Source organism: Anoplopoma fimbria, chromosome 22 (genome assembly GCF_027596085.1).
Source record: "Anoplopoma fimbria isolate UVic2021 breed Golden Eagle Sablefish chromosome 22, Afim_UVic_2022, whole genome shotgun sequence".
NCBI lineage: Eukaryota > Metazoa > Chordata > Actinopteri > Perciformes > Anoplopomatidae > Anoplopoma > Anoplopoma fimbria.
Window position 1 is genome coordinate 4,107,231 of NC_072470.1, and position 69,917 is coordinate 4,177,147.

Here is a 69,917-nt window from a genome sequence, read left to right on the forward strand (position 1 = left end):
AGGTGATTTCAGGAGCCACATCTGCCCTATATTTCACCCTTCAGTACAACTCGGTTGTAATGTTCTGTGAATTCAGCTCAGTCGAGGCCAGTGTGGTTGGTGAAAGGTGCAGAGGATGCCACAGCTTCCTGCTCAGCTCCGTCGTTTCTCTGTTTCACATCTGTGGTGGGAGGTGACACTGCTGCAACTGTCAGATTAGTGCAAGTGTGAATAGTGCTGAGTGCCGCGGGCTCATGAGGGCATACACTGGCAGCTATGAAGGTAAATATGTGGCAATACTTTTGATAACATGTAGATGTTTGAGTTTGTGGGAATACTGTGAAATACCTACGTAGTTTTATTACAATCTGAAGTCACATGATACCGTGGCTTTAAATGTAAATTGACAGATCAATAAATATGCAATTTTACATTCCTGAACAACTCAATGTTTTTAAATCTGCAAAACATGGCCAACATTTCTTCTCAAAACTATGACGAAGGTCCCCGATACTTCTTTTCTTCTGAGGGGAGGGATACAACGCCAATGTCTAGTCTGCCCTTTTATTGTCTAGAGTTATTAGAGCATTCTTCTAATCATACCATTAACAGACAGCAAAAATATTTAAATGATGTGTTAAAATATCAAAATGCATATCTTTAAAATATCATTTTTGCTATCAAACCTTTTTGTCTATTGATCACTTACAAAAAAGCTGTTTTGCAGCTCATGTCACGTTTTAGATGTCTATAAATTGTTGGTATTTCCACCAAAGACTTGGAAACAATCTTTGGAGGCTCAAAGAGGTAAAAAATAAAATACAATTTAAAAAAAAGTATAAATAAGAGTAGCAGACATGTAGGTATATTGAGCTGATAATACACTTAATTCGATTTTTGTATGCGGGACTGGGAAGTATTTTTACGTTGTTATTTGTATACTTTACTTAAATAAAGGATTGATTAATGAATACATATTCCACCACTTGGAAAGCAGGAATTTAGTTGATCAGAAACCCCGGTGTCCCCTTGAGCGGTACAGTTAGTGTTAAAAATACATCAATACTTTTACTTAAAGGGCCAGTGTGTAGCACATCAGGGGGATCTATAAGCAGAAACGTAATTGAATGTTTATTGCAAATTTTCATTAGTGTATCATCACCTGAAACTAACAATGTTTTAGTTTTTTTGTTATCTTAGAATGAGCTCTTCATATCGACACAGTGAGCAAATCAGCCATGTTTCTACAGTAGCCCAGAACGGACAAACCAAACGGTAGCTTTAGGGAGAGGCTTTCATATTTTTATTTCACCTGAAAGCCACCGTAGTTCTTCACACGCTTTTGAAACTGTGTAAACAGTAGTCTTGGAAAGGTAAAAGTCAGTGAAGGGGTATTCAGCTGGTTGCAATCTGCAACCACACCACTAGATACCGCCAAATCCCACACACTGTCCCTTTAAGTAGGATGTTGAGTGCGGGGCTTTTAATTAAATGCAGAACTTACGTTGTTTTTTGAAACTTTTACTGAAGTAGAATATCTAAGTACTTCTTCCACCACATTGTTAAAGTATTCATACCACATTTTAAAAACACTACATAATGTAAAGTCATACATTCAATTATTTTCGACATACTATAGTATGACTTTTTTTCATTTTTTCAACATGCTATACTATGACTTTTTTTGGCAAACTATAGTGTTAATTTATTCGACATGCTATAGTATGATTTATTTTTTTACGTCATACTATATTATGAATTTTTTTACTGATTTCGTTGACAATTACTGAATTACTATGACTATTTACACTACGATTTTTTTCCACATACTATACTATGACTTTTTTCCACATGACTTTCCCACTTATTTCGACATACTATACTGTGACATTTTTTATTTATTTCGACATACTATACTATGCATTTTTTTTTTTACATACTATACTATGACTTTATTGACAAACTATATTTTGACTTTTTTTCACTTTTTTCGATATACTATACTATGACTTTATTTAGACTTTTTTCAACATACTATACTATGTCTTTATCGACTTACTATATTTTGACTTTTTTTCGACATATTATACTATGACTTTTTAATTTTTTTTGACATACTATAACTTTTAAATAACTTATTCTTATGACATATTGTAAATTTTTTATAAGTAACAATAACTTTTACAACTTTTTTCAGGACTACTACTAGACCACTAACAATAACTACTACTAGAACAATAATTATAATTTGACTGCTACCACTTCAACAACTACCAAAACTAATAATTATAATATACTTGATAATTACCAATTATCTCGTCTCCTCCTGGCCCTTCATGCGTCTTTGTTCATTCAGCAGTCTGAACAAAAAACAGAGACACACATTTACTAAACTATACTAAGACTATCCTGCTTCAGTGACAGATCCTTCTGGTTTTAAACAGGCTGAGAACCAACAAAGAAGACAAATGAGCCCCTTAAACAGGTTGAGAAGTCAGCTTCAATGTCCATGTCTATTACAGACCATCATTTATAATTTCACGAGTTTTTAAGACGTTCATAACAAAGCTAAAGAGCCCACTGAATTTAAATTGTTTGCTTTTGATATTCAACAACATTAAACACAAGGCAGCAGATAATATTGAGAAGAAGTATCCTACCTCAGAGCTTCAGCACGGAGAAGACGTTCTTTCAGTTGGTCTGTGTGACGTTCCTCTTCTTCACCGACCTGAAGACTCCACCATGGACCGTGTAAACACCAGTCAACTCTATAAGATGAAACAGAAAATAAATAGTCATCAGAATTTATATTTGCATTCATTTCAAATATAAACAACCATTAATGAAATGTGGGATTTAACACTGATACATTTTAATTTCGTTGTTTTTTCAGAGTCAAGTTTTTCAACCTGTTTATTGAATCATTACTTTATTAAAAAGAAATTAGAAATATCTTTTTACCTAAATTAAAAACAATAATATGTACGCACTACTATGACTATTTTCACTTTTTTTCGACATACTATACTATGACTTTTTGGTCACTTTTTTCAACATACTATATTATGACATTTTTAATTTATTTCGACATACTATACTATACTATGACATTTAGCTAATATATTAAGACTCTCCTTCTTCAGTGACAGATCTGGATTTATAAAGAGTCTATGCATCAGATTTCATGCAAGATGGATCAAAACCTTTTAAAGAAAACACAGGTAGGTATATTGATGATGTCATCACAATGGGACAGGTGTGATGGTGACATGGATTACATTGTTAAAGAGAATTACTTTTATTTATGACATACTATACTATGACTTTGACATTATTAGATAGATGTATAAGATATACTATCATTGTTTTAATGTTTTAATAGTTACTTGCATTGAATTACATTTAGGGCCCTTTAGGTCACAAAATAACTTCCAATAATTAAATGGAGATCTTCACTGTCTGTCAGTCCATTAATATGGCTACAAGATGACAAATAATAAAATAAAATAAAATAAAATATATATAAAACATTCATGTCAAGGTGGTCAAGTGATTTTGAGAAATACTATGTGTGTCCCCTGGTTTCATTCTACACAATCTACTATGAATTAAAAAAGGCTAAAATACCAGATAAATATGAATACATTGATTTACTGCTGATTACTGACTTGGTCTCGGAGGCGGCTGAGCAGCTTCTGATGAGCCTCCCTGTGTTTCTCCAGCTGCTCCTCCAACCTTTTCTGGAGGATGGAGACACAAAAATCCACATTACAGCCAGACAATCGTTCATATATGAAAAGCATGTTTCACATGTGTTTTCAGATGGAATTTTTTTTCAGGTCAACCTCTCCTCACCTTGATGTCCTCGTCTCCATTCAGTCTGCTGCTCCTCGTCCAACACCTTGTGTCTTCACTCTGAGAACCAACAAAGAAGACAAATGAGCTCCTTAAATGGGCTGTGATGTCAGCTTCAGGTATTCTGAAACTGCACATTAGAGACAATGATATTCTTGTGAAGTGTAAATAAAATGTCTATTAAAGAGCATATTCTATAATTGTATGAAATTAAGAAGTTCAGTTCAGTTAAAAAAAATATGCTTTCAATATTCAACATCATTAAACAAAGCAGCTGACAATGAGAAAAGATATCCTACCTCAGAGCTTCCGCACAGAGAAGATGTTCCTTCAGTTGTCTGTTTAACATTCCTCTTCTTCCCAGATGTCATTCATTGAGGCTGCATATCTACAAGTGTGTGACAAATAAAAACATCTTTCTTAATACGAAACACATCTGACAGTAAAAACACAGTAAAAATCATACAACAATAATAAACATGCAGAAATGATATCTATATTAATAGTAAGCATTAACACTGTAAAGTGGAGAATTGCATAATGTTCATGAATAAAACAATAAGAACAAACCTGAGACTCTTTCAAAGTTCACAGGAGCCATGTTAACACCAGTCAACCTGCAGCCATCTAGAAGATGAGACAGAAAATAGATAAAGTCACAATTTGGAGTTGCAATAATTTCACGTTCAACCAATCTTATTGTATATTGTGTATATGTACGCCTATAAATTAAAGTTTTTATTTATCTTGTCAATATCTTTTTTTACATTAATCCTCCTGCTTTAACTTTTTTATATGTTTAAGCCTTTGATTTGTTTTTCATTGTTAAAAAAAATATAATTTTAAATTCCTCCGTAAATAACCAAATATTTGGGCTTTTAATTAAAACATTAATAAATAAAAAATGTAAAGTCAAAAACACATTTAATTTAAGGCCTATGGGGAAAATAAAGAAAATAAATATCAATGTATATATTTTCTGATTTCAGAAGATTGAAAGACGTTTTTTTTTTACCTCCAGTCCTTCTCCTTTTACTCCTCTTCCTCTATATCTCTTCATCTGTGAAATACATATATGCAAAATATGCCAAGCAGCTCTATGCAATATCATACCAATAAATACTCGGTTAGTAAATGTGAATTAACTAAACAAACTGTCCCTTTATATCCCTTCATCACCATCATGAACATATCTATCACATATATGTATAGTTACATTTACATGCATAACAATCCTCAGGGTGTATAACAGTATATAATAAATATGTATATGTGACGGTTCCCTGTATGTTGTGTCTTCCATTTGTTTCTAGGACTGGGGAGCAGAGACCTACTTAATTGGTCATTAGGAGTGATTGGCGTGCACCTGGGCCCGGGTGCCAACGCCCTATAAGAGTCTGCTTCCCCAGTCCTTCCGGGGCTGTTCTTTTCAGCTCCATAGCCATGCACACCTTTCAACACTTATGTTGAAACAACACACACACCTATAATCCACTCATGCATACACACTCCACACTACGGACTTACTGACTTCCACATCCCATACTTTTATTATAATTTGAGCACTTGGATTGGTTTGGTTTGATTAAATACTTATTTTCAGTGGCGTGCACACATAGACACTAGGTGGTGCTAACGCACCAGGACTTTTGCCCTTTATCAACGAAAATGCCCTTTTGAAACTTTTTTTTTTATTATTATTTTTTTTTTATATTATTAACATTTTACTGAGGCCGGTTTTGAAATGATCTTTTAAAAACCTAAGCGATTAAAAACGACTGAAACAATGCCCAAAAATGAGCCACGTCCCCCTTGCACAGACCAGACTCAATTCTCTTCCTTTGTCACGTGCACTCGCGCTGGCACGCGCAGGGCACCACATGCGCTTCAGTAAACAGAAGCGTCTCCAGCATAGCAGGCACGGTCGCAGACAGGCATCTTCTCCCGTGTTCCCACCAGCCAGGTAACATACAGATCAAGTAAAATCGTATAGTTTGCCCTCTAAGCCCAACGTGTAGCCTAATCATTTTGTTGTGCAGTAAAATGTCTCATACAGCAACAAACAACTAAGCATTTTTAGCCGACTGGTCACCTGATAAAGTTTTACGCTGTATAGCCCAATGACAGATAACGCAAGGACGACCATAGGCTTATTAGGCTACAAATTATTTCGGTAGAGTTTGCAATTGCAAATCTGCAAATGTGTTAGGACGAACGTTTTCTGTTGTATAGGTTTTGTCAGGCAACATAAATTAACACATTTATTTGTGGCAAAAAAAACCGGGAAGTTCCTCATGTGAAAAATGCCCATCTGTAGGCCTATTCAATGACAACAGTTAGCAGCTAACTCCTTCTTCTCGTACTTTTTGGTCTCTTTGTTAATTGTATATTGATTTTGATTTACTAATTGCAGCACAATGCCAAGAAAAGAGAGGCTGAAAAAAGAACGAATAAAAGAGCTACAGCAGGCAGCACAGGGTGACTTTTTTCTATAGGAAACTCACGTGTAGAGAATGATACAAATAAAAGTAAAATTTCATTCAACATGTGCGTGTAACTTTTTTATAATAAGGTGTTCCGCGTGTGCTAAAAAGTGCCCTTCCCTTCCCCCCTGAGCACCTGCCCCCCAAAATGTCTGTGCACGCCACTGCTTATTTTGATTGGGAAACTGTTGTCTCCCGTCTTTTTGTTGTGTAGCCTGGCGCCCCTAGGCCAGGTGCGTAACAAAATGGGGGCTCGTCCAGGATTTGTTTGTACAGTGAGTTTGGAGCGTCAATTTAGTCTCCCTCCTGTATTGGATTTGTGAATGGAGTGACGTTAGTTGGGAATCTTTCCGGGAGGTTCCGTCGTTCCATTGTTTGGTCAACAGTCCGGTGAGTAGACAAAGCAATGTTACAGGCTTGTTATTCGGACTTTGGGGAGATGCAGTTAATTGTTATGAGTTGAATTAATCTGTTTAAATTTGAGTTAATTTGATTAGGTTTGGTTATTTCAGTACAGTACGGTAGCTGTTTGGTTCATTTTGTGCGGTTGGAGAGTTGTTTATTTCTGGTAGTTGTGCAGCTAAGTAAACGTCATTTGGGACGTCAAAAGTTGCCTGGCTGGTTTTTTATTTTTTTTTGTATTTGTTTGATACGAGTGTCCCTGGTAGGTGCGCTTAGCTGCCTGGGTAAAATAGCTCGTTGGTTTAGGCCGGGGGGTGGCTAGGTGCGTCAGGTGCGGCAGTAGCGAGAAGTTCGTACTGAATATCTCGACTCGGGGGGCACGGCTAAGGGGGGCATGCGGGTCGCCAGTTATTGGTTGCCTTTCCTCCCCTTTGGTATGAGCTAGGCCTTTGCGGTGGCCTTCAGTGCGTAGAAATCCTCCGCAACCGGCACACGAAGAGGGTGGAGTTAGCTGGGGTTTATATAGGCTAGGGGGACACTTGTATTGTATTTTGTTTGTTTGTTTTTGTTTGGTTTGCCAGCGAGGAGGCTCTTAAAGCGCACAATACCCAGGATGGTGACAGTGGATGACGTTGTTCAGTCTCCCTCGGTGGAGCTCTTAAATCAATGCACCAAAGACCAATTGCTGAACATTGCAGATCGTTTTGGATTGAAAATTGAAGCTAGTGATAGAAGGTTAAAGGAGACATTGTTGGAAGTCTTGAAAAGAGAGCTAGGTGGTATAGCGGTTTCAACTGAGGAACGGGATAAGAAAGAGGAGGCGTCTCTTTCTCCCGCAGTAGGTGCCGCAATGGCGGTGCCTTCACCAGCAGCTATGTCAGGGTTGACGTTCGACCAACAAAAAGAATTAATCATTTTGCAAGCTAAAGTACAAACTGATCGGGACCACCAACAAAGAGAATTAATCATTTTGCAAGCGAAATTACAAACTGATCAGGAACAACTTAGGCTAGATAGTGAGTATGCTATTGAAAAAATGAAACAGCAGACAGAACAGGCTAAGTTGCAGGTAGAGCAAAATAGATTGGACTTGATAGGGGATGGTAAGATTTCAGCGGCTGCACAAGTGTTTTCAGAACCTGCAGAACGGTCTGCAGGGGGTTTGACATTAGTGGCAATCTACGTCTGGTGCCCAAGTTTTCCGAACGTGATCCTGAGGCATTCTTTGCCATGTTTGAGAGGGTGGCAGATGTGCGTAAATGGCCTGACTCGGCGCGCACATTGATGCTGCAGTGCGTCTTAACAGGCAGGGCGCAAGAGGTTTTTTCGGCTATGAATGCGGCTGACAGTCAAGAGTATGCCCGTGTTAAGGCGGTGGTACTGAAGTCATACGAGCTCGTTCCTGAGGCGTATAGGCAGCGGTTTCGATTTTGGAAGAAACATGACAGACAAAGTCATTTGGAATTTGCACGTGATTTGACGACGAGCTTTAACCGCTGGTGTAACGCCTCGGAGGTGGAAGATTTCGAAGGCTTACAAGATTTGATGATTTTGGAGCAGTTCAAAGATTCTGTTCCAGCTCGTGTGGCAACATATATCAGTGAGCAGAAAGCACGCAACGCAGCAGATGCGGCGGCGCTCGCAGATGACTTTGTCTTAACGCACCGTGGAGAGTTTAGAGCGGGCGGTGGCAATTATGTTGCTGCCAGTGAGTCGCATGGCCGATTTAATAAACCTCTGCCTGTCGATTCCAGAGCTAACGCCAACAACAGTAGGGATGTGCGTGACTCGGGAAGGTTTGCCATCACTGTAACAAATGGGGGCACTGGAAAAAAGATTGCTTCTTGTTAAATTCCCCTAAGGCAGGTCATTGGGAACCAAAAGGGGTTGCTACGGCAGCTCCAGTTCGTCCGGTGTCCACTTGTGTTACACCTACTTTCGGTTCAAATGAGGATACATCGGTTGTAGCTCTGAATTCTTACCGTCCATTTATCATGCAGGGGACTGTGTCTTTGGTGCAGGGTGGGGAAGAAGTACCGGTAACTATTTTGAGGGACACTGGGGCTTTTGATTCATTCATTCAAGCTGGTGTTCTCCCTTTGACTAATGTTTCTGACACTGGTGATAAGGTTCCTATCCGGGGCATAGACATGAATATTTTGTTGGTTCCCTTGCATAATGTTGTCCTAAAATGTGAACTGTTCCAGGGAGAAGCAAAGCTCGCTGTGCGCCCAGCACTGCCTATTCCGGGTGTGACGCTGATCCTCGGCAACGACCTGGTGGGTGCTAAGGTCTGGGCTGGGGTCCCGCCGCCGCCGGCAGTGGTGACCTCTGTTCCCTTGGTGACGGAGGAAGCTGATGAATGTGAACATGACTTCCCAGAGGTTTTTACAGCGTGTGCGGTGACCCGTGCAATGGCTAAGTTAAAAGAGAAATCTCATTTAAATGATTCAATTAAGACAAAAGTATCTGAAAAGTTTTCGATACCTCTTTCTGATTTTCCATTGTCCATAACCCGTTCAGATCTGGTTGCGGAACAGCAGGCTGATGCCTATCTGAAGGAGATATTTCCATTGGTACGGCCAGAGGAGGAGCTGTTTGACAGTGCTTGTGGGTATTTTCTGCAGGACTCATTGTTGGTGAGAAAATGGCTGTCACATAAAGGAAGGTTTGTGGGTGAACCAGTGTTCCAAATTGTGTTGCCAGAGAAACTTCGCCAGTCAGTGTTAAAAGTAGCGCATAATGAATCTGGACATGCTGGTGTGAGAAAAACTTACGATAGACTACTTAGGCATTTCTTTTGGCCTCGTATGAAGAGAGATGTGTCAGCATTTATCAAAACTTGTCATACATGCCAGTTAACTGACAAGCCTAATCAAAAGTTGAAACCAGCACCATTGTATCCCATTCCGGCCATTAGCCAGCCGTTTGAACATTTGATAATAGACTGTGTAGGTCCTCTACCTCCTTCAAAATCTGGAGCGGTGTATTTGTTAACAGTAATGTGCCAGGCAACTCGCTATCCGGCTGCGTATCCTCTGCGTACTATTACCACTAGGTCAGTTGTGCGTGCCCTTTCTCAATTTATTTCTATTTTTGGGATTCCTAAGGTCATCCAATCTGATAAGGGATCCAATTTCTGTTCTCATATGTTTTCCCAGGTTCTGAAGCAGTTGCGTGTGCACCACAATCAAAGCTCTGCATACCATGCACAGAGTCAGGGGGCTTTGGAACGATTACACCAAACGACAAAGAAAGAACTCATGCGTTACCTTGGTCTGATAGGTTACTATCGTAGTTTCTGTAGGAATTTTTCGACAGTTGTGGCGCCTCTCACTAACCTGCTGAAGGCTAAGGAACAGTTTGTCTGGTCATCCGCTTGCCAAGAAGCATTTGAGCAGGCTAAAAAGCTCTTGTGTACTGCTCCGGTTCTTGCAGCTCCCCGCTTAGACAGGCCATTCACAGTCTACACTGATGCTAGTCATGTGGGGGCGGGGGCCGTTCTAATGCAAGAGGACAACCTGGGCATAGATAAACCTGTTAGCTTCTATTCTAAGAAATTCAACTCTTACCAGCTAAATTACTCTGTCATTGAAAAGGAAGCATTGGCTTTGATTTTAGCTCTGCAACATTTTGATGTTTATGTTGGCGGTAGTACCCCCCTGGTTATTTATACAGACCATAACCCTCTGACTTTTTTACATTCTTTGCAGTGTCCAAACCAGAGATTGATAAGATGGTCACTGTTCCTGCAATCCTATGCCCTGGACATTCGTCATGTTAAAGGGGCGGAGAACGTGGTGGCCGATGCGCTGTCACGGGCTCCTCATGACTGAGGTCCGGTCTCCGTTGGTCCTTTTTGCCTCTGTCTGTCTTGCACCCCTTAAAGTGCTTCCGTGGTACCGGTTGCTGGGGTGGAGGCCTGTGACAGTGGGCAGGCGGCCATTGGAGTAGAGGTTGGGTATGATAGAGAGTAGATAGTATATATTTATCTAATGTTAAATGGGTTGCCGGTGATCCCTTTGGGACTCCGTCTTTATGGGGGGGGGGTGTGACGGTTCCCTGTATGTTGTGTCTTCCATTTGTTTCTAGGACTGGGGAGCAGAGACCTACTTAATTGGTCATTAGGAGTGATTGGCGTGCACCTGGGCCCGGGTGCCAACGCCCTATAAGAGTCTGCTTCCCCAGTCCTTCCGGGGCTGTTCTTTTCAGCTCCATAGCCATGCACACCTTTCAACACTTATGTTGAAACAACACACACACCTATAATCCACTCATGCATACACACTCCACACTACGGACTTACTGACTTCCACATCCCATACTTTTATTATAATTTGAGCACTTGGATTGGTTTGGTTTGATTAAATACTTATTTTGATTGGGAAACTGTTGTCTCCCGTCTTTTTGTTGTGTAGCCTGGCGCCCCTAGGCCAGGTGCGTAACAATATATTATAAATGTGAAAGCAGCGTTTTTATGTTGCATATATTCACAGCTACATAAAAATGCTGCTTTCAGATATAATAAATCCTATAATAGAGAATAGTGTAGCACTGACAGGGAGATCCCTCTGTGTCTTATAAATTATATTGTTTATTATGGTAATATATAACAGGCCAGTCTGTATATTTTTTACCACCGTGAAGAAAGTTTCGATATATTTATTTATTTGTGTTGCACTAGTTTTGTAGTATTTACACTTTTTTGTGCTTTGGGGACTTTTTTTTCTCCACACGTTTGTGTTAACAGGACGTGATTATGATTTTTAAATACTTTAAATTTATTTGTATTTTAAATTTGTGAAATGTTTGATAATCATGGTCAGGCCTGGTCAGTATTTAAATGAGAGCGTTAGCTTTTTCACTTCTCTTAACAAACAGCAGAGGGCTCTGCTGCTCCACTTGAGACAGAGTTTTGAATAACATTTGCAAACGATAGGCGAAAGAAAAGAGTAAAATAGTTTATTGTATCAGTAAAGATCAACAGAAGGCACACGTACAGTATCTGAGGAGGGTAGACGTCACACCAGTGTCAGTATCTCTCTCCAGCCTCCATCACACACCACCTCCTCCACTCAAACCACCACGTGATCATAAAGCAAAACATACACTTACAGCCACTTTCTATCTGCAGGACTGTAAGTCATCCATCTGGGAGAGGCTGGAAAGGATGCAATACATTAGCAGGCTAAACTTTGCAGCTCATAGTACAACGTCAAGCAAATGCAGCCTTTTGCAAAAATATATTCATATATAATTATACACCTTTTCTACACATTGAAGCAAATCAACTATACAAAATGCAGAAAACTATCTCGGTACAATAACTGGTGAGCCGGTTGTAAGAAAGTCCATGCTTATTATTAGCATCTTAGTGGCGGTATTACAGAAAAATAGTAGCAGTACCTTTGTCATAAAACAGTTTAGGAAAAAATTACAAGTCCATATAATGCCAAAAATATTAGCTTTGAAACAAGTACACAAAAGACATTTCAATATACATGTTTATAGGAGGATTATAACATCTGGAAAATACAGGAGTGTCCCTTTCGAGCAGTATAAGGTTTACCAAAGGAAAACAATGAGAACTAATTTAATTAGTAAAGGAGTGCCCGTGGTTTGAAGATACTTTTTGGTTGAAATCCCAGAGTTCACGTACGCAAGGACTACAGCGACGGCCGTGCTACAAAACTACAACCGAGCAGGTTGTAGGGTCACTGTGACAGGCAAGAAACATCTGAGCATAAAATTGGAATATTGAAAAAAAAAAAAACTGTACGACACGTAAAATTTTAGCATTATACTTGAACTAGTGAATTATAATATCATCTGTATCTCAAAATGTTATGGCCTTTTCCAGTCATATTATGACAATTTTTTCCTCCTCAAACTATTGACTTCTAAAGTATTATAACAGTTTCCCACACAATTTCAACCTTATCTTGAAATACCGTTAAGTAATATTACTACTTTATCTCAAAATATATCAACTTTACACCTTTTTGTGTAAACAGTGACCCTAACCCATCAATGACAACGAAACCAAATCAGAACAACGATAGTTTTGGACAAATAATAGTATTTTTGCTGAGGGAGTGAGGCGGTGATGGTCTCAGAGATTTCAGATTTTCAGTCTGACCAATATATTTGCGACAACTAATTTTGGCCATAAGAGAAGTTTAGTCTCTGATGATTTCTTCTTGCCTGTGACAAACATAACGTGGGTATACATGTTGAAAATCTCAAACACTGCTCAGTATTCAGGTTCCTCCGGTAAAATATCTCACGTTTCCTGCTGGTGTCAGGCTGTGGAGTCTAGTACGGGTACCCGTCAGGAAAGCCCAGTCCCTGGACGCACTGCTCCCCTCCCTCGGCCAGGTACGGACCCTCCTCCTCGTAGCCAGGTGGGGGGAGGCCGTCCTCCTCGCTGGGGGGCAGGATGGCGTCCGGGTCGGCCTTCAGACTTGGCCTCTGGTTGTCTGGGAAAGCCAGGGAGAAAAGCGCCTCGGGGTTGCATACAAACTTGTAGACGTACCGTTCCCCAGCAACCTGCAGGACGAGCCAATCAGAGGGGAGTGGATTAAATGATGATCATTTAAATCCAAATTTCAATTATTTAATGATTTTTTTTGCATGAACTACAATACCCCGTAATATAAAAATATACCAATAAGGAAAACACTTAAAAAAGTTAAATAAAATGTGACTTTTACTTCATAATAACTGTGTGAGCACATGCTAAAGGAGAGAAGTGAAACCTGCCTTTACCTTCTGCATGATGCCCTTCTCGTAGTAGTACCTCAGAGAGCGGCTCAGTTTGTCGTAGTTCATTGCTGGTCGATTCTTCTGGAGGCCCCAGAGCCGAGCCACCTGAACGTGGACACAAGGAGGGACAAAAACTTAATAAAACATCCAGCTGGATTCATATTAAAGTGTCCGATCAGCCTCTTCATGAGTAAATATTTCTCCTCAAGGTTAAAGAACATTTAAGCCTTATAAAATAACCCTGTGTGGGGTTAAGTGATGACTGACCTCCTCTGGATCGACCAGTTTAAACTCCATGTTGCGTCCCGTCCAGACTATCAGGTGTGCGTTGGCCGGGTTGTCCAGCAGTGTGAGCAGGAACTGCCAGAGCTGCAGGGAACCGCGGCGCTGATACGGCAAACCCTCCTGCTTCACTTTGCCTGCTTACAAAGTCAAACAAGACACGATGAGTACGGATCTCGCTATTTCTGGTTTAAAAATAATAACCATAATTGGATCTCACCTTCCAGTCTTTCTGGCACAACACAAGCGTCGTCGTAGTACAAATGCTGCTCTCTGTCATGACCAAGACCTGTGTGAAGAAAAATGAAATATGATCAGAAACATTAGTTTTACCAAGAAACCCTGCAGGCTCAGACACCACAACAAAAAAATGATCTTATACGACATAAAAACAAACTCACCGACACCGTTATTCTGGTACAAGACTGAAGACTTCCCAAATGACGACTGGCAGGTTTGAACCTCTGGAAGACAAAAGCAAATTGTCTTTAGAGTCTAACCACTAAAGTTATATGACATTTAATCATCTTCAGGATTCAGACCAACGCCTAGTAATTCAATATTAAAACCAGGTTGCTTTTGCGGTTTTGTAAATACAGCAATATCATTCAATGCTCAATAAATGATACATGCAGCAGCAAGTGTGAGGAGACGTAGAAGGTGACACACTCACCTGAGTCAAAGCCAAAGTCTCTTGGCTCTTGTTTGATCGTGACGTGGTTGAAAGCAGCCTGGGGCCGGGCCAGACCTGGACCCGGTGGCCCTGGCTCTGGGTATCGTGGATCCACCAGCTCCTGTTTGAAGCCCCGGGGGCCTTGGGGGACCAGGGGATCTGAGAGGTGGCGCTGGTACAACGGTCGCCCATCGCGGCTCGAGGGCTGGTACGGCGAGTTCACCGGTTTCTCCGGAGGAAGGAAAGACAAGCAGGGCTCTGACAGCTGCCTCTGAAACCTGAAAAACAAAACAAAAAGGAGGTTTGAGGGCTTGAACAGAATTATTTTTTTTTTGCAGCTTAAATCATATTGATGATAACTCACCTTTGTTCTGTGCTGAAGGATGAACTGGGGCAGCTGACGGGGGGGCGTGGAAGAGCAAACTGCTGGCTTTGGTGAGCCGGCGGCGGGTGGTTGTGGTGGTGGTGGTGGTGGGGGGGCTAAGGGTGGGAGCGTGGCTCGGGGGCAGTTGTTGGTCAGCTGGGGGGCAGAAGGTTGTAGCTGCCTCTGTACGGGTGGAGGTCCAGCGGGATGGGTGGAGCTACAGTGAGCTGGTGTGGAGGCTTGAGGCAGAGCTTTGAGTCCAGCTGGCTTGTTGTCACAGGCACTGAGGAGAGAAAACAGGAAGCAGCTGAGTGCTACGATTCATGGAGACTGGCTGACATGAATAATAACCTAAAATCAAGCATTCAAGTTTTTATGTAGCAACTTGCAAATCAATCAAATGCAGTTCAAACTGCTTTACAAATGATTGACCAGACGGGGAAAAAAAAAAAGAAGATGAAGAGACAAATGCACACCAATTTAAGTTAAGAAAATATATAAATAAAATACAACTCTGAATAAATTGATCATGGTAAAACAGTTAAAAAAGTGAAATTAGAGCAAAATGAAATGTGTATAAATACTAAAACAATAGCATAAAAACACATTAGCAATAATAAGGAAACACATTGATTAATTACCTGTAGCTGTAAAGGCACATGTCTGCGTGAGGCGTTCTGCAGGGAGACGGGTCTTTGGACGGACTGGACTCTCTCTTCACCTTGCTGACAGGCGGTCCATGAAACATCACTGCGAACACACACACACATAAATGATAATCACGTGGCATATTTTTTTTCAAACCTGAATTGTGAACAGACGGCCTGCTTCTCACAGAATACCAAACAAATTAAGAGGATCTACCACCTGAAGCTAACCATGTTTACTCTGAGAGGCGATGGTAAAACAAGGATAAACAATGTTTTAACACTCTTTGTTTTCCTGCACTGTGGCTCACATTTGAGAAATACAGCCTCCTATCTGATCTCAGCCTTCCTGAACTCTGCAGCGACGTTTCCATCCACCACGCAATCTGATTTATTGTCATGGACTGGGAGTCGTTCAGTGGAGGCAGCTATCAAGCAGCAATAAATACACGCAGTACGTGTAAGGCAGCAGCACTAAGTGTACCATTTCCCCGTACCCTGGTCTTATCAGTGACATCATTATATCCACTCCTATTTCCTGCACCACATGACTTCCATCATTTGATTGGCCCGTCATAAACTGTATTGCCAATAAACACAGTGGTATTTACACCATCGATTCTGTAAATAGAGTACATGGATTGTATCCATCCACATACACTGAAGGAAAAACTGTACAAAACACTAATAATGCAGTACAATTATGAGGTACTTGAGATTATTATGCAACTTGATACTTTTACAACAATAAAAGGGGAATATTGTCGTTTTTACTCTGTATACTTTACAGATTTAAAACATTAAATCAGCTAATAAAATAGGTTAATATGTTAATGAATCAAAGGGATAATCCAATAGCAAACCACTATCAAAATGGCCATTCTTCATGAGAACTGATACTTTAGATTTCTACAATTGTACTTAGGTTTGGAGTATTTTTGTACTATTTTTTCAGTACATTTGTATTTACTGTCATTGCTTTCTGTGACTCTCAGTCCCAAACAAACCCATGGTTACTACTGAAGGCTTAAATCGTTTAAAACAGATCACCTATTGTGTTAATAGATGGCTCACTAATTTCCATAAACATCTGTGAGAAAAAGGTCACTCAAACAATCACAGCGTTTGTTGGGGCCTATTTTCGGTCGTCATTGACACATCCAGGCATATATTAAGCATGTGTGTTATTCTCTTAATTGTCAGCTCTCGGTTGTGAAACACTTCTGAGCGATTTCCATAAATATTAGAGGAGGAGCAGCTACTCACACTTATTGGACTGGAAATCTGGGACAAACTGCTCGTCGTCGGGAACCTGAGCTGTCAGAGGGGAAAAGACGGGATATTAAAAAAAAAAAAGACTCGTTATCAGATTCTCACCCTTTAATCTTCTTATACAGTTTTGTGATTTAGAGCTTTACATTTCTCTCCTAAAGTTAAGTATTCTCTATATTCCCCTTTAATCATCTCCATGGAAAGGGGCTTGAGCTTTAAATCAAAGAAGTGTTTCATGCTTTCAGGTCTCACCTTCTGCGATCCATATCTCCTGGAGCTGGATCAGGTCTTGGAAGAGCTCTGCAAGAAAGTTATAAACACATTATATCAAAACAGTTTTCATCAGGCTGACTAACAATATTATTTTCTCGCAGACAAACTCCTTTAGTAAATCACTAAATACTGACACAGTGAGCACTTTAACATGTGGACATGATGAGACTACCTTCTGTGTCCTGAGCCAGCTCTGTGTCCATAAACTTCCTTTTCCGGTCGCTGAGACATCTCTCTGCTCCCTCTACGTGACATTTCTAGAGGTTTAATAAAAGCAGAAAAGAAAAACATTTAGTCAACATTAACTGTAAACCTAAATGGAAAGAGTTGTTGATATTGATTGGCTTCGTGCACTAAACTCACACTCTCGGGGACCACAAAGGGGACCTGCTGGTCATAAAAGCCATCCATGTTGGCGGAGTCTTCACCCTGGAATCAAGAGAGGTGTGAGGACAGATTAGCGAGAAATTCAGGGAAATATATAAAACATTAAATTCCCAGTGCATCGGGCTAATAGCATTTAATCTCCCACCTATACTTCAACTCCACCTTTGCATTTTTCTAAACTCCTTGACCCCCCCAGCTGGTTTACAGTGACTATAAAAGCCTTGTTGCCAGTGAGAGCGTTATGCAACTTCCTGTAAGTTAAATATGACATGAATACATGTTCTGCTCCTCGAAGATGTTTAAACAGGTGACGCTAGTTTTAAGGAGATAAACAGAAAGCAGCTGTGCAGTAAATAAAAATATGACATCTTTTTTTCCTTAAGTCTGGCTGCACTGTAGTGACCTTACTGCTACTTAAGGGTCTTGCTAATGATGCATGCAGTTTGAGCAAATCATTGTTTTAATGTCACAAAATCGAATTGAACCACAGGCATAAAAAAAAAAAAAACATGCACAATGCAGTGGATGAAATTATAGGAAGATAACTAAAGTTTTGACATTTTGTGATTAGAATGAACACGACAAACGACTGATGTATATGTTTGCCAATCATATACAGGTTTTAAAGGATAAAACAGATAACTGTGGTTATAATCATTGTTTAGAGTGACACAATAACGTCAACTCAAAAGGAACACTTGTTATATTTGTATGAGCTTTCAACCACATCTTACAGTTTTCATGAGTCAAATGAAACGTTTATTGTCAAATTATTGTTCTTATCTTGGTTAACAATTTGTTTTACAAATCATGTTTACCCACATGACTTAAATTATTTTATTGTGTTTTATTAACTTGACAAGCGTCCCATTAGAATATACAGTGGTGGAAAGTAATGTTATGCAACATTAAAGCCATGAACAATAATGCATTAATAAATATAATAAATATTATTGTGAAATGGGCTATTCTGCAGTAGGTACTTTTACTTTTTGTACATCATGTATATTTTGATGTTAATACTATTTTATAGTATTTTTTTTACACTGTTGAATAACTTACTTAAGTTACTGATCGGGGTGTTTTTTTCACAGATTATAGTCAAATATGTTTAACTTTGAAAACTCTTGTTTAATCTTTTGAATTCTGGTCCAACAAGACTTTAACACAACTATTATAGTTATAACTTTTTTTGAGATAAGTGCTTTCAAAGTGCCCCATCAAGCTCTAACCTGAACAGTGAATCAAACTAAAGTATAATTCAAACTGTATCACAAGATTAAAAAGGTCTCACACCTTTAGCTCATGATTGTTAGATGGTGATTACAACACATGGGAGTTGTTATGTTTTCCTCTGATGAATGCACAGGGCTTCCGCAGTAAACAGTCTGTCATCATGCTGACCAGGCGCCCCTGTGGATATACTGTACATTTTTATTCCTGTTCTATCTTTATTTTGTTGTATAGTATGTGTATTTATTGTCTGTGTCTGTGTAGTTGTATAGTATGTGTATTTATTGTCTGTGTAGTTGTATAGTATGTGTATTTATTGTCTGTGTAGTTGTATAGTATGTGTATTTATTGTCTGTGTAGTTGTATAGTATGTGTATTTATTGTCTGTGTAGTTGTATAGTATGTGTATTTATTGTCTGTGTAGTTGTATAGTATGTGTATTTATTGTCTGTGTAGTTGTATAGTATGTGTATTTATTGTCTGTGTAGTTGTATAGTATGTGTATTTATTGTCTGTGTAGTTGTATAGTATGTGTATTTATTGTCTGTGTCTGTGTAATTGAGCTGCTGCAACACTTGAATTTCAATAAAGGAATAATAATAATAATAAATATAATAATAATAATAATAATAATAATAATAATAATAATAAACAACACCTCTCGCCACTGCTTTTGTTCTAAGACTATCAAGTTGATAAGAGGCCAAAAGTTGAAACATAAGTTTGGATTGATTTCCTGTAATGATACTAAATCACCAAAAATACAACAATGATGCTGTCTTTGATGCCCCTGAGTTGATCATAAACAGAACAAAAACAATAATCAAAAGATTTGTGAATGGGGGTTTTTTGGAGTGACGCACAGGAGGGACCAGCACGCATCGTGGGACCTCCTTGTTTTTCTCAATGAAGTGAAACTTGATCCTGGAGGGAGGAGGAGGAGGAGGGGGGGGAAAGCTCACCATTGATAAATTCACCACAGCACAGACAGAGATTCACGATGGGAAACAGGCCGTAAAGACAGCTGCTGCAGACGGGAATCCCTCTCTGATGCGGGGGGGAAATGGACGCAAATGTTGATTTGATTTTTTTTTTTTTCAGAAAATGGCGTTGGCCTCTTAAACCCATTTCTTCTCCCGGCTGATGTAACCAAACAAAGCAAAACCAAACCCCCCCAGCTAGTTTTTAATGAAGTGATTATAATAATAACATATTCATGACTCACTTGATGAGTGAAGTTTCTTGTCAGTGTTGGAAAAACGCAGATTTCCTCCCCTACATCCCATGCAGCTCCGCGGATAAAACTCGGCTGTGGATTTTTTTTTCTCAATGAAGAGCTCAGATAGCTGGATCCAACCCAGAGCCCTGTGCTGCTCTCCCATTGGCTAGAACACAGAGTCAGTCAAAGTGTGAGCCAATCGTCTTCCAGACCGCTCTGACGCGCTTCCGTTGTGTTTTTTTTATGAATGGCTGCGTTTCATTCAAGTCTCCACAGCTCTCTTAAAGGGCCAGAGCTGCCATTCCATGAAATAAGTTAGTAAATAAACAAATAAATAAATAACTCATGATTTAATTAACACTCATTGATTAACTTATCAGTTCTAAATGTACACAAATAAATTAAATAATTGTAAAAATTAAAGCAATAAACAAGTGGAATGGTTAAGCTGATTTATTATTATAAGTAATACTTACTTGATACTACTTGATACTATCATTACTATTATTTTGTTGGAAAATATACCATAAATATTTTAACACATTAATCCAATAATTCAGTTTACATATTTATTAATGCTCTTATTAAACACATTTGTCTTATTGGTCATAGTTTACCAAAACATTTACTTGTAAATAGTATTTGGCATAATGACATTATAATCTATTGAAAATAATAATTAGTGGCAGCCATAAATAACTCTAGTTTATTGTACGACACGTTAAGTGGGATTGAAAAAAACATGGGCTCAAGAAGCTGCATTATCCCTCCAAGATTCATGTGTTCATGATGGACTGGAAGTTATTTTATGGGTCACCAAAATCAATCAAATCATAAGCCAACGACTGCATCTCACCTTCCTATGAACATTATGCATGACATCGTTCAGGATGCTTTTGTTGAGGTGTAGAAATACTGTACTTCCTCTCTTTTTTCCAAGCCATCACAAGGCAGCGTAGACATAAAGGCAGTTTAGCTGCTGCATGTTTGATAGATTTAATCCAGCACCACACATGACTGCTTCTTAGTTCATTCATCTCAGTGGGTGGAAAAGCAGTTTCTCAGCTTTTAATTCCACTTTGATCTCTTTCCGCTTCATTGGCTGCAGAGAGATCACCAAGCATGCCACCTGATTATGTATTAAGTTATGTATTTAGTGTATTCATAGGCTAGCATGGAAAGAAATGTGTCAATCCCCTTAATACAAGTTAAAGAATAGTTTTTTTTCGGGTTGCAGTGATTGTATGTTCTCTTAGAAAATGCTTGATCAGCATCAGAGGATGCCAGAAATAATCTGTGTGTGTGTGTGTGTGATAAAAAGTTCCAGTTCAAAAATCAGCTGAGCTCAGCAGCTCTGTTACTGATTTGCAGCGTCTCCTGTTTACTCGGCCATCACACGTCTACCACTGCGTGAATATCACATCAAAGACTTTTATTCATCCGTTCTGGCAGATAAACAAGCATGATATGATCTAACATATCCTATGTGTCAGGAAATTACAGTTTATTATCAAATGTGTCTGCAGGTTGTGTTTATGATGTTCTCTTTCCTGTTCCTTACTGATGGTCTTCTATCGTGTTCTCTATCTTTTTGTAGTTCAACTTAACTTGCTGACCTTTTAACATTGTAGATAAGACTTTTATGGTTGTTTTGTTTTTTGGTATGTTATTGCATTTCATCAAGGTTTTACAAAGCAATAATGCAAATTTACCAATACATTGTGTAAACAAGTGGGAAAAGATAAAGAGAAAAGGAAAACCAAATGCATTTAAAAGGAAAAAATATTGAGTAGTATTTTTAGTCTTATGATTAAAAGTTAGTATCTCATAATCTTCAAAATGATTCTAAGACTCTTACTACCCAATTAATAGTAGTTGTTAATGTCAGTTAATGATTTTCTAGGGGTGATTTTGACTTGAAAAGACATACTTGATACCTGCTATCTGATTAATCAAGTTGCAGAGCTAATGTTAAATTATGAAATAAGATATCATCAAGCTAACTTAATAATTTGATTTGATGAGATGCTGGTGAGATTTTTTTATCATCCTCAACATTATATCTTTTTTATATTTCTCTAATAAGCTTCCAGAGTCCATCTAGATTGTTCTTTTGAGCATTAAAGCTGTTGTCCTGTAATGAAGCTCTATCACCACTGGGTGGCGCTTAAGCCTCCATCCTGATGGTTAAATGACTCCTGTACTCAGGAACTAATGATCCAGTTATACTTTTGCTATTTTCAATGCAGGACTTTTATATTGCAGTATTGCTTCTTTTTTTACTGAAGTAATAGATTAATGAATAAGTCTTACACAACGGTCACTTTCTACTCAGTCATCAAGTCTGCAGTTATAATTGTTAATAAGTAATTATTAATCATGGTCACAGGTTCTTCTCTTTTTGATAAGCCAACAGAAAAAGGAAGTAGGCCTTCTGTAATTAAAAAATGTTAATACATTAATGTCATCAAGTCATTTCTTCTGCAACAATCCATTCAGACCTCCTTTGTAAATGTTAGTCCAGATGCTCTGCAGCACTTTTACAGAAGGTCAGAGGTCAAACAATCCGTTACAGAGGCTTACCTAATGAACTACAGGCAAAAAGACGAATCAAGTCCAGAAGGTGACATTAAAAGTCTGAGTTAAGTTAAGTATAAGTTTCATGCAATGTCATGCTCCCCAGAAGACGAACCCTATGAGCTTAAACTGTAACGTTCACGTTAAAAAATCTCAATTTATTTGTTCCATCCTGATGTATTTTGTAATCACTCCAAATAAAATATTTCCCCTTTGGCTTCAGCGAGTGTGTTTTTTATTTGCAAGTGAGTTGGGTTCAGGGTAATAAGAGCAGGAAGGTGAGGAACAGTAAGTGACATGGTTTAAGATGAGTCCCCGACACGTCTAATGGAGCCCACAGACGGATGAAGGGCCCCCCACTCTGAGTGCCGTCTGTACTCGCCCTTCTCCAGCAGGTATTGGCGTCCCATGTAGTTTGGATGCTCGTAGAAAACCCAGACGCCGTCCTGGACGTGAGCCGACTGAATGTCACGGTGGCGCCAATGGTCCATCAGGTTGGGCAGATCCTCGCTGATCTCCACCATCTGGCCTCCGAAGTCTGGACGTTCGTAGATGCGGATCTTGTGCATGCTAGAAGGCTTGAACCATAAACAAGCAAAAATATAATGTCTTTATAAGTGAGCTTTAAAGGTGTGCAGCTTTATAACCTTTGGACAGATCCAGGCTAGCTGTTCCCCCTGGCTCCAGTCTTTATGCTAAGCTAAGCTAACCATCTCATGGCTCTGGCCTAAGAAAGCAAATAAGTGTACTTTCCTAATAGTTGAACTATTCCTTTAACTTTCCATGAGCCATCAGTGATTATATATTTTATATTCTTACAGACCACTTCATGTTTTTATTGTACATTTTACTTTATTCTCATATCATCAAGGAGCAAATCCACTGAAAAACAAAGCAATATTAGACTACTACAAGTAGTCTATCTAATACTTTTTTTTGGTGACAGTATGATATAAACACCTACAATTTAAATCAAAATTAAAAACATACACTAGATGATCAACTTGGATTTCTTTCTTTTTTAAAAGCTGTTTTTCCAGGACTTACATGTCTGATGAGCCGACAGGAGTGGATGGTGTCGTTGAAGCCGTTCCAGCTCTGGTAATTGGGATACTCCCCTCTCATGAGGACGTACTGGTAGCCCTGGTACTGGGGTCTCTCGTAGATGATCCAGGCCCCGCCCTCCACCCTGATGGAGTTGCAGCGCTGGATGTGAGAGTTGAGCTCGGGACAGTCGCTGCTGCACTCATAGTGATGACCCTGGAAGTTCTTGTCCTCGTAGAAAAAGATCTGCAAGCAGGACTCTGTTAGAACCTCTACTAGAAATAACACAAAAGCAATTCACTCTGCGGCAAAAGTATTACCCAAGTGGTAAAAATCTGACAGTGTCCTTTAATTTAGCTTTATTCTGAGTCTGCTGCATGAATACATGGACAACTTTAACTTTTAAAATGGCATGATTTCAGCATGTTATTCTGCAAAAGCTCCAAGGGTTTATTGTTACAGGTAACAAGAGGCAATTTTGTACAAATGAATATGATGCTGACAAATTTTGAAACCAATAATTCCTTCTGGCCTACTAAAATAAAGAATTAAATACATTTGAAAAGTTAAATGTGACAAGAAAGAATATTAAAACATTATTCTTTCTAACTCAATTCTAATTTAGCAGTTAGCATGAGAACATCATGGTGTTAAAGTTACTTACCTTCCCTGTGCGCTCCATAGTCACCTTGTGTTCCTCCTCACCCTATCAAATCAAAGCCCACTCATTCACTCTGCATTACTGATGCTCCACTTTCATATAAAGGCTGATGAAATGCACTGCCAGTAGAACTATTGTCATGCAAATGAGCTCTCCATTAACTTTGGCACATTAGCTGATGCTGCAATTGTTTTAAAGCACATGGCCGCTGTTTGATTGCTCCTGCTGAAATTGTGACTGGATGCTGTCACTGTGTTTTACTTATTCATGCTGTAAAGTGGGGTTTTATGTACTCAAGTTTATATTTCATATACTTTTACTCACCTATCACCAGTCAAGATATTACATTTTAAAAATTAAATTTTGGAATATATTCTGTGACCTGTTTGATTTTGTCAACAGTATTTTATGGCCGTAAAATGTTTGCTTGAATTTGAAATCTTTTTTAAATTAAAAGTAATTAACAAATCAATTGAAAAAGCAAGAAAAAAACCCAATTTGGGTTTAATGTAATCACGGCAATATATCAAACATCTGTTTAAAGTTATGTGGTTTAATCATTTAAAGTTAACATTATGTAAATGTGTCTATATTGAAAGTGACTCTGTGGAACTTTTAACTGGTTATAAAACTAACAGCAATCTAAGGCATACTGGAAGGAAGGGAGGCCCGGGAGAACCAGAACCAGGACTTAGCGGGGCAGACTGTCAGACCATGCTGCAGTAAAATGAGAGGTTTTCTTAAGGGAGTCTGGTGCTTAGAAACACTACCACTTTTGTCCACATGGACTGCCACAATGAAAACCTAATTAAAGTACCTTGTAGTAGCTTCAAAATAAATCACTGATTATGTGTTGAAGCCCATTAAAGATGTGACATCAAATATTGTTAATAATGCAGATTTTTGGAAAAAAAAAGGGTTTCATTTTGTACAATGACTTTATTTCAATATGTGCGCTCAGCCTTTTTCCACTTTTTTAAAGAATGACATGACTAGTGTTCATTAACCCGACGGATGGATCCCACAGTGGGCTGAACGCCCCCCCACTCAGAGTACCGCCTGTACTCGCCCTCTCCAGCAGGTACTGGCGCCCCCTGTAGTTGGGATGCTCGTAGAAGATCCAGGTGCCTTCGAACACCTTGCAGGAGTGGACTTCGCGGCTGTGCCAGCGCTCGTGGAAGACGGGCATGTTGTCTGGCACCTCCATGGTCTGGCCTTCAAAGTTGGGCTTCTCCCAAACCTTCAGCCTCCACGAGTTCCCCACCTGAGGACAGATATGTAGGACGCTGAATATTTGCAAGAATTAAAGCTTGTTTGACCACAGATATATGCAGACTAAAACAAAACAAACCTAAAAAGCTAATATTCATATATATGTATATATATATATATCATTATGTATCTCTCTTAACTTACGTTCCTAATAATGCGACAGGACCGGATGGTGTCGTTGATGCCCAGCCAGCGCTGGTAGTCTGGATACTCTCCCGGGATCAGCACATACTGGTAGCCCAGGTAGTTTGGCCTCTCGTAGATTACCCAGAATCCCCCCTCCACTCTGATGGAGTTGCAGCGGCTGAAGTATGTGTACAGGTCGCTGGAGTCATTGTCGCACTTGTGGAATCGACCCTGGAAGTTTCTGTCCTCGTAGAAGATGATCTGGAAAAAGAAAACAAACAAATACGTTTTATAATATACATGCATATAGTTTGTATCTTCATGATACTGTATAAGTTATGCTACATTAAATATGTGAAATGCACCTTCTCCATAGTTAAAAGCAATAGGTTTGGTTGTGTTATATAAAACTTTTCAGCAGCCACCTCCAATATTCTCTTTATACAGAACAAGAACAATAAAACTACGCACATGGTTTTCTTTGTGTGAACTGGAAATATTTATCCAGGCTTATCACATTGTTCTGAAGCGGCGAATCCTGTTTGGCCAAAACAATGCAAACGTAGAGTGCAAAGCAGCCCTAAAGCCACTGGATGCAGCAAAGCGTGCTGACAAAAACAAGGCCACTGCGGGACATCTGCTTCGATGTGAGAGGCGCTTTGAGCTGAGTCAGTGACACCGCAGGGAAAGCTCCAGAGACTTTACAGGAGACACTGAGTCTGGATTTTACACATTGAATAACTGATTCATATTAAATAAGGTGCACTTTTGACCTCAGAAATAGTAGTTTAATAGTTTTAGTAGGATAATAAACTAAAAAAAGCGAAAATAGATCGAGCAAAAAGCTTTTAGAATGAAAGTTATTGAGCGTTTACAGTCAACTAAACATAATAAAAAGACATAAACTGCCCATATTCATGATCCCCAGATGATCGCTCATAATGCATTTGGTGACCCACCAGAACTTTCCTCTAGTATAGTCTAATATTTCACTTGAACACAAGAAATATGAAAATCTAAAAGGCTGACTGTTTACTGAGCGAATTCATGCTCCTCATAGGATGAACCCTTTCCCATTTGGATAATTCATGTCCTTTCATCAGGCACCAACCTCAAGAAAAACTTATATAACTGGTTAGGGTGCAAGAATACTGTTAATTACCAGAATGTGGGTCATTTTGTCCGACACTTTATTTATACATATTTCGGTGTAAAATGAACATTGCAGCTAAGAGTGTCTTTTTCATTTTTCATGAGGGACAGCAGATATACTGTAACTAAAAATATATGTACATAAATGTATAATATGTGTACATGCATCTTTAAGTTTAGAGGGGCCACAGGTCATATTTCATTACTATCCTCTATTTTCTATATTAATATAATGCCTACCTTGCATTCCTCTTTCTTGTTGTTCAAATTATTGAAATGAGGTGCACTTGTGCTTGTTTGAGCAAGAAAAGAGGCTGCTGAGTTGCATTATGGGAGGACTAAATGTCAGAATATATTAAAAAAAATGTTAATCAGTCTCTTGAAAAATCACTCCAGTACCCTTTAAGTTGTGATTATGCATAAACAATGATTCAGTGTTAACTATCCCAAATAGTATCAAATAATGAACCAATGGTCTAGCATGAGACATATTTATAGAAAACCCACGAGAACAGTCAGAGTTTGCTTCTCATTTATTGATGTTGTTGTGTGAGTGTGGGCATCTGGGCTTAAAGTTAAAACTCTGTGATCCTGCGGAAGGAGCCGACCCCGGGCGAGGCCGCCCCCCAGTCGCTGTGCTGCTGGTACTCGCCCCGCTCCACGAGGTACTGGTGGCCCCTGTAGTTGGGGAGGTCGTAGAAGACCCAAGCTCCGTCGGTCACCACACAGGAGTACGCCTCACGCAGCTTGTAGGTGTCGTACACTGAGGGACAGTCATCAGAGCACTCCACCATCTGACCTCCGAAGTCTGGCCTCTCGTACAGCCTCAGCTTCCACCCGCTGCCATAAGCCTGAAAACACAAGACACCGGTGAGATGCACTCATACAGCATTTTCAGGTCACAGGTTACATTAAGCACAAAACACTGATTGCCAAAGGTGACGCTTAACTCCTTCAAAGAAGTATTCAACTTCAAGTGGGATTAGAACATTTATTATGTGTCTATAATTGCAGCTACATATTTAGATTACATTTTCTTTAGAAACATAAAAGAGATGTTAGATGAACTTTTTGCTACATTATCAGAGATACAGAATTGTGATTAAGAGCAAATAATCAAAACAAACATCCACGAGCGACCCCTTTGACATCCGTCTATCGGCCCTTTGTTAACATAAAAGTATTGATTAATGCAGCGTTGACATTCAGACGTGCTTTTCAGCCTGTATATTCGGCTAACTTGGCTAACTTATGAACAAACTGCTGCCAAATACTTTAGTTATTGTCTGCTGGTTTAGTCTGCTGTTCACTGAGCTCAGTCCTCTCCTGCTGTTCTCAACTTCAAACACTATTTCTATAACTATCCAGAAACATTATGTGAAACCTAAAATCCTCTGTTGTATTTGACCCGATGAGGACTCTTACATTCTTTACGGGGCGGCAGGATTTCACGTTCTCACTGAAGGCCATCCACTGCTGGCTGTCCCCATACTCCCCGGGGCTGAGGATGTACTGGAAACCCTTGTAGTTGGGCCTCTCATAGATCACCCACACACCGCTCTCCACCCGGATGGAGCTGCAGCGGTTGAAGTATGTGTGCAGGTCGGCACAGTCGCTGCTGCAGTTGTAGCAGCTGCCCTGGAATTTCTTCTCCTCGTAAAATGTGATCTGTGGCAGAAGAGGAAAAGTTTTAAATGCACAACGTGAGTATTTCCTGAACATGAATATATTTTTAAAAGTTGAATTAGGTCTTATCTTACCTTCCCCATTTGGATGCAGTGTAAACCTCTTTCTTTGCTGCAGCCCCCCATCAAAGTATTTATCGATAAACAAAATGTGCAGAGCGTGGCAAGTCTTTGATACCCAAATGAGTGAGATTTACATATCAGCAAAATAGCTTGGTGCTGTTTGATTTGCTTTTGTTCCAGTCTGATGATGACTCTGTATCAAACACATGCTGGAACAGTGAAGGCAGAGGGTCAGTGTCACACGGGGATGGAAAAAAAATGAATTGGCAATGTTTAATTTTCAGCTGCAATTTATACCATTAAAATGACTTTTCACTACTGCTGTGGCCTTTTTTTTTTGCATTAAAAGTAATGTTTTAAAAACAATTCCTGATTTCCAGACAGTTGGTTCTGCTTTATATACTTTTTAACACAAATAACACCTATAATCTAATGTGTGTAATGTATAACTGTCATTTTGAGCTTCTGTTGCCAGTGTTACGTCCCCCTGGTAACGTATACCATGGCGGTCAGGGAAGGTGTCCTTCCCCTGTGTGGTGGGGGAGGCGCTACTACTTGGGCCATTTGGCTCTTCCTTTTCTGCAGCAGGTGCAACTGATTGGCCTGATTGGCCTATAAAAGGAGGAAGACATCCAGCCTGGGGGCTCTCGCTGCTGGGTGACTGAAGCTGCTGCCAAACCTCATCGTCTTTATTTTGGTTTTGTTGTACATTCTCATTACACCAGTCCATAGCACATTACACATAGTTAAGCTGCCATCTACACTGATACTTAATTTCCTTGTTAGGGCCTTTTTATTGTTAAATAAAGATACCAAAAGCTTGTCACTGCGTGTCTCCCAATTTGTTATGCCATGCTTGAGCCATGTGGTCATAACAAATTGGGGGCTCGTCCGGGATTTGAACCCGGGACCTCTCGCACCCAAAGCGAGAATCATACCCCTAGACCAAGAGTGAGCTGATTAAAGCCCAGCAGGAGGATCCTGAGCTGAAGGGACTGTTCAGTGAGGTGAAGCCAACAGACGAGATGGAGAGTTTAGCCTGTGGGTACCTTCTACTGGATGACATGCTGGTCCGTAAGTGGCTTCCTCATGATGACTGTTCGGTAGGTGATCCCGTACTTCAGGTAGTTGTGCCTGCCAAGTTTAGAGAAGTAATTTTGGAGACAGCCCACGGTGGGGTGGCTGGACACATGGGGGTTAGGAAGACTTGTAACAGATTGCTGCGTTACTTCTTCTGGCCCAGGTTAAAGAAAGAGGTTACCAGGTTCATTAAGACTTGTCATACCTGCCAGATCACAGGCAAGCCCAACCAGACTATCAAACCTGCACCTCTTTACCCCATTCCAGCAGTAAGTGAGTCATTCCAGCATCTCATCATCGACTGTGTGGGGCCGCTCCCTCCATCCAAGTCGGGGTGCATCTATCTGTTGACGGTAATGTGTCAGACCACACGTTACCCCGCTGTGTACCCTCTCCGCTCTATCACCACACGATCGATTGTTAAGGCTTTATCACAGTTCATATCCTACTTTGGAATTCCTCGGGTCATACAGAGTGACCAAGGATCCAACTTTACGTCACGAATGTTTGCAGAGGTTTTGGGCCAGCTGAAGGTCAAGCACAACAAAGCTAGTGCTTACCATGCTCAGAGTCAGGGAGCACTGGAAAGGTTCCACCAAACCCTGAAGTCGCTTATGCGTTCATACTGTACTGAGCTTAAGGGGGATTGGGAGGAAGGGCTGCCTTGGCTTATGTTGTCAGCCAGGGAGGTGGTGCAGGAGAGCACAGGGTTTAGCCCCAGTGAGTTGGTGTTCGCACACAAAGTGAGGGGTCCCCTTTCAGTTTTGCAGGATGGCCTAAAAGTTGCAGAGCCGCCTGTCAACCTGATTGATTATGTGAACGGTTTTCATCGTAGACTACATCTGGCGGTTAAGATGGCGGGTGATCATCTGACAGCCGTCCAGAGTAAGATGAAGCGGTACTATGACCGCAGAACAGAGCCTCGAGTGTTCTGTCCTGGAGACCAGGTGTTGGCATTGCTGCCTATCCTTGGTTCGCCATTCCAGGCCAAGTTCACTGGACCGTACACCGTGGTCCGACAGGTCTCTGAACAGAACTATCTGGTTGATACTCCAGACCGTAAAAAGTCAACACAACTGTGTCATGTGAACTTGCTGAAAGCTTACTATGCCCGTATATCTGTGCCAGGAGCGGATGTGGTTCAGGAGGTTAAACCTGCTATGTTGACTACCGTAGCACACATGCTCCCGGCATTTGTTTCAGTAGGGGAAACAGGGGATGAGGAAGAGGGGGATGTGAGAGGGCCTGGGGACGGCGTGCTGCGTCCTCAGCTCAAAAACTCAGAAACGCTTGCAGATTTAAGTGGTCTATTCTGCCACTTGTCAGAAGAACAAGGCAGGGATCTGTCGGGACTGTTGGCTGCTTTCCCTTCCCTGTTTTCTGATACTCTTCCTGTACCCACTTAGTGCAGCATGACATCGATGTTGGGGATGCAAAGCCAATTCGGCAAAGGTTCTACAGAGTTCCCCTGGAGAAGCGCCGCCGCATGGACGCTGAGGTTCAGTATCTGCTAGATAATGAGCTGGCTGTGCCTTCAAATTCCAGTTGGGCCTCTCCATGCCTACTGGTGGGAAAATCAGACATGACAGACAGGTTTTGCACAGACTACAGAAAGGTAAATGAAGTGACTAAACCTGATTCTTTTCCCTTTGACATTAATATTGTTTAATTTCTTTGTTGCCGCAGCCTTGTTTACAGAGGCCACATACGTATGTTGGGCCTCTGTTTTAAGGGGGAGGGTGTTACGTCCCCCTGGTAACGTATACCATGGCGGTCAGGGAAGGTGTCCTTCCCCTGTGTGGTGGGGGAGGCGCTACTACTTGGGCCATTTGGCTCTTCCTTTTCTGCAGCAGGTGCAACTGATTGACCTGATTGGCCTATAAAAGGAGGAAGACATCCAGCCTGTCGGGCTCTCGCTGCTGGGTGACTGAAGCTGCTGCCAAACCTCATCGTCTTTATTTTGGTTTTGTTGTACATTCTCATTACACCAGTCCATAGCACATTACACATAGTTGAGCTGCCATCTACACTGATACTTAATTTCCTTGTTAGGGCCTTTTTTATTGTTAAATAAATATACCAAAAGCTTGTCACTGCGTGTCTCCCAATTTGTTATGCCATGCTTGAGCCATGTGGTCGTAACACCAGTCATTTAACCACCCTCCTATTATTATTAAGGGTGTGAAGGTGAGTTTAAAGGTGATGGTGCATTAGAAATTAAACTTTATAATCAAGAGTACATGTACAATAGTGCATTTATTAGTTTATGGGCATTGCACAGGATTACATCATTACGTCATTTTTGTTTTGCACCAAATGTGCATTGGTGTTTTTGTCTTTTGTAGAGTTCCATTTCAAGCGACAGTGTTAAGGATTTAGTGGCATCTAGAGGTGAGGTTGCGAATTTCAACCAGCTGAATAAACCTCCAATCACTCCTCCCTTTCCAGGACTGCGGGTAATGCGTAACCGTGGTAATGGCGTGGCTTATTTCAGGAAATTTGCCTCACCTACTTTAGTTAGCAACAAAATAAAGATGCCGGTGGTACCACGGTTTGGGACTCTGTGGCTCATGTTTGCGCACTACAAAGAGCGTTTTGAAAAAACTACAATGGCCTTTATGTCAGGAAAAAAACACAAAAGTCTCTCTCTAGAGCCAGTGTTTGGTTTGTCCATTCTAGGCTACAGTAGAAACATGGTGGTGCAACATGAAGAGGACCTGCTCCCTATGGAGATATAAAGGAAAACACAGCTATTCCTAGTTTCAGACAATTATACACTAATGAAAACTTATCAGTATTATATATTACATTTTATTGTGCACACTGAATCTTTAAAGAAACGCATGAAATGTTTTTGGGTCATAAGGTGCTACATGGAATCCAAACCATTTGGCCGTGACAAATTAATTCAGCAGCAAAGATGCAAACACTTCTTTCAGCATGAGAAGAATTCAAAACACAGCTTTGTAACGGAATAAGTGTTTGGACTTAATAAACATGTCCAGGTCAGCAGTTTCATTTCAGCTTGGAGCTGAATTAGTGTTTGTTTTGAAAACTTGATGGTGTGTTCAAGTGCTTGTGGGAAGCTAACCTTTTTATTGGAGGAAATATCTAATGATCCTTTTCACAACCTTCCTGTTTGCTTATTGCTTCCCATGTGGGCTTGATTTTCATACCTAACGCTCAAATACTGAATTTTGGAGATTGAATAAATTCACCAGAGGCTGACATGAAGTGAAAGTAATTGGCTGCTCAGGGCCTAACAGTAGGAGTCACTATTCAATTAAAAAAATGATTCTTTTGCACCAGAATGACAGAAATGACAGGAATCACAAAACATTAGATTTCAGTTTGCTTTATTTTTCGACCATGGACATTCAGAGTTAACAGGAGTCCATGATGCGCCTGATGGAGCTGAACCTCATCATGTTGCTCATCCCCATCTCTCTGAGGTTCCTGTACTCTCCCGGCTTCAGATACATCATCTTGCCTCTGTAGTTGGGCTGCTCGAACATCAGCCAGTGGCCGTCCATCACGTTGCAGGACTGGCATTCGGACATGCGGAAACGATCCATCATGTTGTCGCAGTCGTCCATCAGCTCGTGCATCTGGCCCCCGAAGTTCTCCTTCTCATAGACCCTCATTCTGAAGGGTCCTCTGTGCTGCAGAGGAGGAAACATCAGGAGAATGAGTGTGGACGTCTGAACTGAACCAAACCTTTAGATCTACATGTTAGTGGTTTTATACTTGTGTGAGGAGACCGGTGTACGGGAGCAGAACGGTTGGTTATCATAAGTTAATGATCTCATTATCTCACGATATCAACACGTTTACACGAGAAAACAACTGTAATGATAACATGAAAACTAAATAGTGATCTTATTAATAAATGATTGCAACCACAGCTGTTATCGACCTCCGTACTGGTGATCTAAAAAACTTTAAACATTTTGAATTTTGTGCATTGGAGTTGGTTTGCAAATATAATTTATGACCAGCAATATTTGCACTAAATTCTGGGCAGAATACGTGTATCACAAACTGAGATTTGTGGGAAAGTATTCTCCACTCAAGGTGCACTTACTAGCTTTTCCAGGAGTTCTTCAGTCATATCTCACAGCCTTCCTTAACCTGTTAAGTGGGTTATCTCGTAACCTTTATCGAGGAAGGCTGTGAGATACGTTCGAATGCTAGTAGGTGGACCTTGAGTTCAGAATAGTTTTTTGCATTTGCTTGACGTAAATTTGTTCTGTTGACCAGAAGAAAAGCTTCTTTTAACGTAGTTGGAGTCCAACATGGCGTTTGTCCTTTCAGCTCGGTGAGGTTACAGAATCAGATTATTTGCCGCATGCTTTATAAATCTTTTTAGTTGCTACAATGTAAAGGAATCTCTCAGTGCACACACTAAAGCAGCTGATGGACCTACCATGGGGATCATGCGACTGGACCTGATGCAGTCGCTCATAGTCATTCCCATCAGGCGCTGGTTGTCAGGGTACTCGCCCCTCCTCACCAGCATCTGGTGGCCCATGAAGTTGGGCTTCTCGTAGACCATGAAGAGGCCGCTCTCCACCCTGCAGGAGTTACACCTGCTCAGGTAGGAGGTGAGCTCAGGGCAGTCGTTGCTGGTCTCATAGGACCGGCCCTGGAAGTTCTGGTCCTCATAGAATACGATCTGCAACGAACGATTTAGATCAACAACTTAAATATATTTAATGTTATCGTGTGTCAGATGTTTTGAAAGCTTCACTTACCCTTCCCATTGCCATGATTATTGTGAGCTAATCCCAGACGTACTGCATCAACATCGACCCTTTTCCCTTTTTATACGTTGCACAGCCGTAGTCTTTCCACATGGCTTGTGCTGAAACCTTTGAGTCATCACTCTATATTGTGGCACAGTGCAGCACTATAGGATGGCAGACCTCACTGTAGGTCAGAATAGTTATTGTGAATATTGGGTTTGACACGTGCTTCCAGAAACTTCTACTATTTAATTGATATCTCATCTATAAAAATATACATGTGTGAATATACGATTTGAAGTTTATGGTTCCATTAAAAGTTTTTAACAAAAGGCCTTTGAAGCATTTGAAAATAAAAAATCAACAAAACATAATTTGAGGAACATTTTTTGCTATGACCTGACTTGACCTCCCAAACATTCAACATACAATAATAACTATTGCGGTGCGCTGTGAAAAATGAATGCAGGCCCACGTGAACCTCGTGATGAGTCATGATGTTTCACACAAAGGTGGGCAAGGTGGCCTGCAGCTCATAGTCTATATAAAAGTGGCGCTGGGTTGGAAGCATGTGCAAAACAACTAAAAGCATCACCATGGGCAGGGTAATATTTATCATGTGTTTTATATCTGGTGCTGTAGAAATAAATAAATGAACACCTATAACATATAATGTATGATGCAATCTGTTGTGCAAAGGTTTTACTCTTCCCCTGTATGTTTTTTTAATGCAGATTATTTTCTACGAGGAGAGGAACTTCCAGGGTCGCTCCTATGACTGCAGCAGCGACTGCTCGGACATCCACATGCACCTGAACCGCTGCAACTCCTGCAGGGTGGAGAACGGGTGTTTCGTGGCCTACGACCACCCCAACTTCATGGGTAACCAGGTGTTCCTGAAGAGAGGGGAGTACTCCGACTTCCAGCGCATTGGGAGCATGATGGGCATGATGGGAATGGCCATGATGGATACAGTGCGCTCCTGTCGCATGATCCCCATGGTAAGACATTTTGGTAGGACACTATAATGCATGTGATGGAATACAAGAAAGGCAGTCTAGAAACTGATATCATGTATTGTCTTCCTCCAACAGCACAGGGGGCAGTTCAGGATGAAGGTCTACGAGAGGGAGAACTACAGCGGCCAGATGCACGAGCTGATGGACGACTGCGAGTCCCTCCAGGATCGCTACTCAATGTCCGACTGCCAGTCCTGCAACGTGATGGACGGCCACTGGCTGATGTTCGAGCAGCCCAACTACAGAGGCCGGATGATGTACGTGAGACAGGGAGAGTACAGGAACTTCAGAGAGACGGGACCGAGCAACATCACGAGAATCAGCTCCATCAGGCGCATCACGGACAACTGTTGATTGTCGTTGAAAATAAAGATCATATTTTGAAGTATCTCTCTGCTGTTTTGTAGTTTTCTTTCTGAAAGTCAACCCCACCCCACAGGGAAACATTTACATTTTGATTCCTCAATAAAGATTTGAAACCATTTATGTATATACATGTTTACATTTTGTGAAAGCTGCCATGAGAACAGCTGAGTCATTTTTTTATCACAATAAAGTTGACTGTTCCTCAACAGTCAACTCATCACACCTCATTTCTGAACGTTTTGGTGAGTTCACGTAAAACATTTTTTCCCTCCATTATAACAACTTCTCCTTATTTCAAACATAACATGAAGGTATTAATTAGACTTTTCATTTTAAGCATCATTACTGTACATCACGGCACTGCAGAACAACTTCATTTTGTGCGCATAGTTTTACGATGGACAAACAGGTCGTAATATATCATAAAAACATTAGAATAATAATAGATATTTTGTATTACTTCTTTACCTAAATAAAATGGCATTGAGTAAATATTATAATTGCATGTTGGGGAATTTGTTAATCAGTCTTTCTTGAGGGAGGCGCTAAAGGAAAGGAGTTTTATCCCTATTTAGGCCATTTATTCGCTCAGTAAATTTCATGGCAATCTGCATGATATATTTTGAGATATTTTGCGTACAAAGCTGTCCTGGGTGGTGCTGCAGTAGAGGGACGCTAATGGAGTGTTTCATCCTCTGAGGAGCATGAATATGTTCAGATAATTATATAGTGATCTGCCAATTACATTTTTCACAAGTGGACATTTTGGCTTCGTAGTAACACAGAAGGAAAGAAAAGCAGGACACAAAATATATCGGGATTCTTCTTTTGGGCACCAATGAGATGTTGTTTTGCACTGAGAGATTATGTAAACCTGGTGTTAATTATAGGATAATGAAACAAACATGTCCCTCCTAGTGAGGAACAATGTGTTTACCTCGTTTTACTTTTGTGTCAAAACCATTAAAATGTTCTTTGGGGACATAATGAAACGTAATGTAGCAAAAGTATGTAAGTGATAGAGTTACTGATCTGACTACATAAAGTCCGTTACCGTTTGATAACTTTGCCCACCATAAACTGGTCATACCAGAACAAGTACTGCTGTAGCTGCAAAAATCCTGAATCTACTGAACTGAGCTATGGTGGGTTTTTATTTCTTATGAATTCAACATTTGTAAAAGGAGAATTGTGTTATTTCTGCTTTCAAAAGTGACATATTTTAGCTTTAAAACAAAGCATTTGTTTGTCTGTTGTATACTGTTCTCTCAACATAAACGTGTGCCATTATGAAAATGATGGCACAAAAAAAACCCAAAGGTAATGCAATAACTAGAGTTTGCTTTGTCACCCTGAAATCTGCACCACTACTATTTAATCTGTCCACAGCTTCGATTGTATAATACAGTAGGGACATCCATGCAGATGAGCTGACTCAGCCATTGTGTACAATTGAGGGGGCAGATTCGTTTGATGTCACATGATGCATAAAAGGGTGGGTAGAACAACAGAAATCAAATAGTGTGACCATGAGTGGAAAGGTAATGAAGGGTAGAGGCCGCTGCACCCGCCGACTGACCGACGCTGCTTCAAGCTCAATCTGACATTTATACTGAATATGTAGCAAAAATGGTGCAGCACATAACTTCTGTATGTGATTTGTGTTTATGAACTCACTTGTACTCACATGTACCTCTTCTAATGTTTTTGTCTCCAGATCGTCTTCTTCGAGGGGAGAAACTTCCAGGGCTGCTCGTATGAGTGCAGCAGCGACTGCTCTGAGATCTCCACTCACCTGAGCCGATGCAGCTCCTGCAGGGTGGAGAGCGGGGCGTTCATGGTCTACGACCAGCCCAACTACACGGGCCAGCAGTACCTCCTGACCCGGGGAGAGTACCCCGAGTACCAGAACACCATTGGCTTCAATGACTGCATCCAGTCCTGTCGCATTGTCCCTGTGGTAAATATGAGCACAGTGTCACTAAACAAGGAGAGACGAAGGCAGACAGTCAGGAAAAGAAAAAAAAAAATACATTTGGTTGCTTCTTACCTAGAATCAGATGAGAATATTGAGATCAGTTGAGTCTCCAGCAGAGATCCAGGATGTGTTGAGGGGGAAAAACTTATTTAAAAAAATCTTAGCTTAAAAGTCCTCATACTTGGTTTTCTCTGAGCTTTTAATTGTATTTCCCAGTCTTTATATCTCCATGACGACTTAGAAGATGGGACGTGGTTGAAAACCCTGTTTCTAAAAATGTCAACTTTATTGTACGTTGCATCTTGTAAGCTAGCAGGCTAGCTAGCAATACCTCAAAAGGGTTTGTTAACATTTTTAGTTGCACATTTCTAAACAGGATGATATTTAAGAAGATGAAACTTCCTATTTCCCAGCATAAAGTTTTGCTTTTTTGATTCATGCATATTTAATGTAATTTGACATGTTGTATTTCATCAGCACAAGGGCCCCTTTAAGATGAGGATCTACGAGAGGGCGAACTTTGAAGGGCAGATGCAGGAGCTGACGGATGACTGCGACTCCATCCAGGATCAGTATCAAATGTCGGACATGCAGTCCTGCAACGTGATGGAGGGCTACTGGCTGATGTTTGAGCAGCCAAACTACGAGGGCAGGATGTTTTATCTGAAACCGGGGAAGTACAGGAACCTGAGGGAGATGAGCAGCGATGACATGAGGTTCAATTCAATCAGACGCATCACAGAATCTTAACTGGCGAATCCCTTATATTTAGCTAATAGGTTTTGCAGATGCTTTTGTTTCATTAACATTAACAAGATGTCGAAGTGAGAGGCAAAAAAAAGAAGGAGCCTTGTTTTTATCCTGAAACTGTGATTTGTGCATTGTTTGCATGTAGTTCCAGTTGTACTGTGCAATCCAGCCACCATGAATTTACCTCTATAACTGTGCGATGCGCACAATAAAATGATTTGACGCATATTTGATGTGTGAATTTATTTTGAACTCAATAACACTGCAAATAAAAGCGCAAACTTGTGTAGCATTAATGGCAAATTTACAGCTTAACATCTAAAATATAAATATACAGCACACTAGCAGACTTTATATTTCGTATTCATATTTTTTGTGGGTTTGTATTCAGTCTATGTTCATGAAAGATGTGATAAGTCATAGAAGAGGATGATATTTGCGCTACAAACACAGCAACTTGTAAAAAAAAAAATTGCCTGTATTTCCTGAATTTTTGTTAAAGTTATTAAAATGCTGCATTCATTCGGCTGTATTTACATGCAAAAAATAATGTGATTGTTGCTTTTACCATCATAAATAATACTATCAAATATCATCACCTTTACACAACAACAACTCCATTTCCCTTACTTCCTCCACTATATTCAAAATCAGCATAAAAAATGTACATTTACTATGATAAAGTTTAGTCTGTGTCACACAGATTACGTCACATATTCAATTTGTCTTCCTTTTGTCTGAAACAAGATGAGGACTTTCAATAAGGACGTGACAGGAGTGAAATAAATGAATCCTGATACATCAGATCAATTAAACACAAAGAGACTAGTGTTAAACTGAACACTAATGTATTGTAGTGCAGTGAGTAATAATTAATAATTATATATGAACTATTTATGGGGACTATTATGGATTAATGAGAGTAGAGTGTTGATAGGAAACACCAATCCATCTATTGTTTATGCATCTGGGTCAACATGGGACATCCATACTCCATTATTTCACATCTACTACCGGTACCATACAGTCTAAATTTACTGTCTTCACATATGTAATTAAAAAAGCAAACAAATAACTAACAGCAGGGCAAGAATACGCATAATTTAACCAAACTGCTGGTATGACAAGACAGGACAAGACGCTACATGACAAATCCTACGCTCTGATTGGCTAGAGCCTGTTGCCTTCATTGTATTGGTTGAGGCAGAGTAGGGCGGGTCATGCCTTTGACTATAGTAGAAAACAAATATTGCAGCTAGAGCTAGCTTAGCATGCTCATGTCTGTAGATATCAATGCAACAAAGTACTTATGTATTAAACATAACATTAACACTGTAACCTCTTTACATTCACAAATTAGGGCCACATCTTACACATTGCACCTTTAACTAGATATTAAGAATAAATAAATCACAATTGACCTTAAGCAGTAAACTTAAAGTGTAAACACATATATGCATGTTAATAAAAACGCTAGTTGCTGTGCATACTATGCACTTAGACATACACTAAATATCTCGATACATGTGCGTTCAACTGTTCAACACTGATGCTGTTACTGCTCTCAGTTGAGCAGCTCTACTGTACAAATCATTCACATGCCGCCTGTTGAAGCGGCATTCTAGAGCTTAGTCTATAGAGGATGTCACAATACAGGGCGGGGGGGAATCGCTGGCAAACAAAAGAGAAAACTGAAAGATCCAGTGCCTACATAAAAAAAACACGAAGTTATCCTGACACGAATAGAATAACGGTCTCTGAATTGTAAATCATATAAAAGCTGCTGCTGTGTACAGAAGCAAGGCAGTGGTTGTGTTCGCTTCACAGGATGTTGAATATTCAGCATCTACAACGTTAAATTAAAAATGTTGCATTTCAGTCCTTTCAGATGTTGATTTTTAAAATGGACAGAATCACTACAGCCTCCGTTACAGTAGCACAATCGTCTGCATAAAAAAGGGATTGATTGGATTTAATGTATATTATGTTTTCTGATCTACAAAGATAAATGTATATGATAATACGAGATGGATAAATAAACTTTGTTCAAAAGAAACATGAGCTTTCCAATGAGTTTTTCATAATTTCATACAATAACATGTACAATGCATGTTTTTGGAGATCTACTTTTGGTTTATTTGTAGATTCTATAAGTGTTTTCATCAAGTGAAAGGGAAGCCCTCCGCTCCAATCAGCTGATTTGCTTCCTTAAACAAAAATATTGTCCTGTGAGTAAAAGAGCTGACGGGCCCGGCTCATTGTTCTGGGTCACAAAGCCCACAGGTCACCGGTGGGTTATAAAAAGCAGCGCGGAGCTCACGGCCTCCGCTGCAGTGTGACGAAGGTTAGCCGACACAATGAGCAAGGTAAGGCTGCTTGTTTTGCTGTGTGCCTTTTGTGTCTCTGCATACCTGCGCGGACTATTCAGCCGGAACCGGTGAACTGGAAGCGTTCTCACATTGTGGTCTCACATCTTAATCCACATTTATCTTTAATTTGACCCAATATCATCTACATTCTTTTTTGATTTAAATCAATGGATTGATGTTTCCAGATCATCTTCTACGAGGACAGGAACTTCCAGGGTCGCTCATATGAGTGCAGCAGCGAATGCTCCGACCTGCATTCCCACTTCAGCCGCTGCAACTCCATTAAAGTGGACAGCGGCGACTGGATGGTGTATGAGCGACCCAGCTACATGGGCTATCAGTACTTCCTGAGGAAGGGCGACTACGCAGACTACCAGCGCTGGATGGGCTTCAACGACTGTGTGCGATCCTGCCGTATGATCCCTATGGTAGGCTTCAGTTAGACGGATTCACCTTCAAAATCAGGTGTTTCCTTTGATAACCCTCACTTTGTCTGTCCTGCAGGACCAGAGCTCTCACAGGATGAATATCTACGAGCGCCCCGAGTTCGGAGGCCGGACGATGGAGCTGACCGAGGACTGCCCCTCCCTGAACGAACGCTTCCACTTCAGCGACATCTCCTCTTGCAACGTGATGGACGGCAACTGGATCTTCTACGAGCACCCCAACTACAGGGGACGCCAGTACCTGGTGCGCCCCGGAGAGTACAGGAGGTTTAACGAGTGGGGGAGCATGAGTTCTCGGGTGGGATCCATCAAACGCATCTCTGTTTGAGAAAAAACAGACTCTGTACATCTGAAGTTCGGTCAATAAATCTATCCAACTACTTTAGTTCTGATGCTTTTGTTTTCTTTGGGCTCTTTGGAGTTGTGGGTTTGCTTTGGTGACATATTAGATCTCATTGCTTCTCCACTGTAATGATCTCTGTAATGATCTCATTAAAGTGGAGAACGTAGCACGCAAGAGTTCAGACCAGCTACATTTTGAAGATAAAGAACTATTATATCTAAAATAGTCCAGGAAATGTTGGAAATAAACAACAAATAAATGATGGAAACATTAAAAAAAAAAAGAGACATACGCACACAGTTTAAGCCCAGCATGTTTATTGAGAACAGAGAGAAGAAGAAAGTTTTTTTCAAAGACTTCTAGTTGAAGTCGGTGATTCGCCGGAGCGAGCCGATCCTTGAACTGGAGCCGCCCCAGTCGCTGTATCTGCGGTACTCTCCGGGTCTCACGTAGTAGGGCCTTCCCCTGTAGTTGGGCTGGTCGTACATCAGCCAGTGGCCGTCGACCACATTGCACGAGTTAATGTCAGACATACGCAGGCGGTCCTGGATGTTGGGGCAATCGTCGCTCACCTCCTGCATTTGGCTGCCCATGTCTGGACGCTCATACAGTCTTATTTTGTAGGAGCCACGGTGCTGCAGGAAGAACAACATTTATGAGTCAGACTTTACGTATTATACAGTAGATTTGTGAGCATAAAAACAATCCAACAAATAGTTCCACAAAGAATGATTTAAGCGGTTTAACCACCCAACTTAGAGCATCTTTTAAGCTGCATGGAGTCCCAAATCGATGGAGTTTAACCAACAGACATCCTGATGTGCTACATCTGAGCTATCTTCTACCACAGCTCAGAAGGATCATTTTTCTTTAGGGAGGTTTTATCCAATGAGTTGCTGAGGATGTATGTTGCCAAAAAGTGCCTCAAACTAGTTCTAAGAGGCCTTTTTTTTTCCAACTTAGGCAACACTTTTAAAGTTTATTGTATCATATTTAAGATTTGAGGGACTTGGTTTTTACAATCTTCAAGAGCATACTATTAGCTACTTTTCAGTTTTATAAAAGACAGATTCTGTGTCTGAACTGATACATATTGGTACAACTGATAGCATATATACTTATAAAAAAAGTGTAAGCAATCAGTAAGTGAGCATACATGCATAACTATCTACATCTGTTTCCTTTAGTTGAACAATGTTTTTGCATTTTCTTCCTCAAGCTAACAATTAAATACAGAATTAATTCATTTATTCAGTCTGAATGTAAGTACTGTAGGCTCCTTGACCTATATATTATCATCATCACAACACACATGGTTCCATAATCATCCTAATTGATACCTCTATCATAGGCTTACCATGGGAATCATGCGGCAGGAGCGGATGCAGTCGTTGATGCCAATCATGCGCTGGTTGTCGGAGTACTCCCCCCTGCGGAGGAAGTACTGGTGGCCCAGGTATTGGGGTCTCTCATACACCATGAAGCAGCCGCTCTCCACCCGGATGGAGTTGCAGCGGTTGAAGTAGGGGTGCAGGTCAGCAGAGTCGCTCACGCACTCATGGTGCCGACCCTGGAAATTTCGGTCCTCGTAGAATATGATCTGCGAATGTTTGTCAAAGGACTGATTAATTATCATCTCCCACTGTTAAAAACATCTGAACGTAAACATGTTTTTAATCTGTATTTTCAGTCACACACATAACGAGCTTACCTTTCCCATTGTTACATTCGTGGGGGCCAGACTGGCGCTCAGTAGACGCTCTCCGTGCCGTGGTCCTTTTATATAAAGTAGCTGTGTGATGGCACAGCATAAAGTATTGTCATCCAAATAGGTTTTTTTTATAACACAGATCTGGTTATGTATAGCGATGCACCGCGGTGTGATGATGAGTTATTGTTGTCCTGTTTTCACATGTTCATCAAAACACCACAGTGAGCTGGTGACCCGGGGTCAGCGCTCACTGTATCGGTAAACAACAAGCGTTATTTGTGTCCTTTTCATTCATTCATAATGTGATATGCCAGAGACGGAGAGAGCCTTTTTCAGTCGCTAAGCACGACGCCCCCTTTTCCCTTAACACCATTTATGACTGTTTTAAATGTACACAAAAACTTAACAAGCTGCAAATTATTGCAAAATTCATAACCATAAACTGAATCAAATATGACAATGTTGTGAATAATGTCCTCATCTGTGACACCGGGTGGCCTTGGTGCACTTTCATCAAGGTTTTCTTCATAAAATTGTCATTATTTGATTCATGTTATGGTTTTCTATGTTTCTGATCCGATCTGTACAATGTGTTGACATCTCGCGCCCTCATCAGGTGAACATTTTAAATGTAGGTTTCAAACCAAATACCTGCAAAACTAATAATGTTCCTAGCAGCCTTTGTGGGTGGAGCTAAATTGTAGCATGTTAACACTAAGATGTGTATCATGCCTAAACATTGACATCGGCATGTTAGCAAGTAGCTCAAAGCACTGCTGTGCCTCAGTACAGAGTCAAAGGGCTGCTAGCATCGACTCTTAGCGCTGTTAGCTTGTGTTTGAGTCATAACTCACAGAAACAGGCTAATCTGTTTTAGAAATGATTTGTCCATTACTGTATATATTCTGTGTACCTTATGGAGCAGTTACACACAGCACCAACCTTTGCTGTATACCACAATACACAGAGCAACTTAAATCAAATCATTAAGTGTTTATGCATCTTATCTATCTCAGTAAGGATAGGAAACACATAATGATGTACCAGTGTGTAGCGTTCTCTGTTCTGCTCATGCTTATTGAGGCAGCTTTAAGGAGATGCGGCACAAACATTTTTCTGCTCTATCGTGTGGCTTTTTTACAGGAAAGAACTACAATAGTCTGTAGATCAATCTACAATAAAATCAGGGTTATAAATGTGCAGCATGTTACATATATAATAGTTTATTTGCTCAAATATTTAAAATAAATGTAAAGCTTGAATGTGCCCTTTTTGTTGTTTTTATTATTTGTGTGGGCCAAAAAGGTTATGATGATGCAATATAGTAAAAGTAAAAGTACTGTAGATGGACCCTGAACCTCAACAAACTACATAAACTAAACTAAATAAATGAATAGATACATTTTTTATTTACTAGATAAGTTGAGAGATTCAAGTGGTGCAGGTCGCTTCCCCTGTACTAAACCTTTACTTGATGAGTTTGACCTTTGAACATGACAGTGATGTACAAAATCAGCATCTTATCAGCAGCATATCTTAAATAGTATTTAGTTTGTAAGACTGTTGGAATAATGTTGTGCTTTACAATCCAATATTGCTCCATCTGCTCAGCGGTAAAGCAGATTTTGTCCCTATTAGTTCCTATTAAATACGAGAAGTCACTCCAAACAGTGTAAAGCTCGTCATGCACAGACAGCTGACGCAGAAACACACAGCTGTTTTATAAACCTCAATCCCAGGTCACGAGATTCAACCTTTTGTTATTCTAAACAGCATTTGGTGCTTTTGCCACCCTGCCAAGGTGTTGATCCCATTCATACAGATAAAACCCTGATTCATCATGTTCATGGTCTAGACTGGCACAGTATTGACCCCCTCGCTCTTGTTTTAGAAAAGGAATCCTGAATAAAAACATCTGATTGAGTCACGTTTAGTTTGTCACATGGCTTCTGCTTTAGTCAATGAATAATTTGCATCACAAGATGGTAAACCTTTGCAGAACATGGTGACGTGATCATCCCGCAGTCAGTATTTTGCTTGAGGTGTTTGCACAAGAGACATGTTGCATTATGGGAAATGTAGTATTCAGCATTTCTGTCGTATGACCCCTAAAATTCACCATAACTCAGCCTCTGCTGGGTTGATTTTGATATTTTCTTTTTCAATCTGTCTCTTGCGAGTCCTTCATCTTCGCAAATCACAATTTGTTGCATATGAATGCAAAACACAGCCACTACAACAAGAAAACATTTATTTCCATTCAAGAACTGGAAACACACTGAACTAAAACTAATGTTGTTAAATGTCATGTGGTATTTAGTATTACAGAGGAAAAGAAGTACCCAAGAATATGTAAACAAATCACAAAAATATTTTAGATTGGGTTATTCTTTGGTTATACATTTCAGTTTCTGCTTTCGATAGACAAAATATATGGAGGTGGTAATAAAATAAAACAAAAAGCAATGTCATGAAAAAAATGTAATATTAACGTCTACATTTCACCTGAATTATGAGCGCAAACACGTCAAACTGAACAAATATTACAGGGGAATTAAAGCATAAGGATTGAGTAGTAGGAAATATGTCTTTTAAATGTACTAAAATCCATATTAAATTTCAGAGCAGGTTAATTTAGTATTTGGAAACAGCCCATTTAAAACTATATGAACTTCTATAACACTAGAAAAGTAACTGAGCAACTAATTTACAATGACAAATGACAAGGAACACACCACTTTCAGAGAAATTTCCAAGCACTTTTCCAACAAATTGCAGAATAGGTAATTCTATTACTACTTTATTTGTGAAAAAAGGAAACGTGTTGATGTAACTTATAGGGCGCAGTTTAAGATGAGGTCACTTCCAAGTCAAATCCAGTAGATTTTGTGAGTCAAAAAAACTGACAAATCTGGGTGAGCAGCTTTGAAAGCAGAGTGTAAGAGAAGCTCTACTGGTCGCTCAAATATAGAGACGCAACTCCACTATACATGCTCTGTGATTACAAATCAGACCCTGCAGGCTACTGATCCAAACTTGCATATGTATTATATTATATATTATACAATATTTTATACACATAGACACTGATGAAGTCAAGAGAGGCGACAAGATGAGACGCAACAGCATCTAAAAACTGCAGGATTGACTGTTCATCTCAGTGAGCAACAACTTCACTGATATAAAATCATCAGTGTTGCCTTTTGATATCCTCACAAATATATGTGATCACTGATCCACGGAGGATGTACAGCATTGCTCCTCTGTACATTGAGGTAAAGAAGAAAGACTTGACATTGTAAGAAAAATATTCTCAGCTACATCATGGTGTCTGTGAGCATGAAGCTTAGAGACTCCTGCTTTTGCTATAAACATAACGCTATTAAAAAAGGCAAAACATAAAAAAGTGTTTTTACAAAACAAGAAAAGGGTTCAAGTTATGTACAAGTCAAATTGGAAGGATAGTCGATATGAGCTTGAGCGTGCTCTCACAGATTTTTTTTTTTATATAGATAGAAATAATGAGGTTTTAAAGTGTAATTGTTGGAACTGACTATTTTTTTCGATAGTGTACATTTTGAAGGTTTAAAATTGAATTGAGTTTATAAAAAGAGTACAAAAGAAAATAAAGCTTAAATGATGGCAAAATGCATTTAAATGTCATTAAATCTGAACTTAGACATTTGTTGAGCTCCAATAATATGAATATTCATTATCTGAATATCTGAATAATCAGATTTCAAGACATTGTTTTGTCACAGTAGTTTTTGTGTTCTTATCAAAACCACTACAGTAAATGATATACTGAAAATCTCATGTATAATTGCTGAGTTTGAGTTAATTGAGGAGAAATTACTATAAATACTGTTATGTACAGTATGCAATGTGAGCCACTGTAAGGTCGTGTAAACCTCAATAATCCAACTGTATTATAGCATCAACACAGGAACAGATCTGAGTTCTGTGAGTCTACAAGGTGAGAGCTTCACTGGAGTTGATGGGAACAAGAGCAGCTGACAAAATATCAGCTGAGAGGCTATGAAATCACATGTCATGAAACATACCGCATTATGTTGTAAGGCACAGGCCTAACAGTTGATGGATCATATCAATATATAATATATTGGAGAAGGAAGAGAGACTAAATTGACACAGGAGGTCGTGGTGCTGTGTGAGGGATTATCCCTTGACAGGCAGTCGGTGGGTTTAGCCTACATTAGAGGTTGGTGAGTGTGAAGGATGGAGGCGTCGGGTGGCTCTGCTGCTTCGGGCAGGTAGTGGTAGTCCTTGTGGTGGATGAATTGGTGGTACTTTGGCTTCAGATGGAGCTGCGCATGTGGAAACATCGGATTCTGGAGAGAAAAGATGACATAGAGACTCAGTGGAGGTTTGCAGAAGTGGAGAGCGATATGCAAACATGACAGTTTCAAAGAGAAACAGAGGTCAAATCCAAAAAACACTGAAAACAATTGCCTGTCTTTTACCTTTCTAGGGTCGTGTTGCAGAACAAAGGGTGTCATTCCGTCAGTTCTCGGAGGATACAATGGGTAAACCTGCATCACTGTGGGCTCTACAAACTGCAAAACAAAGAGAACACACAAAAGTTAGCAGAACAAGTTAACTAACTCAATATGTTTCTCTCCACCCAACAAACAGGGAACATTCAACAAGCCTTATATTTTCAAAACAGTCAAAAGAGCAAATCAGTTACAAAACAATTATTTGTGGGAGTGGCTTCACAGTTAAAGGATGTGCCGGTGGATCTGTACCTCTGGTGTGGTGTCCTCCATGACAGGCAGAGGAGGCGGGACAGGGCCTCCATCAGCGGGCTGGTACAGATATTCTGACTGCTGGGAGTACACGACTGGACTGGGGGGCATCTGAGACTGGACAACAAAACATTCACAACAGGTGAACAATTGGCCAAATTCTCCTGAACTAAAAAAAAAAAGAATTAATGCTTTCAATTCCCCTACCTGGACGACATTCCACTGATACTGGTTTGGGGCACACTGGGAGACGGTGAAGAGGAAAGGAAGTAGACTGTTAAATAAAGAACAAATCCCTGTTGTTCTTTTTAAAATGGTGGGATGGTGAGAATTCAGTGGATAACTAAAGGGCTTGGCTGACCTGATGGTGGTGATAGGCGGGTGGCTGGTAGACAGGCTGATGGGACTGAGGAAGCATCACTGGAGGGGCAGGCTGCAAGAAAACAAACACAAAAAAACCCACATATTCATCTTGTTGCTCACTTCACTCACACTCACTCACAAACACGTCTATGACGTATTAAACCTTTATGTTTCACTCACTATCCTTATCCTCCAGCAATTGTTAGTTATGCTAGGGAAGCACATTTACTTTGACTTTAGATTGAATGGTTTTAATGTTGCTCCTTAAGTCAAAGTGTAAGGTGGGTGTGATATCAGGGAGGACTGACAGGCCAGTGTTGGGCAGGAGGGATGGTGTTGTGGCAGTGGAAGTAGGCCACTCCGTTATGGTAGATGTAAGGAAAGCCGGCGGAGGTGGTGCCACAGGACATCGGCCGAGGCATGGCAGAGTCAGGGATGGTCACAAGGGCACTCTTAGCTGTGAAAAGAGGGACACCACAAAACAGTAAACCTACTGGGCATTTGTAAAACAGTTTCCATTACATGTATGTTCCATTTTAGTAAATAGGTACCTTTGTATTTTGTAATTGTGGCCAAACATCACTTTTAAGACCATCATAAACAGTGAGTGATCTTTTATGCTTAACTCATTTACTGCACCTGCAATACTGAGTTAAAGGTGATATACTGAAGTTTGGCACTGCCACTGTGTGATCAGGGGAATGTCGAGTATCACAATTGGAAACTGGGAATTAAAACTGGGAGTTAAAACAGTCGACTTACTTTGTCCTGAAGCTTGCTGCCTGCGGACAGCCTGACCGATGCTGAGCTTCTTGTCTTTAAAACAGATTCCGTTAGCCTTTAATATAGTAGTTGAGGGAAAAGATGCAGCATTAGACAATAGATTCAGGCAGATAAGCTACATTATGGTACTTTACTGATCTGCTCTACTTACATTATGAAGGATTTTCAGTGCATCATCTTGGGTTTCAAATGTAACAAAGCCATATCTGTTCAAAGAATCAGAATCAAATCTATTTTAATCTGCTGACAGTCTGTGAGTCAAAGGATAGAAAGTCACAGCTGCATGCCATATTATTCATCAGTCAACTGTACATGAAAGGAATGATGACAGTAACTCACCCCTTTGACATTCCTGAGCGATCTATCACAATCTTCACCTCTTTAACGGCACCATGTTGAGAGAAGACGTGTCGCAGGTCGCTCTCATTAACCTTCATAAAACACACACACACACACACACACATTTATCCTGTTATCACTCCAAAAGAAGATACAGGGGTAACTGATTTGGTTTGGTTTCATTTCCAGAATTAATAATTTCAGATCATTTAGCAGCCAGTTATAGTAGGGTGCACCAACAACCACCAGGAGACATCTGTTAAACATCTGCATGCAAGTTGCTTTGAGCCCATGTAAACATTCCTTACTGGATTCTCCTATAATCATAGTTATACAATTGCGAGGCAAAAGGACAAAGTTTTGATGGAATAATGTTAAAAAGCCACCAATGTGTTACTTTTAACACTGAATTTAGAGGAACAATTGATACTTGATTGTCAAAAATGTTGAAAATGATAATATATTTTACTGTTGACACAGTACATTGGTATAAATTATTTTTTTTCAATCAATCATGATTCAGACTGCATCTGCAGATTGGAGAGTATGATTGGTCCAAAAGTTATATCTGGAGAAATATGGATTTATGAGTAACAGCAGGTACATTTTCATCTCACAATCTCATCATGACCTTTGCTGCTCTCTAGTGTTTACCCTCCTGCAATAAGACACACAAGACATTTCAGATACTCTACCAGTGAGAGTGTACAGCTCTCACCTTGTAGTCAATTCCCCCAACAAAAATCCGATTGGGGATAACAGTGCCGGGACGGGGGATAACATTGCTGGGGTAGTGGGTGTGGTGGGTCGGGCTGTCATTGCGGTTGTGTGGAGGCAACACTTCTGGGCTGGGGGAGCTGCTGCTGTTCTGGTATGGACAGCTGGATGTGAGCTTCAAATGTAATCAAAAAAAGCACAAATTTACTCAGATTGAACCTGGTGTGATGTGGGATTAAGTTTCTTTCCCACCAGAAAGTGTTGTGGCAGAAAACCAATGAAGAGACGCAGATCTTGGAGTTTGCAACCAGTGGGGATATTTTATTGCAACAAAATACCACACGTTCGTCCCTTCATCATATCTTATATACTTTTGTGGTCATCCCACCAGCCAATCACACCTAAGTGGACCATAACAAAACACATCCTGCTTTCCACTTGAATTCTTAAATGTCATGATAACCTTTTTTGGCAACACATCTTGTTCTTCTACCGGACACGTTATTCTTATGTCCTGGCACGACGTTACCTCTGTTATGGGAATTGTCAACAACAACAACTTTGTCCCACAGATGATCTTACCAACCAGGTTATTGGGGTTCAAAATAACAAGTTTTATATATGGCTATAAAGTTGTATACCAGTTTTTCCTCAACATATCCCACTTCTGGGAGTCCCTTGACCCCCACACTGACTTCATTACATTACATTACATTACTGTCATTTAGCAGATGCTTTTATCCAAAGCGACTTACAATCAGTAGTATATCACATATCATTCACCCATTCACACACTGATGACAGGCTACCATGCAAGGTGCCACCATCAGACTCTAACTAACATTCATGCAACATCCAGTCCACACCGATGGCAAGCCTTCGGGAGCAACTTGGGGTTAAGTGTCTTGCCCAAGGACACATCGACTGCCGAAGCCCACCGACCCTCTGATTGGAGAACTATTCCACTACGCCACAGCCGCCCTTGATCTGGTATGTGGAGAACTACTCTTCGGTGGAGTCGATGTGTCCTTGGGCAAGATACTTAACGTCACAGCTTGCCCCTTGATCTGAATGTTATTAGAGTCTGAAGGGGCGGCTGTGGCGTAGTGGAGAGCAAGGTAGTTCTCCAATCAGAGGGTCGGTGGAGTCGATGTGTCCTTGGGCAAGACGCTTAACCCCAAGTTGCTCCTGAAGGCTTGCCATCGGTGTGGACTGGATGTTGCATGAATGTTAGTTAGAGTCTGATGGTGGCACCTTGCATGGTAGCCTGTCATCAGTGTGTGAATGGGTGAATGATATGTAATATACTACTGATTGTAAGTCGCTTTGGATAAAAGCGTCTGCTAAATGACTGTAATGTAATGTAATCAAAAGAAAACCAGACAACACTTCTTAATCACTCATTGAAGCCCAACACATAACAATAACAAACAAGTCTTTCAAGTCAGACTAAGTTGATGCACCTGCAGCCTGTAAGGTGACTTTTAGTCATCAGTGTCATGAAGGTCAAATCTACAGTAAAAGTGGTGACTTTTCCTGCACACTTGCTAGTTTCTGCATGAGGTGATGCTAAATGTAGCATCTTTTCCCCACCCATTGTCTTCCATTATTGCATTATTTTATTGCCCAGACATAAAAATAAAAAAAACACAGTCAATATATATCACTCTCTTTTTTTAAAACTAGAAAAAATTTAATAACTTAGGCTAATTTTCATTGAAAAAAATCCCACTTTTTTCTAATGCTAGCATTAGCTTTTAGCCGCTCATGCTAGCTCACGTTTTTTGAAAAGGCCGGCATACGTCACCTCGTTCTGGATCTCCGTTTCCATGGCAACGCTTCGGCTGGCTGACTAGCGGTCCCGTCCTCTGCCTTCGTGAGTGACCTGCGGACTGTGACGTTGACCCGATAACGTCAACGTCAGACGCATCGCGCCCCTGTGACCTCACGTATGACCTCACGTTCATCAAAGCGGAAGCGTGACTTCCGCAAACATTTTTTATTTTTTATTTGTTATTTTGTAGCAACATTGTTTATTAAAATGCATTTTCGTTATCATACAAATGTGTTATTTAAAAAAAAAAATAATTAATTAATTAAAATTAAATCCAACATTTCCACAGACTGTAAATCAGTGCACTTTCAGCTTGAATTGTAGTAAATATTTGCACACATTTATAATAGATATTAATGGAATGTAAAATACAATAAAGAAAAATAATTAAAATCTAAAAACTGCCCTTGTACTTCATGCCAGAGTGGTGCAGTACACCGTTCTGTCCACACGGGGGCGACATTTCTCTGTAAATAAAAATGTCTTGAAGGGGCAGCCTTCATGCAATCTTCAAAACTGATAATTAAAAGAAGGACCTTGGAAGTATCTTTTTCTCTTGGGGATAGTGTACAACTAAAACTCAATCTACAGGTGGATGCCAACAAGCCACTTAACCTCACTGCCTATAAACTGGGGCAGCACAGCAATACAAATATTCTGAACAATATTTATAAATGTTAAGAAACTATAACTCAGCGCATATATCATTTTTTTTTTTTTACCATTTAATTAATGTGACAGTGTTTTACCCATTTTAAAAATAACAATTGACCTACAAACTACACTTGTGTGCTTTGGGTACATTTACAATTCTTTTTTACAATTACTTAAAAGTGTTTTTTTAATACGTTTCTCATAAGATTAGGAGCCCTTTTATTCCAAACAGTAGGAAAGCTCATGAATGGCTGCTCGCTGTGGGTTGATGATTAATGAATAGGGATTTAAATAAATAAACGGATGGCCAGAGAGATTTCCCAGGCAGGAAAATGCTCAGAAAAATCCCATATATCCATGGAGAACAGTCAGAGCTACAACACGTCTTCACCCTCCAGAAGCCACTTTATATGTTGCGTACAAGCCTCATGGAGCTATAATTTCTCTATGATTGGCGACAAAGTGCTGTGAAACACTGTCATTTGCATCTTATGCCCTTCACATCTTCTTCCTCCTCCCTTAGACCACAACAAAGCGACATTAAAAAGCCTACAAAGCCACCAGTAATGAATAAATAACACATAACAGGGGAAACAGGATTTAGAATTGTCTATATATTTGCCATACTATTGCTGAAACATTTGCAAACATCGTTTTTTCTCTCTTCAAAAAGGTCATGAAGCTTTGTTTTGCACATTTCCCATCGCTACAACCTCCCTTTTCCAGATTGTTTGTCCTCAACTGTGTAATGTGGGCCACGCCATTACGTGTCATTCATTTCCAGCTTCTCTTAATTGTCGGATGAAGTTGCCAACGAGGTCTGACTGTGCAAAATGAGAAGGGCATGTTTGATAATTACAGCAATTTACCAGCTAAAAGTCCTTTTATACTCCACAAAGATCATTTAAGACACAAGTGCTGTCAGGGCAACTTGACTGGCTGTTTGAGTTTGCACCGAAAACAATAGAGTTTTATTTATTGGCTGTTTTAGATCTCCTCTTTGTATTGACGAGTTTCTAGCATGATTTCCTGTAATATTGAGGTCTTGTTCTCATTAAAAGTCTTTTATTGTGTGATCACACATCCAAGGTTCTGCTGTGCCAGGGTAAAGTTTTGGGGAAAAGTATATGTGTTAAAAGCCTTTTATTACTGTGCTTCAAAATGTAATTTACTTTGACCACAGATGGGCTTGGCATGGGGATATTTCCTTCCCGTCTATTTTCTTCCCATTGGACACAAACTCCTGAGCTTTCCTCCATGTTTCAATACAACATTTTGTTTCCTGTCACTCACTGTTTACCTGAAACATCCGGATAATGTGACTCTCCAAACTGACACGTGTTTTCTGATCTGATGTCCCCTTCGCAAGGCCATCAAAACCATTAAAAATGACATGTCAGATGTTTGGTTTCTCTTGTGAGGAAAGTTTTGTCTCTGAGCCCCTTCACAGAGATGAAACTTCATCATCTGCATTCAACGAGAAAAAAAAGGTCATTTCCCCAAACTTTCTATTTTAATCTTTTGGCTCTTTCAGCAGATAAAAGCAGAACTAGAAGAAATAGAGGTCAAATATCAGGTCAGACATGCATTTCCCATCAAGAAAGCGTCCATTTTACCCTGGTCGGTCAGTCAGTCAGACAGTCGTGGAGACAGAGGTTGATGAAAAATGAGCCATAACAGAAGGGTTCGACTCTGGCTCTGTAATTACTCTACAAATCTCTGATTTCCCCTCCTTCATCTCCAGACTATTTATAGCCGCTGCATTCCTCTCGGAGAATAAAATGATCTCTTTGAGACAGTACAATGCCAGAAATAACAGGTTAGGACAAACATTTGCTGAGGCGTGGTGGGCCTGGCTGACCATTACTGAGTTCCACTGTGGTTTCAGTCTACTGTTTTTTTCCCCCCTCGTCCGTTTATTCATCTGTTATTCTAAATGGCAGTGGGATTGCTGGGGGAGGCGGCGGGGTAAGATGTGATGGTTCAACAAAAGAGCTCGTATGAGCTGCAAGGGAATCACTTTGTAGTCTGGTGGAGCACAGAGAGGTCAGCCGTTGTCTTTCATTAGAGGGAGCAGGATAAAGAAAACACACACACACACACACACACACACACACACACACACACACACACACACACACACACACACACACACACACACACACACACACACACACACACACACACCTTCATGTCTGTGAATACTCAGGTGACTACAGGGCTCAGACCTCCCTCTTTGTGCTCCATTTTGTTTACGTTGCAATCATAGGACTTCTCTGGCAAATATGATCAACTTAGACATGTGGCTTTGAGTGTGAATATGTGTATATGCAATCACGTGTGTGTGTTTAGGTTATCAGAGGAGGAGGCTTTTCTATAGACTGTGCTTCTTGTCAACTTTTGTTTATCATGACAAAACAAAGATCATATGTCATCTGCGTAGCATCCAGGCTTCATATCCAATGTGTTCCCACCGGTATTCATGCCATGCTGCACTGGGGAAAATACATTTGAACATTATGGACCAGATGACCCACCTAGTTCAAGTTAGGTTTTTAAGAGGTTTTTTTTGTCAGCTTTACAGTATATGGAATATGAAGAAAAGTTGTCTCTGTCCTTATTTTTGGAAAATTTCTTGTCCAACTGTAAAATAAAACTTAAACTCTCTCTTACCACAAACTTGAACACGTGTACATAATAGTTCAGATCTGTGACAAAGTCAGTTTTTATCTACTTCTTCATTACCGCTGATTTGTGATTGCTGATTGAGTTTTGATGTGTTTTGTATGTTTTTATCAGCTTACTGATTACTAAAATGACCATTATGCTAACTGTTTTTGCTGATACAACATCCCAAAGTAACTGTCAGTTTCTACCTGTTCTTTATTCTTCTTTATTTTACCCTTATGGACTCTTTGTACAGCCCTTCACAATAAGAGTCCAGTTTAGTCAATGCATTTCTGTCCAGTCGCACATTGATTTTGCCTCCTTTTGTGGCACATTCTCTCTTTCTTTATTAATTTGAGCAGGCCTATGTATGGCAATCTACTATGTTCTCAGCACCTGATAGATGGCAGTGTAGCATGACTGAGATATGAAGCCTTTGGAGGGTTTATGTCTCTATGTTGCCAGATAAAAACCCTTCAGAATGTGGCTTCAGAATGTGGTTTCACTTCACAGGTGTAAAAGAGTTCAGAGTTATGATAATAGGCCTTTTTCACAGCCGACATTTTGACTTGTCATAGAAGGAAAAAGCACAAGTGTTACTAATCAAATTATATAGCTTCTAAAACAACATTTAGTCAAACAGATGATACTAAAACTACTCTCTCTGGCTTTCTCCAGCGGTTGTTTGCTCTTTTGTAAAAAATGCTTCACCACAATGGTGTTGCATTCCACAGCGACACCCGATGATTTTTCTAAATGTAGACCTATTATTTAGGGTTTTATATGCTGGGGCCCTGGCTATAGTTAGTGGGTGTGTGCACACACTGACCTACAATAAAGTAAACACACTCAACTGGGCTATGGCCAGTGAACTCAAAGTGAAGCCAAGTCTCCTTGCTGTTTCTTTTAAACCCTCTTAATTCCTTTTTGTAGCAGGTACCAAATAGTGATTACCACACATGAAGTCAGCTTGTGTGACATGGAGTCAATACTGGAGCTTCTTTTATAGTATCTGTGACTCTATACTCAATACTCTTTGGACATTTCAGCTGGGAGCCTGACTGGTTACGGTTATTTTCAGGGGTGTGGCATTAAAATAACTCTTTTGTTCTGTAACATGGCAGAAAAGGTCACATATAAGTCAAGGCCACTTCTTTCCTTTTATCGACTGTCAAATCAGGCTTAAAAGTCCTCTGGGATCAAAGCAGAGAATTGCCAGTTGTAGCTGTACTTATTTACTAGTTTATGCTCCATGTGACATTTTGAATAAAATATGGTTCACGGGGGAGAGTGACATAGTCATTCTGCTATCATTTCGGATGCGGGATCATGAATTATTTGGCAGCAAGATAACACTAATTTTGCATTAGATTCACGGCCCAGTGCACCTGCAGATTTTTCACCCCCAACACACACACACACACACACACACACATTTGTTGCCCTGCCCCTCCTGACACCCTGTTGTTTGTGCATCCTGAATGTAGGTCAGAAATTTGTGTACGTGTGTGTATGTGTGTGTGTATATGTGTGTGTGTGTGTGTCCCCTTGTGCGTGTGTTTACTGTATGTGGCAGGGAATGGCTGCACAGTGTGCTATGGAGGTCTCCTGACACAACTACAAATATGAATCCACACACACAAACACACACACACACACACACACACACACACGTTATCCAGCGGTAGGTCAGTTTAATATTTCATTTGGCTGATGGACGGCGTCTGCTGCTCTGTGAGCCAAACATCATTACAACACACTAAGTGGCTTAACTCTAATTAGAGCTGAAAATCACATTAAAGCTGCTGCGTGATACAGGAAGTAGCTCACCTTTTCCCATCGCTGGTTTGGGTTGCTTTTTTGAAATGCATGTGGCGCTATCAGATAGAATATTAAAACTTCTTTATACGGCAGCAAAACAAGCAAACAACTACCTGAGCAGATAACACCGCCCTGACCCACAGCAACCGTGGTTTGCACTGTTAGAGCTATTAGCACCGTTAGCTGCGAGATGCTGACTAAGCTGTTGCCATGTTGAAAACCTTTAAAAGCGTAATTTTATAGCTGCTTAAAATGAATCAAGTGTCAGTATACAGATTGCATGAAGTTGAAGGTAGTGTTGGGAAGACTAAATATGGATATCAACTTATTTTATCATGATTCATCATAATAACCCTTTTTTTCCTATCTACATAACTCATTTCCATTTGTCTGCTAATGCACATAAACCATACTTTGGTCAAGCCAGACATTTTTCTTTTAATTTAAATTCAGCAACAACTACGCTAATATTCATTAATCCGTTTTTTGTCCTGCAACTTAGAAATAAAATAAAACCCATCGCACTTTTGTCAGTGATCCTTTGTGTTTGGATGTGTGTGTTTATCTGTATAATTTATGAATGATGAGGGAGTAAACAGCTTCCACTTTGGCAACATGCTTTTGCACTTTGATAGCATGCGTGTGTGCAGTTCTAGTGTGGATGAATTAACAGCCTGTTTATATGTATTCTGTTTATTTGTTTCTTTCTTTTTTCATTTCTCATTCGTTCGTTGGTCTGTGGGTGGTAATAGATAAAAAGGAGTCACCAACATTATTTGACATAATATGTTGCCATCAAGAATATGGAGCCCCAAAGATAATATAGCTGTTTCGTCACATCACCACAATAACTGTTAGCAAACACAAAACAATAACCGCCATTTTCCTACTCATCTGCCATGTCAACAGCAGCTATTTTAACAAAGGAAAACAATGGAAAGTGCCTGTGGCGTCCCACAGCCATACAGTAAGCCCTTATAAGCATTCAGTGGAAAGATTTTGTTCAGAAGGAGGTGGGATGACCAGTGAAAAACACAAAGGTGTAGCAGATGATGTTGCAGAATTGGAGATGCAGTACAAAGTGAAACAATGAAACATCAACGACCACAATTCCTGCAGCGAGGCAAACCACAAAACAACAAATTTGTCTGAGGCCCTAAATATAATTTGGGGTCAATGAGTTGCTCGTTTTTCTGAAGACAATAACAAAATGTAGTGCCACATGAGTGTATGGAAAATCTCAGTTCAAGGGTTGTTAACTTCCAGAAATGGAAATCTATCATTTGACTTAATGTGTCTAAGATTTCCACCCAGTTGCCAGAAATAAACTGTTGGCATTGTGTGTTTCTGCAAACCACAGGATATGTTGACAGTTGAACTTTCATATACAAAAATACATTTCATAAATACGGTGCGTATCAGCCGTGTATCACACATGCAGAAACTCACAATGTCACCTGGTTTATGTTGTGAAAAGTATGGCTCAGGCAACAAAACGTCTTGGTTACCATAAAGACGTAACTTGTGTAAATAAAAATGAACTGACCTTACCTTAACAAGCATAACACCTTTGTGTAATGAGATGAATGTCAAGGTTTGCTATTGATTTCACTCAGGACATAAACAGCGGTTTCCAGAGTCAAAGTCCTGTGTTTGTTTGACCCATCCATCACCACTCACACCCACCCACTGTGGAGTTTGTCTTTGCATACAAGTTATTATACCACGTAACTTTCAATAACAGTCACACAATATATTAAGCATTACGTATCTTCTCAAACTTGCTATAGTAGCTTACACGTTATCCTACTCTCTCCATCAGCATCCTTGTTGGAAACATGAACTTTATAAACCCCAATTTGTTCATCCACCCATCCGTTCCCCTGCACAGCACCATGCTTCACCCATGGTGGGAGTCAGAGATGTCCTTGTTTTCTCCTCCCTCCATCCCTTCATCCCTCGCTGTGTTTGCGCTGAACAGATGCCAGCGCTGGGTAAAGTCCTCTCCAGAGGGGCTGCCAGCAGCATATTGGTTTATAATTAATGAAATTAGGGCCGCTGTCTGCCGAGGAGGCTTCGGTCCCAGCGTAAGATAGACTGCTGCCTGCCAGGAAGACAGACGACTGGAGAGATCGAAGAGGACAGACAGGGAGAGACAGATGTAGTCGGATCATTGTCGATCCACTGTAACGCCATGGTGGTATAGGCAACACATTCACGATCTTCATCTTCTTTATCGGCTTGTCTTCTTTTAAAAGTAGGATCTGCTCCAATCCCTGACACTGGTGGCTTTAAAGGGACAGTTCAACCTATATTTCCCCTCTTACCTGTAATTTCAATATACACAAAATGAATCAGTCCCAGTTAATTCTGATCAGACCTTTGAGGAAAGAGAGAGCAAGAGGGTCCAAAATGGAGGACTTTTTCTGCACAGTTTTAGTAACTGGTGAATGAAAAGTCACCTCCCAGCTAGCCACTTCAATGCTGCACAAGCAAACTAGTAAATAATCCACCTGCACCAATCCTTTAGCTCTTAATACTATGCTAAAGAAGTAAGCAGTTATGGAATGCATGAGTTCCCCATTGACTGCTAAATAAAATAAATTGTCATTCTATGCAAATTTAAATGCATATTAAATATTGATACTTGAATTAATAATTTGGTACGTTTTGAATGAAATATTTAACGTTGTTTTGTGCAGATTATTTGACATTTATCAGCTGAGGACCTCGGCAAGACCCTGCTGTAAAAATAATGGCCACAGTCACCACTGAACAGAGAAGACGTGAGAGAGAAAGAAGTCTAATAAAAGGGCCTTTTTTTTTCACAGCGGACATTTTGACTTGTCACAGGAGGAAAAGCACGGGTGTCGCTAATGACATTAACGCCGGTTTTGTTCTATTCAAGTGTCCCAGTAAGACTTGACAGTGTGACAGCAAGCCAGCATGCACAATACCACGACCCTGAGCCTGAAGCAGCTTAATGGGACTCATTCATTTTGTTATTTACACCTGTGCTTTTCCTGCTGTGACATGTCAAAATGTCTTCTGTGAAAAGGCCCATTGTGTTTGGTCTTCAAAAATAAAGTAACACAGGTGTGTTTCTGACAGAATAACACACGAGCAAGGCCATTTTGATCCGTGGATGATGGTGCGTTAATGACAGTGGTCATGACACACACACACACACACACACACACACACACACACACACACACACACACACACACACACACACACACACACACACATATTCATGCCTGCTAACCTTATTTTAGTCACTTGTGAGTTCTCCTCCTTGTGAGTTAATGCCGTTAGAGCGGCTCAATCCAGCAGCAGCCGTTAATGCTCTCCTGCTGCGCCCCGATGCAGCCGAACCTTCAATCCACCTGACTGTGACACGATGCTGCAGCCACACCAGATAGCATTACGCACTCAGTTGACCTTTACCAGGCTTTTTTTTTCTCCATGAAAGTTGCTGCGCATCTTCTTCATGGGTAAATCTGAGAGTTTTTCTTGACCTCTGGGCATTTTCTGCACCGTGAAGTTCTGATCATACATTCATAGTTTACACCTTTGTTTTCCCTCCTCAAAATGTCTGAAATCAGATGCTCATAGATGCAGGGACAACTCTCCCCAGATCATTATTCTCAGTTTTTGTTAGTTTGCCGGCTCTTCAGATTCCACCGCTGCATATAAAACTTGCAAACCAATCTGTGCAGCCACAATATACATAAATATTTCAAAAAGTTGACTTCAGTTCAGTTTCTGTGCAGACTTCCTCTGATCTCCGGCTCCATTGCTTATCTGCTGCACCAACTCTCTCTTTTTCCTGTAGTTAAGTGCAGACCTGACTCTCAGGCATCATGTTGATAATGCAGCTTGTTTGTCTCAAAACTTCACTGTTATGACATTTGTATTCGATCACATTATAAACAGGCAGTGTGGCTGGCTGGCATTGCCGAACCACTAATTGTTGTAATTGTTAGCAGGCTGCAAGTATGTGCTGCCCGTCTGAACGTTGTGTGCGTATGTGTTTGTGTACATGAACACACTCATCCTGGTGTGTGTGTGTGGCTTTTATGAGTTTCATTTTGTGTGCATGCATGTGTGTGTGTACCTGTGCGTGTATTGATTTGTGTGCATGTGTGATTACTACTCTGAAGACCTCCTCTCTCTGTTTACATCCCAGTTGAGCTTCAAACACTCATGGTTAGATATCGGATAGGCAGAGGAGAGGAAGAAAGGAAGGAAGGAAGGAAGATGGAGGATGGAGGAGGGAAGGAGAGAGTAAGGAAAAGCAAAAAAAGAGAGATTCGGAGAGGGCAGAGAAGTCTGTCACCACAACTCTCATATAGCAAAATACATATACAACACTACTGAAACAAGGTTTGACATTTTGGTAGATTTGTGCTTATTTGAGTCCTTGCCAACAGTTTGATGGCGTCATTACGTTAAATATGAAGCTAGATAAAGTTAGCTTAGCTTAGCATAGAGACTGGAAACAGAGGGAAAGAGCTAGCCTGGCTCTGCACAAAGGTAAAAAAAAATCTATGAGCATCTTTAAAGCGCACTGATTTACATAAGCCTTGTCATCACCGTGAGGTTGCCAGGAAACCAGCAGAGTCATCAGGAAGTCACTTCTCTCAGCCAAGAAAAAGTTTGGCACGTAAACCCACACAAGCAGGTCACAACTTGATGTTTTTATATTTTGTTTTCTTTGCAGATGAAGCAAATTAAATAGCCCATAACATGTTAAACAATGAGAAAATCTGCTTCCAAAATTTAAGGCGGAGGAGGTTCAGTTTGTTGGTTTGTTTGTTATGGAAAAAACTCTTGGCCCAATTTTTTATGAAACTAAGTGGAAGGATGTAGTATGAAACAAGGAGGAACCCATTACATTTAGAATACCTTCTGTGACGACCCCTCCTTTCCAGTAGGGGTCTATGTCCTTTTTGCTGTCTCGTTGTTTTTCAGGAAGGTGATCATCATCTGATTAGCCACACCTGGTTTAGATTTGTTACGAGCGGCCCATACAAAGCGAACATCGCTGCAGCTCTGTCCCTCTAGATGCCTAACTAAACTCCCCCCCTTGTCTTCAGGTGTTACTTGTGGTGGGCACTTATGCACTAAAACCCGTAGGCCCGGTAAAGCCACCATTAACTGGCAACCCACCTGCAGCCTCGGACGTGTCCCCGAGACGACTGCTCCAACCACTTTGGTCACCACACTATCAAAACCCCCCAACCAACTCCAAAGGGAATCCGCTCTTAATCCTAACAGGGACAGAACAACAGTGATTTACTCACAAAGTATAGAGGCCCAACAGAACTCTGTGGCACAAAAATGACCAGCGTTACACAGCTCGGCAACACAAATACACTCCTCAGGAAAACTACTCATACAGCTGCTCACATTTACCAAAAACAGGAAAACGGCCTACTCACCACACTCGTCCATGTCTCCCAAACAACAAGATTGCATCACTCACCAAAACGAGGTGAGCCTGCCTACCACTGATCCCAGAATCAGTCTTTGCAGATCAATTTATAACCAGCAACAACTTCACTAAACTAATCTAAACCAGGTCAAACAAGTCATTTTAGATAACTTACAGTACTTAGAGAGGAAACACCTGTGATTGACTGGTCGGTCGTACACGGTTACACGGTTACAAAAATGTGACTCAAAGTAAACTTGAAAACAAATCTAAACATACTTTGTTCCGTCTTGTGCGAGGGAGACGGGGAACCAATGGACGAGCAGTGAGGAGCGCTGCCGTTCATCGGGCCCATGGCGGCACCGTGGAGGAACAGCCGGTGTTAATCCAACCCAGTAACGGTTCAGCAGGCTGCAGTGGGAACCAGTGGAGGAGGGAAAGAGCGTGAAATCCCCGGCACCTGGTGGCTCTTTCTGCACAAGAGTCTGCAGCTGGTGTCGAGAGCCCACAGCCACTCGGCCAGCTGTGCTTCCTCGACGGCTCCTCTGGCTTCCACTGAGGATTCACAGATCTGCTTAAGGAGTCAAAGAGTTCACCTGTGGTCACTTATCCACCTTCTATGTTATGGATACGATGTATTTGGTTTGATTGCACACTGTGGAAGTGATCCCTTGTTCACTGTGAGAAAAGAGAGATGTTCTTTTATTGCAATTTGTCACTTTTCTTTTCAAATAATATTAAATTTCTAGGGAAAGTTTTTGCATCCCGAAGCCTAAATACTGCTTCACCACTCTGAACATTATAACCTTATGTTTCTCACACACTATAGCATGCTTCTAGCTTGTGAGCTAGCTAACGTCTTTGTTTAATGCAAAAAGTTTTAGCTGTTGGGGGCAAAGGAGACATCAGTTTGAGATTGCTTCAGTTTTCGGGTTGTGGTGTTACCTTTATTTTCTGTGAGTTTAAAAATGTGAAAAGTTGTTACCTAACTGGACTTTTTCTATAAGAAGATTCCGTGTTGGATTATTATTAAAAGTCACCAGTGGTGGATCTGCTGTGAAATCCAGGGTGATGAACCGAACTCACTGTGCAATGACACAATTATTTACAGAGCGTGAATTAGGCCACGGCTGCCTTATGTAATCTCAGAACTAATAGCTCATTGACTCTCGTTTTAAGCTTGTCAGACGGCCGAAGCTGTGTTTCAAAGCTCGTGGAGGCATTAAGAGTTGCGACGCTGCTGTTCATACAGTCGATTTAGTTTTAACACCATTTCATACATAAGATAACTGATTTTTTGTTGGTGGTGAAGAAAGAAATTACTTCCTTTTTTACCTAACTGGTCTACTTTCTACAATCTGAATGATGGTTTTGTATGTTAATCTTATGCTGCAGACTTTAACAGAATAACAGTTTTTATGAAACCATTCTTAGCCTCGTCTATGCTCACAATCAGCTGAAATGAGGTTCCTCCAAAAGGTTTCAATAGGGGGCCCGACACACTCCCCTGTGGAACTCCACATGACAACTTCAGAGAGAAATTAAGGATAAAATGAAAAGATTCTCTCACAATATCAAGTTTAAAAAAACATTCATCAGTCGCGGAGAAACACACCACATGACCCAAATATAATTTGCCCATTCTTCAAGTTTTCTCAAAACAGAGACTGAACACTCTTATTTTTTTATTTATATTAACAACAACTATAGCTTTTTATGGAACACTAAATTATCAGAATCCAGACTTCTAGAGGCCTTATTAGTCTTTAAAATTTGCTTTGAAATGTCTTTTTGTGGGCGTAAAAATGTTACTGGCTCAATGTAACGCGATTTAGAGACGCACATCAAAACCTGCTGGTCGGCCACTAATGCACCAGAGCCGCCATAATGAAATGTTTGTTTTTTAAGGAGATGTGATGTGGTTGTTTTCTGACTCGTTTCATCTTTGGGTGTTTTAGGGGTGTTTTCACCATCTGTGTGTGTGTGTGTGTGTGTTTGTGTGTGTGTGTGTGTGTGTGTGTGTGTGTGTGTGTCATGGACCAAAAGTTGTGTGTTGAGTGTTTCTTCATTAATAGTTTATATAACCTCTAAATGTCTAGTTTTTCATAGGTTTCGCCTTTTTTCAAACCAGTAACTTTCTACTCAATACTTTCTAATTCATGGATTGAGGATGATGTTAGTTGCATTGCTGGAAAAAGTTTTTTAAAAAAGGAGCAACTTTTAGATTTTTACAACGGATAAGTCAAGCAATCAGAAAACCAGACGGGTTCTTTTTTTGCCTGAGTTCAGCCTAAACCACTTCATAGTATGTAGAAGTAAAAATAAAAAAGAACATCTTGCATCGCATTATAGAGCCAGTATGGTGGGTCAGTGATGAACCAGGAAGTCATGCTTACTTGAAATGTATGATAACTTTCATTTCGATAATCATTTTAAATCACCCTTTGTTGTCACTTTCAAATCAGTGTTTAAGAAAATATAGGTCATTAAATTGTTAAAAACGTGTTTGACGGCTTTCTGTGTTTGTCCTCTGCACTCGATTTATGAAGTCGTGTAACGGAACTGTTGCATCCCCAGATATTAGCAATGAAGCTGGGGACTAAAATGTTGGACAGAACTATAAAAATAAAAGCAGGAATGTAAAAAAAAAAGATAATTCTCAAATGCTTAGCTTTGCCCTTTCTGTTAAACACACACACAACATTCCCTAATGAGCATGCAATGCCTCACTGTACTGTTCTCTGCATACATGGCATTGCAATACACACACACACACACACACACACACACACACACACACACACACACACACACACACACACACACACACACACACACACACACACATAAGTCTCCAAAACATCACACACAGTGCGACGTGTTGGCTTCACTGATAACCGTGTGTTGTGTTCAATGGTGTGTAAAGTGCTGCCGCTGCGAGTATTAGCCTGTTTATCAGAGTGTGTATTAGCGTGCTGGGGGGGCAGTGTGTGTGTGTGTGTGTGTGTGTGTGCGTGCTAGCAGGGGATCACAGGTGTGTTTGTGAGCTCCACAGAGAGCCTCCTCTCCCCCCATAACCCCTACGCCCCCCACCCTGAGCATCCTGGGTAATATCAGCACACCGAGCACCTGCGTCCCTATCCCACAACACACACACACACACACACACACACACACACACACACACACACACACACACACACACACACACACACACACACACACACACCTCTAATGGCTCTGTATCAGCCCGCCATACGGCTCTAATAGCCAGCTGTGTGAGCAGAAATCCAGTGGACCGTACCAACACTCACTGATGCAGTTGTAATATTAGATGTGAGTTAACTACGATGAACACGCTAAACCAGGACAGTTTATGCTTTAGCTGGGATTTTCTTTAACTAAACTATTTTTAATGACACACTTCTTATGTACATTTGTCTTCTGGACACAAAGAGTCTGCATCAAGGAATCCTCATGTTAAATTTAGTTACTTTCCAGAACAACGACAACGGTTTCTCATCCTGGTTTCCACTCCAGTTGAGCTGAAAATCACCTAATGTAATGTGAAACACGAAACAAAGTCGAAAAAAAGTTGTTTACTCCCCCTGTTTTTGCTAATGGGAGCAAAATCCATAAAATTAGCTCTCAAACTCAAGTATGAAAAGTGTTACTACCTGCAGCATCTGATGCACGTCAGGTCAGCACCTGCAGCCAGTGTTTTCTAACCCACACTCACACAGTTATCACGTACACAACAGCACATGAATGCATCTCCATGGTCTCTAAACTTAGAAACACTTTCAATGGAAGGGCTGCTCAGTTCTTATAGTTTTATATTTCATATCTATCAACAATAATAACATTGTACATCCAAGTGAAACCCTTGAAAGTTTGTGAAATTATTGGGGGAAATCAAGGCATTAAAAGTTTTTGAAAGTAGACGTGGGCCACTGAAGTGCTTGGATTTATATTTTTTGTGCAAGAATAGAAATTAAAGTTCTTTTGATATTTTTTTTTCTACTGGAAAATGTGAATTCCAGGACTCTTGGCCCGTGTTGGGTCTTGAATTTCATGTTTAAGGTGTGGGAACCCTGTAAACAAAACTTGCAGGTTGGTCAAACTTATTTGGAAGTGAAATCAACGGTAAAACAAAGACGTTTAGATGATCTGGAAAAAGTAGACTAGCTCCCAGACAGCTCCTCTTTCTGATCAAATTCTGTATAGATGGTTATTGTAAAGGTTAGAGAGGAGCTGATGGCCTAATCCCATTGATATGAGGGGCTGCATGGGAGGCTTTAACAAGAAGGACCACTGGGAGCCGTTACTTCTAGTCTTTTCAGCTGGTCTGTAAATATGTATCTACTTAAAGCCTAACACTTAATCGACCAGAGGTTGACAGATGGAGACGCACACATTTGTTAGCGTGGCTAATGTTCAGCTGCTGAACTGTTTTCAAATTGTTATCAGGTGTCCTGGCAAGTAAAGTCGACATGAAGCTGCACAGTGAGTTTGCTACGACTCGTAAATTAATCGGTTTGTAACGATTCCCAGAGCGAAGAGGAGAAATATGCAGATCATATGTACACGATGATAAATGAGGTGCTGTGTTAAATAGACACATACTAGCTGAGTGTCTATTATACGCATATCAATAAACTTTAACATGAATATATATTTCATAGACAGAGTTACATTCACCTAAATGATGCCTGATTAGAAAAGGCTATGCTCCCATAGTGTGACCCAGAAACTGAAGTGCCAGTTTCTGGGTCACAGGAGGCTACACTTGTCCTCCGTCATGAGATGATGGACGACAGATTGCGGACAAGCGACCGCATGTGGCATCACCTTTATCGCCCTAGCAACAGCTGAGAGCGAAGCCTGCATTGATCCCCTGAAGACCGTCCACTCGCAGTGTCATTCATCATCTCCACACTCCGACTATCTGCTTCTTCACTCGTGTCTTTTGACTCGTGTAGTGCTCAGTCTGTGTCCCCCCCCCTTCTAATTGCATTGTACACGTTGTATTCGGCGTTTTACAGCTGCTGCTTTTACATTCATAGGTCTGTGGTCGGGTTGAGGACTGTGCAGTGTGTGTTTGCATTTGACAGCTGCTCTTTTTATAAAGTTTGTGGTTGGAGTTGAGGTATGTGATGGCGAAGGATCCAGAGGAACGACGGCTCTCTTTGCACGCTGTTACATGATAAGATTGAGAGGAACTTTTTTTTAATCTGAGCATCTTGAATCAGTATCTAGTATGACTGGTATCCAAAAGGCAAACTTTCCACACAGAGAATACTTTGGAAAACGTTTTATCAGATCTTCACTTCCTGCCCACAACAGAATCAAAGAACAACGGTTGAACACCAGGACAGAGATGATTGTCAAACTGAAAAAGCTAATAATGTGTTTTCATACCTTGTTCCTCTGTATTACAAAATACACTAAACAGTGGCAGTGACAGTGGTTGTGTCCCACATATGATGACGGATTCAGTTTGGCAGGTGGATTGTCAACATTTACATCACAAATGTACATAATCGTCCTTTAGGAAACAGCTTCATTTCTCTTCCTGTCTTTTTAAGAAATCGTAAATAAAGAATCAATACTTTTAAATGAGTTCATACGTCCTCATTTTTTCCCCCTCAAATTTAAAAAGACTTTTGAAGTCAAATCAAAGAAAATAAACTATAATCACAACAATAATACTCAGGATTTAGTAAATATAAAGTAACAACAACAAAAAAAAGCCCAAAAGCAGTCACATTATGCCCCACTTCCAGTATTTCTGGTCACAAACTTGTGAGAAAATGTCAAATTCAATTATATGTGGACTCTAGTGCCAGCCTCACGCCTCCAGTGAAACCTGCCTCACCCTACCTCAAGAGGAAAACTCTTTTGAGTATCAAACTAAACTTCAAACACTGAAAATATAATAAACCAATCGTACATAAATAAACATAAACCCCATGAAGTTTTAATACTTCTCAAACCACTCCTGCATCCCATCCATCACCAGAAAAAAACAAACAAAGGTCAACACTTAAAATTCCCATGGAAATATTTTTTTTAGAGGCAGCATCAAACCAAAAATACTGGTACTATGTGAACGTACTGCAGTGGTAGTACCTTCGTATCCCTTTTTCAGTCAAACTTAAATATCTTTTCGCAGTTCCTCAGATATTAACGAGCTCTGATCATCAGCTCTGGTAAAGGTGATGAAAGTGTGTGTGTGTTTATTCACAGGTTAGCCGTGCGTGGGCTTCACAGTTTGATGGTGTTCTTTTTTTTCCTTGTTGCTCTGCTGTTATCTCTGCTGCTCTGCAGAGTGGGGGCTGTCCAGGCTGCTGTAGGGGGACAGGGAGGATGTCGCCGGTCCTGAGGCTTTCCCATCATCCCCTTCTTCTTTCTCCGTCTCCATTTCCACATCTCTTTCTTCTCCCTCTGTTCTGAACGCCTCCACTGATCCTCTCCCGTCCTCGCTCGACTCCTCGGACGCAGAGAGAACCTCCTCCCCCCGACTCTCCACCGTGCAGACTCCCCCCTCCTCGCTGGGACTCGAGCTCTCCCGGTCGTCCTCCCCGGGGATGGTCTCTCGGACCTGGTTGTGGTGCTTGACGTTGTAGCGCTGGTTCTGGAAGAACTTGACGATGGTGTGCTTGGGTAGATCCAGCTGGGCCGACAGGGTGTGGATGGCCTCCTGGTCGGGGTAGAGACCCACGTCGCCGATGAAGCTCTGCAAGGTTCCCAGAGCCTCCAGGGAAATCCGCGTCCGTGAGCGGGCCTTCTTCAGTCCTCCGCTTCCAAGGCCAGGGCTCACCCCACGCTGGGGCCCGTCTTCTGAGCCATGCAGGACCAGCAACTGGATGGGCTGGGGGTCTTCACGGATCGGAGACGGAGTGGTCAGAGGTGGCAGGGGCGGTCTGTGTAGGGCCTGAAGAGAGAAGAGTTTATTATACATTTTATGTTTCTGTAAGTGTAAAGATGCTAATGAGAGTTTTTTTAAAGATTATCAATTGGCATGGAAGTTAATTGTTGACCTTAATTGCCAAAAAAACACCTACAAAATATTAACTCAAGGTCCAGAAAAAGCTAGTAAGCTAGTAACAGGTTGGGATGATGGCAGTAAACAAATGATGTCAACGTGGATCAAACTGTTGCTTCCTGTCTCTCTGCCTCCTCACTCCTCGCGCACATAACAAACTAAATAATCACCACAGGGACACCAAATGAGTTTAAAACCTTTTGTACTTGTTGCACTAAATCAAAAAGTAGGAAAATGCAGCAAACAAATGTAGAAAGTTTT

General features: G+C 40.6%; 10 protein-coding genes and 1 pseudogene across 12 annotated transcripts in view; 3 read left to right on the top strand and 8 right to left on the bottom strand.

Annotated features, from left to right (window-relative positions):
• Window positions 1–11,689: 11,689 nt before the first annotated feature.
• On the bottom strand, window positions 11,690–19,930 carry LOC129111777 (ETS translocation variant 5-like). The gene is given in 14 exon segments (XM_054623867.1): window positions 11,690–13,268; window positions 13,488–13,589; window positions 13,752–13,906; window positions 13,987–14,055; window positions 14,168–14,230; window positions 14,440–14,717; window positions 14,804–14,907; window positions 14,909–15,086; window positions 15,445–15,553; window positions 16,717–16,767; window positions 16,975–17,022; window positions 17,168–17,252; window positions 17,359–17,424; window positions 19,841–19,930. Coding segments are annotated over 13 exon segments (1,524 nt in total). The 5' UTR covers window positions 17,407–17,424; window positions 19,841–19,930; the 3' UTR covers window positions 11,690–13,034.
• A 2,783-nt stretch (window positions 19,931–22,713) lies between these two features.
• LOC129111695 (gamma-crystallin M2-like) lies at window positions 22,714–24,137 on the bottom strand. The gene is made up of 3 exons (XM_054623759.1): window positions 24,120–24,137; window positions 23,459–23,701; window positions 22,714–22,989 (listed from the first exon to the last, which is right to left on the bottom strand). Exons 1-3 carry the CDS (start codon window positions 24,135–24,137, stop codon window positions 22,714–22,716), a joined length of 537 nt encoding a protein of 178 aa, XP_054479734.1.
• Window positions 24,138–25,108: 971 nt separating this feature from the next.
• Window positions 25,109–25,888, bottom strand: LOC129112009 (gamma-crystallin S-1-like; annotated as a pseudogene).
• Window positions 25,889–27,241: 1,353 nt separating this feature from the next.
• LOC129112010 (gamma-crystallin M2-like) lies at window positions 27,242–28,622 on the bottom strand. The gene is made up of 3 exons (XM_054624181.1): window positions 28,584–28,622; window positions 28,092–28,334; window positions 27,242–27,517 (listed from the first exon to the last, which is right to left on the bottom strand). Exons 1-3 carry the CDS (start codon window positions 28,620–28,622, stop codon window positions 27,242–27,244), a joined length of 558 nt encoding a protein of 185 aa, XP_054480156.1.
• A 4,255-nt stretch (window positions 28,623–32,877) lies between these two features.
• Window positions 32,878–36,701, bottom strand: LOC129111705 (gamma-crystallin M3-like). Of its 2 annotated transcripts, none has more exons than XM_054623771.1 (3): window positions 36,690–36,701; window positions 33,921–34,169; window positions 32,878–33,156 (listed from the first exon to the last, which is right to left on the bottom strand). In XM_054623771.1, the coding sequence occupies exons 1-3, from the start codon at window positions 36,699–36,701 to the stop codon at window positions 32,878–32,880; spliced, it is 540 nt and encodes a 179-aa protein (XP_054479746.1). The 2 variants fall into 2 exon arrangements, with proteins under 2 accessions (XP_054479746.1, XP_054479745.1); XM_054623770.1 differs by lacking the exon at window positions 36,690–36,701 and adding an exon at window positions 34,249–34,263.
• On the top strand, window positions 34,968–35,612 carry LOC129111702 (gamma-crystallin M3-like). The gene is made up of 2 exons (XM_054623767.1): window positions 34,968–35,240; window positions 35,334–35,612. The coding sequence occupies exons 1-2, from the start codon at window positions 34,968–34,970 to the stop codon at window positions 35,610–35,612; spliced, it is 552 nt and encodes a 183-aa protein (XP_054479742.1).
• Window positions 36,702–37,153: 452 nt separating the features above from the next.
• Window positions 37,154–38,352, top strand: LOC129111706 (gamma-crystallin M3-like). Its single transcript, XM_054623772.1, has 3 exons — window positions 37,154–37,165; window positions 37,342–37,584; window positions 38,080–38,352. The coding sequence occupies exons 1-3, from the start codon at window positions 37,154–37,156 to the stop codon at window positions 38,350–38,352; spliced, it is 528 nt and encodes a 175-aa protein (XP_054479747.1).
• A 2,357-nt stretch (window positions 38,353–40,709) lies between these two features.
• Window positions 40,710–41,495, top strand: LOC129111707 (gamma-crystallin S-1-like). The gene is made up of 3 exons (XM_054623773.1): window positions 40,710–40,718; window positions 40,907–41,149; window positions 41,226–41,495. Exons 1-3 carry the CDS (start codon window positions 40,710–40,712, stop codon window positions 41,493–41,495), a joined length of 522 nt encoding a protein of 173 aa, XP_054479748.1.
• Window positions 41,496–41,869: 374 nt separating this feature from the next.
• LOC129111703 (gamma-crystallin M2-like) lies at window positions 41,870–43,248 on the bottom strand. 2 transcript variants are annotated; one of them, XM_054623769.1, is made up of 3 exons: window positions 43,222–43,248; window positions 42,868–43,110; window positions 41,870–42,145 (listed from the first exon to the last, which is right to left on the bottom strand). In XM_054623769.1, exons 1-3 carry the CDS (start codon window positions 43,228–43,230, stop codon window positions 41,870–41,872), a joined length of 528 nt encoding a protein of 175 aa, XP_054479744.1. In that variant the 5' UTR covers window positions 43,231–43,248. The 2 variants fall into 2 exon arrangements, with proteins under 2 accessions (XP_054479744.1, XP_054479743.1); XM_054623768.1 differs by lacking the exon at window positions 43,222–43,248 and having other exon boundaries at window positions 42,868–43,146.
• A 3,745-nt stretch (window positions 43,249–46,993) lies between these two features.
• On the bottom strand, window positions 46,994–52,105 carry LOC129111701 (protein boule-like). Its single transcript, XM_054623766.1, has 11 exons — window positions 52,000–52,105; window positions 50,194–50,367; window positions 49,476–49,567; window positions 49,288–49,342; window positions 49,116–49,191; window positions 48,662–48,810; window positions 48,352–48,423; window positions 48,198–48,233; window positions 47,991–48,107; window positions 47,706–47,798; window positions 46,994–47,573 (listed from the first exon to the last, which is right to left on the bottom strand). Exons 1-11 carry the CDS (start codon window positions 52,021–52,023, stop codon window positions 47,433–47,435), a joined length of 1,029 nt encoding a protein of 342 aa, XP_054479741.1. The 5' UTR covers window positions 52,024–52,105; the 3' UTR covers window positions 46,994–47,432.
• Window positions 52,106–68,905: 16,800 nt separating this feature from the next.
• Window positions 68,906–69,917, bottom strand: part of LOC129111700 (DNA-binding protein SATB2-like) — a 15,513-nt gene continuing 14,501 nt past the window's right edge. Inside the window, exon 11 of the mRNA XM_054623765.1 lies at window positions 68,906–69,545. Coding sequence (XP_054479740.1) covers window positions 68,919–69,545 — 627 coding nt within the window. The 3' untranslated portion in view covers window positions 68,906–68,918. The remainder of the gene's footprint in view (window positions 69,546–69,917) is intronic.

What these genes read in the sequence shown, in the direction of transcription:
- LOC129111701 (XM_054623766.1), bottom strand. Translation starts at nt 52,023, where the DNA reads ATGGAAACGGAGATCCAGAACGAG. An exon ending in CACTGAAAATCCTTCATAAT is followed by an intron (nt 49,192 to 49,287) that starts GTAAGTAGAGCA and finishes ACTATATTAAAG; the next exon opens with GCTAACGGAATCTGTTTTAA. An exon ending in TGCAACACGACCCTAGAAAG is followed by an intron (nt 47,574 to 47,705) that starts GTAAAAGACAGG and finishes TTTTCTCTCCAG; the next exon opens with AATCCGATGTTTCCACATGC.
- LOC129111705 (XM_054623770.1), bottom strand. An exon ending in CCAGTCGCATGATCCCCATG is followed by an intron (nt 33,157 to 33,920) that starts GTAGGTCCATCA and finishes CCTCCTCTGCAG; the next exon opens with CACAGAGGACCCTTCAGAAT.
- LOC129111706 (XM_054623772.1), top strand. An exon ending in CCTGTCGCATTGTCCCTGTG is followed by an intron (nt 37,585 to 38,079) that starts GTAAATATGAGC and finishes GTATTTCATCAG; the next exon opens with CACAAGGGCCCCTTTAAGAT.
- LOC129111695 (XM_054623759.1), bottom strand. An exon ending in CCTGTCGGCTCATCAGACAT is followed by an intron (nt 22,990 to 23,458) that starts GTAAGTCCTGGA and finishes TTATGGTTCAAG; the next exon opens with CCTTCTAGCATGCACAAGAT.
- LOC129111703 (XM_054623768.1), bottom strand. Translation starts at nt 43,146, where the DNA reads ATGATAATTAATCAGTCCTTTGACAAACATTCGCAGATCATATTCTAC. An exon ending in CCTGCCGCATGATTCCCATG is followed by an intron (nt 42,146 to 42,867) that starts GTAAGCCTATGA and finishes TTCTTCCTGCAG; the next exon opens with CACCGTGGCTCCTACAAAAT.
- LOC129112010 (XM_054624181.1), bottom strand. Translation starts at nt 28,622, where the DNA reads ATGTGTTTGATACAGAGTCATCATCAGACTGGAACAAAA. An exon ending in ATCATCAGACTGGAACAAAA is followed by an intron (nt 28,335 to 28,583) that starts GCAAATCAAACA and finishes CTTCTGCCACAG; the next exon opens with ATCACATTTTACGAGGAGAA. An exon ending in CCTGCCGCCCCGTAAAGAAT is followed by an intron (nt 27,518 to 28,091) that starts GTAAGAGTCCTC and finishes TTGTGTTTTCAG; the next exon opens with GCTTATGGCAGCGGGTGGAA.
- LOC129111707 (XM_054623773.1), top strand. An exon ending in CCTGCCGTATGATCCCTATG is followed by an intron (nt 41,150 to 41,225) that starts GTAGGCTTCAGT and finishes TCTGTCCTGCAG; the next exon opens with GACCAGAGCTCTCACAGGAT.
- LOC129111702 (XM_054623767.1), top strand. Translation starts at nt 34,968, where the DNA reads ATGCAGATTATTTTCTACGAGGAGAGGAACTTCCAGGGTCGCTCCTAT. An exon ending in CCTGTCGCATGATCCCCATG is followed by an intron (nt 35,241 to 35,333) that starts GTAAGACATTTT and finishes TTCCTCCAACAG; the next exon opens with CACAGGGGGCAGTTCAGGAT.